This window comes from Erythrolamprus reginae, chromosome 1 (genome assembly GCF_031021105.1).
Source record: "Erythrolamprus reginae isolate rEryReg1 chromosome 1, rEryReg1.hap1, whole genome shotgun sequence".
In the NCBI taxonomy this organism is placed as follows: domain Eukaryota; kingdom Metazoa; phylum Chordata; class Lepidosauria; order Squamata; family Dipsadidae; genus Erythrolamprus; species Erythrolamprus reginae.
In genome coordinates, this window is record NC_091950.1 from 89811000 (window position 1) to 89878185 (window position 67186).

At 41.3% G+C, this 67186-nt stretch overlaps 2 protein-coding genes across 2 annotated transcripts; both read left to right on the plus strand.

Moving 5' to 3' along the window:
- The first annotated feature begins 12914 nt into the window (after positions 1-12914).
- On the plus strand, positions 12915-15080 carry LOC139161991 (disintegrin and metalloproteinase domain-containing protein 20-like). Its single transcript, XM_070741928.1, has one exon. It carries the CDS (start codon positions 12915-12917, stop codon positions 15078-15080), a length of 2166 nt encoding a protein of 721 aa, XP_070598029.1.
- Positions 15081-25433: 10353 nt separating this feature from the next.
- Positions 25434-42972, plus strand: SYNJ2BP (synaptojanin 2 binding protein). Its single transcript, XM_070758556.1, has 4 exons — positions 25434-25592; positions 35071-35207; positions 37149-37244; positions 39598-42972. The coding sequence occupies exons 1-4, from the start codon at positions 25529-25531 to the stop codon at positions 39742-39744; spliced, it is 444 nt and encodes a 147-aa protein (XP_070614657.1). The 5' UTR covers positions 25434-25528; the 3' UTR covers positions 39745-42972.
- The last annotated feature ends 24214 nt before the right edge of the window (positions 42973-67186 follow it).

Genomic DNA, 67186 nt, shown 5'->3' on the forward strand with positions numbered 1-67186 from the left:
ATCATTTCAGTCTTAGAATTCTATTATCTCAATCCTGCTGGAGAAGTCCAGAAAAAAACAACAATAGACCAATATCATCATAAATAAACAAGCACCAAAGTAATAGTTTTGGGAACCTTGCGTTATCCAATTTCTATTCTATAGCCTGTATATTATTTAGAGCAGTGCTTTCCAAACCTCTTCCTTCATTACTCATTATCCACTTATCAGAAAGTTTTACTGAACTTTGAGGTTTAGATGTAAGTCCTTTCTTTAAGCACTTTGTAACTTCAAATAATTGTTGAATGAATGGTCATAACTCATGTCAAATCACCATTAGCAATTTCATTGATTTTCATCGTAATGAAATAAGTTGAGAGATTTTCCAATATACATGGCAATCTTCTAAGTCAACTTAAATGTCCCCATTCTGATCAGTAATGAGTCCATGTGTTGTTACCCAAAGGAAAAAACATTTACCCAATTTTGGGTAATTTATTCAGGTTTGAGAAGCACAGACTTTGAGCATTTGTTTAATGCATTATTTATTATGTTTAGTTTTTCTTTATCTTTTAATTGATTCCAATTATGCCAACCAAATGCTTTTACTATGCAACAGGGACACGTTTTAAGTAGAAAATGGATATGAAATGCCTTATAAAACTGTAAGTTGTTAAGGGTATATAAAGTTATATTAGTCATACATAACTTTAGAATTACTAGTTATTCAAAATTTATTAGCTATTCATCTGCATTGTCTTTTATTCTTCTCTACTACATTTCCTTTTCTCTTTTAAATGTGTACTTACTGTGTATCAGAACTATTTTCCTCCCCCCCCCCTTTAAATAATAATATAATTAAAATGTTAGGGAAGTGCCCGAAGTCTTCAACTCAGAAATGGTAGCAATATCAATATGGGTGTAAATAACATGCACTCTCCACTCCATGTGGTCAGCTACCCAGAACTTCAAGCCCATGTGGTCCTGTTGACCATTAAACCATCCTTCCAAGCAGCCTCCATGTTTCCAGTTTCTTTCTCTCCACTTGGAACTGAACCCAGAGGGCAATTTCTTTCAACAGTGTTTTTACCACATTTAACACTCTGCTTCTAAACTTATGTTTGCTACTATCACTGTTTTTGGGCTCATGCCTGACTTGATATTCAGACTCTTTTACAATAGCTCTTTTACATTTAACTCAGGTTAAAAAACAACAACCAAAACTCTGTCTTTATTCTAACTGCAGAAGCCTACATTGTTAAGTAATGCATATCCAAAGAAACTCAATTACACAAGCCTCGTTTTGTTGTAAGACTTGTAAAACCTTCTTAGAAAGGTGGCTTCTCTTGATATAACTGTTATAAAGTTACCCACAATGGTCCATTACATAACCAGTATTCTAGTAGAGATACTTATGAGACTAAATCCTTCCTTTCTTAGAGATGCACTATACCAGGCTCCTCTTCTAATCTGCAGGAGATAAGAAGCATGCAACTTCATTTAGAGAGGTATGTGAGCGTTCTCTCTGGAAAAAGGCAATTTTGATTTCAAAGAATTGCCACAGAAAAATAATATATGTAACCATTTGGCAAGTGCAGTTTTTTCATGATTGTCTGGAGTGCTGGAGGGGAGAGAAAATAACAAAATATGTCAAAATACTAATTCTGAGATTTCCTCCCTTCCCTCCAACTTTTAGCTAAAATGCAGAAAGTGAGGACTGTATTGTAGCACAGTACCACCATTTCTTTACTTACTTACTTACTTATTTTGTCAAGTACGTATTGGTAGTATACAAAGATATAACAATGTTTATATACATGATACTAGTACATTAGGACAGGGGATGGTACACCTATGTACGCCCCTTAGTAACCACAGTGACGAGTGCACTTAAAGTAAACCTATGCTACGATATAAGTTTCGCTGATCACGTGTTATCGAATTCACTATCATAATATCCCCCCCCCAAAAAAGGATTTTGTAAGAAGAGCAATTCAAACTAGAATTAAAATTTTGTAGGGTAGAAACCAGCATATTAATTCACACCCTTGACTATTAGTCATTCAAAACCCCAAATTTCTCAAGATTAAGTCATTTTATCCATTCAAATAAAAAATATTAATTATAACCATTCAATGTATTCATAGATATAATCCATTATATATTAGAAAAAAGTCTAATAGTCTTCAGAGGGGGGTGGCAAATAAATAAAAGTCATTATATAATAAGCAAATAATGATCAAATAATCAAATAGCAATCAACCATCTATCATTATTATTCATTATACTGTATATTCCCCTCTAATATTACTGACAGGTGATTTTAAATTTATTTCAACAGATCGAATTAATGCCAATTTAAAATATAATATAATAGTATTTTCCCAAAATGACCACTTCATTGTATAATTAGTTACTTTTAAATAATTATATTAGATTTAAATTCTTAAAAGAAAAAAATTATTCATTATGAATACCAATGTTAATTATCATCAGCAACTATAATTTCAAGTAAACATTAATCATTCAAAATCCCAAATTTCCTAAGATTAACTCATTTCGACTTCCGGTCTGGAAGAGACCGCAGCGGAGCCTCCTTGGCAGGGCTCTGCCTCGAGGCTCCTTCAACCTCTCCGAAGGTCGCGGTTTGCGATCGGATCGGGTCTGGATGGCCCGATCCTAGAACAGGGGGCTCCCCTCTGTCCGAGGAGCCATCGCCGAAGCTCCGGAGACAGCGGTTTGCCCCGCAGCTTCGGAAAAGGGAGAACCGATCCTCCCCCAAGAGGATCGGCCAGTGCGATCTCTCCAAACCCAGCGGGAAGCAAGGAAAAGACAAAAGAAAGTGAAGACAACTTGCAGCATATCTTAACTGAAAAGGAATACAGTAAACAAGAAAACCCAAGGTAAAAACTTATTGTTTCATGCCTAAAAACGGAAGATTGGATCATTGTAAAAGTTACAAGTGAAAGGGTTTTTTTCAACAAGGTGAAAGGGAAAGTTATTGAGAACTTGTATCCAACCGCAAGTAATAGCCGGATCTAATTTCTTTTCACTTTCGTTTATAACTTGAACTTTGAATCTTTAAATTTTTGAGCTATTAAAAATATTGAAGGATTAATAAAACAATTCAAATTTGACATGATTTTAAAAAAGATTTAATTTCCAAAGATGAATAGAATTTGGGATTTCTAAACTATCAGCAAACACTGTATCCCGGGCTCTAACTTCAACAGCGGAGGGATAAAGAACACCGTTACTGCTTTCCTTTTTCTGTTCTTTCTGACAATAACAAAATGAAATAAACTATCAATTTGAAAATAAATGGAAAATAAAATCAATTGATATATTAATGCTACAAGAACATATTTAGCCTTTGTTTGGTTGCTTGTTTTTTGGATTATTACCCTTGAATTACTTGCTGATTGCCTGTGGATTATTTGTGAAGACTTTCATCCTACCTGCCTGGCACTGTGAAGCATAAACTGACTCCATTTTAAGCCCTAAACAACGGAGAATTTGTCTGCATATGTTTTGTGACTGTGAAACACCAACTGACTCCATTTTAAAATAAAAGAAAATCATAAATTTGACTTTGCTTTGAATTGGAAAATTGGAACTATATAGAAATAACTACACAGAAGCTTATTTTCTGCCATTACTGAATCTACAATATCTTTTATTAACAAAGACCACCTGATCTATAAGAAGATTATAAGTATATAATATCTATATTTTGTTCCTTAAATTAATTCCTCTCTTTTTTCCTCTTTTTGTAGTGCTGTTTTACTGTTGTTTTTAAAAGTATATGCATTGTTAACAAACCTTGGTTTCCTGCTCTACTTTAACTAAACTAAATTAAAAACCCCTTTTTTTCTTTTTGTTGTTTCTCTCTCCCACAAGACAGCGTTTCTCTGTTATTTTTTCCCCTTTTCCTTCATCTCTCTCTCCTTACATTTATTTTTCTTATCTCCTCTCTTTAAACAAAGTATTATACTCTTTATCCTTTTTTTTCTTCCTTTTTGGTTTTTTAAATTTAAAGTTAAATGGAAATTTATAGTGAATTTTATTAGTAATTTGATTAACATATTTGTGGTTTTTACTAGGTAATAACATATTGCTATCTATTAAGGGAAACTGGTTATAAAGTGTATTGGACAAGTTTATTGAACAAATTTGGGATTTATAGTGGTTTTCTTCTTTTCACTAAATACAAATTGATAGTAATTTCAAATTTGAAAATGTCAAGCACTTCAACCTATGTTAAAATAGTTAAAAAACAAGCAGCAGCTGCAATTTCTTCTCCACAAGGCTCGCCTCATCCTTCCCCGACGCATCAAGTTTTATCTGTAACTATGTCTACCAAGGAGAAGGACAAAGAAAAACCGCAGCAGCCTACTCTGATAACAATACAAGAAACTTTAAAAGCAATGCAGGACTTTATGTTTAAATCCCAAGAGGATGCAGCCCAACAACAAGAGGCTATAAAGGATGAGGCAACACAACAAAGAGAAGCCATAAAATCAGACTTGGCGGAATTTAAAACAGAGATGGCTGACCTGAAAGCAGACATGGGAGAGGTGAAGGCGCAGATGAAGGAAATGCAACAAACTCTACAGGAAAGTGAAGATCGCGTTAAAAAAGTTGAAGAAAAGACTGCTAAAATTGAAAAGAGAATGGATTACTTCGAAGGCAAAGCTGACTCACGATACAGAAGATATGATGAATCAATCACTCACCTTGAGATGCAACGTGCTTCATATGGGCTACGATTTCAGAATATAATAGAAGAAAAAGATGAAGACTTAAAGATGACTATGGCTGAGACTATTGGAGGAATACTCCAGGTTGACCCTACAGAAATATTAAAAGAAATCTATGAAGTTTTCAGAATTTCAAATAGCTACATTCGTCGCCACAATCTCCCGAGAGAGATCCATATCAAGTTTGCAAGAAAGACTTTGCGAGATGACATACTGCATTGGGCAAGAACTTCTAAACTACAACACAAAGGATTTGAAATTAAAATACTAAAACAAGTCCCAAGAGGTGTCAGAGAAAGTAGAAGAGATTATCATTTTCTAACCAGAATTTTGATTAAAGAAAATATAACTTTTCGCTGGCTTATTCCAGAAGGGATAGCATTGACCTGGCGTTCCAGAAGATATAAGCTGGAAAACTTGGAGCAAGCAACGGATTTCTTTGAAAACAGCGGCATAAGTCATCTGGATCAATCAGCAAATCAACAAACTGCCCAACAGCAACCAACACAACAGCAACCTGTGAAAGAACTAGCAATTCAGCAGGTGCAGGACATGGAGGCTGCAGCTCTGATAGTAGAGCAGGACCAAGGCGCTAGAAGAGTTCAACCTCAGCGCGAAACTAAAAAACCAAATAAATGACAACAAGTAAGGACTTAAAGATCTTTTCTGTTAATGTGAATGGACTTAATGAACCAAGAAAAAGGAAACAATTTTTTTCTAAAATCAGAAATCAAAATGCTCAAATAGTAATACTACAAGAAGTGCATATTAAAAAAAGTAATCAGAAATTATTATTAAATCCCAAAATTGGAAAAATGTATGCTGCATTAGCAGACCAAAAAAAAAAAGAGGAGTAGTGATGTATGTTGAAAATTCTATAAATTCCAAGCAAATATATAAGGATGACGAAGGTAGAATTTTGATTGTACAAGTTGACATTGAACCTAGACATTTGGTATTTGTTTCGATTTATGCCCCTAATGAAGATCAAATGACATTTTATAAAAAATTGCATCAAGTAATAACAGAGTTAAAAATTGAAAATATGTTAATAATTGGTGATTTTAATGCTATTACAAACAGACAATTGGATCACTCGGGGGGGGACAACAAAAGTAAGAAGAGAAGTAAGAACTTATTGCCTAGTACTTTCCAGAAAATGAAAGTGGAATTACTATTAAATGACATTTGGAGGGAAAGACATCCTCACAAGAGACAATACACTTTTTACTCCAACCCCCACAAAATTTGGACAAGAATAGACATGGTATGGGCTTCAAAAATAATTGCTGAACAAATAAAAGAGTTCGAGATAGATGTTAATATCTGGGCTGATCACAATCCTGTGGTAGTTCATATGAGAACTAAAAATAAACAGGTTAATTGGCGGATGAATAGAAATATTTTGAAAGATAAGAAATACAAGGATTGGATTGAAAAAGAATTAAAAATATTTTTTGAAATTAATAAAAACTTAGATACTACTCCACAAAATTTATGGGATACAGCTAAAGCATACATTAGAGCAGTGATTTTCAACCTTTTTTGAGCCGCGGCACACTTTTTACATTTACAAAATCCTGGGGCACACCACCAACCAAAATGACACAAATCTAATAAATAAATAAATAAATAAATAAATAAATACATACATACATACATACATACATACATACATACATACATACATAAATAACCCCCTCATATATATAATCCCATGTAACATCCCCTTATAAATACAGTCAATCATCAATCATCCCTCCTGAAATTTATACCGCTGTCTCATTTCTGGGTACTTCTCCTGTCTTTCCCCCTTTTCTCTCTCATGTTTCTCATTTCTCTCTCTTCCTCCCTTTTTCCCTCATTCCTTCTCCCTTTCACTTCTCCTCTTTTTCCATCCCTTTCTCTCTCCCCCCCTTATGTGTGTGTATGTATACACACTCCAACCATTTCCAAAACCAGGTGAGGGCTGGGGTTTAATTCTCTTTTATTCTTTTCAAAAACAGGTGAGGGCTGGGTTTTTTTTCTTATTATTTGGGTGCTTTTTACCATATGCTTCAAGAATCACCTCTCTCTCTCTCTTGTTTCTCTCTCCTCTCATTCTCTGCCTCAATCATTTTCTCATTTCTCCTCCCCTTTTTGTTCTCATTTCTCTCTCTCTCTCCTTTCCTCTTCCTGTCTCTCTTGCTATCTTTTTTTCTCTCTCTCTCTTGCTTTCTTTCAGTATCTCTTGCTATCTCTTTTTCTCTCTTGCTTTTCTTCTCTCGTGCTTTTTCTTGTTCTTTCTCTCTCTCTGTTGCTCTCTCTCATTCTCTTATTTTCTCTCTCTCTCTCTTTTCTTTCTCTCTCTCTTAGTCTCTCTCTCTCTTGTTCTCTCTTATTTTCTTTCTCTCTCTTTCATGCTTTCTCTCTCTTGTTCTTTATCACTCTCTCTCTCTCTGTTGCTCTCTCTCGTTCTCTCTCTTCCTTTCTTCTCTGTGGAGGCCAGCGAAGGTTTCCCTTAGTTTGAATGTTCCAAGCAAGCAGCCCCTTTACTGACAGCCGGGACGGGACTGTGAGAGGGGTGGGCATTCCCACAGCGCTTGGAGCGGCTAGCGGCCGGATCGCCAGCACCGCTGCAGCCACCGCTGTGGAAGAAGCCGCACCCCAAAAAAGCCAGAGAGAAGGAAGGATCGGGCGGGCGGGGACAGGCACAAGTGGAAGCCTCAGCCCTGGAGCCCCCTCGCGCCCATGGCTTCTCGTCGATGTCTCTGCCTGCCCGATCCGCTGGAGTGATAATAGCAGCGGCGGGCAGGAGCCCCCCCCCGCTATTCCCACCGCCGCCACCGCTATTAGCACTCCCGCAGATCGGGCAGGCAGAGGCATCGATGAGAAGCCATGGGTGCGAGGGGGCTCCAGGGCTGAGGCTTCCACTTGCAGGCCCCCCCCATTCCCGCCGCCGCCGCTATTAGCACTCCCGATGCCATTGCCACCGTGGGGAGGCAGGGGCAGCCACGGCTCCCTTTACTCCTACTGCCGCACCTCCCTGCCCCTGCCTCCCCACGGTGCCTCCGGCCAAACGCGCCTCTGGCTTCTCCGCCCTGCCCCATTGCCCGCCCACTCTCCTCCGCCGCCGCCTCCTGCCTTGGGGCGAGGAGTCCGGGACTGTGTGGCTTTGCGCCATGAAGAGAAAACGGCAGCAGGGAAAAGTCGGCCGTTTTCTCTTCATGGCGCAAAGCCACACAGTCCCGGACTCCCGGCCAAACGCGCCCCTGGCTTCTCCCCCCTGCCCCATTGCCCGCCCGATCCGCCCACTCTCCTCCGCCGCCTCTCGCCGTGGCACACCTGACGGTGTGTCGCGGCACACCAGTGTGCCGCGGCACACCGGTTGGGAAACGCTGCATTAGAGGATTAACGATATCTTACACAGCAAAATATAACAAGGAAAATAAAATAAAATATGAACAATTAATAAATGAATTAAAACAATTAGAATCTTTATCACAACAACATATAAAGAATAGAGATTTGAAAACAGAAATGAGTGTAATCAAACATAAAATTAGATTGATAGAACAAAATCAAATAGCTGAAAAGATAAAAAGAGCTAAACAACATTATTTTGAACATGCGAACAAACCAGGCAGATGGTTAGCATATAAACTTAGAAAACAGAGGCAATCAAAACTTATTAAAAAACTAGAGGACAATGACGGTATAATAAAATATGACACAGAAGGAAAAGCAGATATTGTGAATACTTTTTTTTTAAAGAACTATACACAAAAGATGTTATTAGCGAAGATGAAGTTTTTAATTACTTAGAACATTCAAAATTACCACAAATAACAGAAGACCAACAGAATATTATGGATGGACCAATAACAATGGAAGAACTTTTAACAATAATTAAAAAACAAAAAAATAACAAAGCAACTGGCCCTGATGCTATACCGGCAGAATGGTACAAAATAGAAAATGAAATAATAAGAAATAATATGTTAGAAATTTTTAATGAATGTAGACTTGAGGGTAAAATTCCTAAATCTTGGTCAGAATCATTAACAACTTTAATTCATAAGCCGGGTACGGCACCAGAAAAAATAAAAAACTATAGGCCTATATCATTATTGAATGTGGATTATAAGATTTTTACTGCTATATACGCGGACAGACTCAAAAGAGTTATAAATGGAATAATACATCAAGATCAAAATGGTTTTTTACCAGGCAGACAAATTAAAAATAATCTTAGAATTGTCATAAACACGTTAGAATATTATGAGCAACACCCAGGGAAAATATTATCTTTAATGTTCTTAGATGCTCAAAAAGCTTTTGATAATCTTAACTGGATATTTATAAAAATGCAATTAAATAAAATGAAATTTGGCTCAAAATTTGTTAATTTAATAGATGCCATTTACTCAAAACAAACAACGAACATAATATTGAATAATGAACAATTAACAACACTTGAGATAAGCAAGGGAGTCCGCCAAGGTTGTCCTATATCACCGTTGCTATTTATTATGGCCTTGGAGACTTTATTAATTAAAATAAGAACAGACCATAAAATAAAAGGCCTAACCGTAGGTGATGAGACGTACAAAGTCCAAGCCTTTGCAGATGATTTAACTTTCATAATTGAAGAACCGATTAAGATAGTCCCAATATTAATGCAGACAATAGGACATTACGGAAATGTAGCAGGTTTAAAGATAAATAAAAGTAAAACACAATTCTTAACTAAAAATATGAGTAAAATACAAGAGAACAAATTAGAACATATCTCTGGAATAAAGATTGCTAAAAAAGTAAAATATCTAGGAATTTGGTTAACAGCTAAAACAATAACTATAAAAAATGATAACTATTTAAAATTACTGACAGAAATCAAAAAAGATCTAGAAATCTGGAATAATTTGAAAATATCTTTTTTATGAAGAGTAGCAACAATCAAGATGAATATCTTACCCAAAATTTTATTTCTCTTCCAGGTAATCCCAATAAACCCAGGGGGTACCTTTTTAAAAAAAATTAACAAATATAGTCAAAAAGTTTTTATGGCAAGGGAAAAAAGCAAGAATAAAAATAAATTGTTTAGAAGATATCAAAGAAAGGGGAGGATTTGGACTTCCAAATTGGAAATTATATTATCAGGCGGCCGCCCTAACATGGATTAGAGATTGGATTACTCTAGAAAATAAAAGAATATTAAATTTAGAAGGGTATGATCTTATGCTTGGATGGCACGCCTTCATATGGTATGATAAGGAGAAAAATCACTCATATTTTAAAAGACATACATTAAGGAAATATCTATTAGAAGTTTGGAAAGATATAAGGAAAAATCACTTTTTAACTATTCCAGAATGGCTTGCCCCTCTAGAAGCAATAATACACCCAAAATCCATAAAAGATAAAAAAAATTATACGATATAAAGATTTATTAAATGATCAAATGAAATTAAAATCTAGGATTACATTACAAGATGAAGGGATAATAATAGATTGGTGGCATTATGCCCAGATTCGATCTAGATACCAGAAAGATAAAACACTTTATATTTTTAATAAAAATAAAAATCTGTTAAGCAATTTAATTACTCTTAATCAAACAAAAACAATAGGGAAAATTTTTAAATTCCTTATTGCACATAAAAATATAGAACTGACCCTAAAAGATAATATGATAAGATGGTGCAAAAACATTGGTAAAGAAATAGATATAGATACATGGGAGAAAGTTTGGGTTAATAATTGGAAAATGACTAAATCAGTATCATTAAAAGAAAACCAAATTAAAATGTTTTATAGATGGCATCTCCCACCAAATAGAATAGCAAAAATGTTCCCTAAAACTTTTCCATTGTGTTGGAAATGTAAGAAAGAAATAGGAACCTACTACCATCAATGGTGGACATGTGGTAAAGCTAAAATATATTGGAAGATGATAGAAAAAATAATAAAAGAAACGGTAAAGCAGGAGGTTGAAAACACCCCGGAATTTTATTTATTAGGAATTACCAATCAGACTTACAAGAAAGAAATTTTATATTTAATTATACACATATTAATTGCGGCTAGAATTACGTATGCGCAAAATTGGAAGGGGGAGGAAATCCCCAAAGAAGAAGAAGTTATAGCAAAAGTATTAGATTGCGCTGAAATGGATATGATGACAAGACGTTTAAATGATCAAGAAGATACTAAGTTTTATGAAGCATGGAACAATGTTTATAAATGGATAGATAAGAAAAAATAAGATGTACAATCTATTTTTAGTTAACTTGTATTTGTTTTTACTTGGGTAATACCAATACTAACATTAGTTCAAATTTATTGCTTAATGACTAAGGTAGAATTAGTTTATATATAAGAATTAGTTTATATACAAGTAATATAGTAAGAATTTTGGTTTTATACATATATTAGTAACAATGTGAAAAACCTTAACTCAAATTTAGTAAAAAAAAATTAATATTCAATATATATCTAATTATGTATTCTTTTTCTGTATTTGAATTTATACTTTCAAGATAAGCGGGGAAAATGTATCCCCATTTTGTGTTCAATGTTTGTATGTGTGTCTGTCTATTTTAAGAAAATCAATAAACAATTTTTTTTTAAAAAAAAGATTAACTTATTTCAACCATTACTTATACCTCTTCTTTTTCTTTCTTGTAACAATGCAACTCCATATGCTTCCCCTCTTTCCTTTTTTATGCATAGTAATTGCCTAAATATCCATTCAAATCTCCTTAATCCCTTCCCTCTGCTACTTTGCCTATTCCAATTCATGTATCCTCAACCGTATTCTTTTTTCCCACTGTAAATCCCAGTGTAATAATCATAAAATTCAGTATAATCATAATGCTCAGAGTAATCATTAGTCTGTCAATCTTCAAAGTCTTCTTCCACTGCATCTTTATCACTTTCCAACTCCTCCGCCACCTGCTCCTTCTTTCAAGTCTTCTTTATTTTCTTATTTTTTGTTCCTTAGAATCATATTTTCAAAATATTTACTACACTCAAGAACTTTCTCGACATTTTTCCAATTTTTTCTTCATAGTCCAAAAGGAATCTCTGTAAGTCTGTAAAGTAGTTCTTAACAAGCACTTTAAGATCCTCAATGTCTAATATCATATTGCCAAAGCTACCATTCACCAGATTATAATCTGAAGTAATACTTTTCTTTCACCTTTTTTTCTTTCAACTTTCAAGTAAACAGAAGTTCATTCCAAGTTTACAGCTCCAACAGATAAGATGACAATTTTGTTTTGCTTTTTCAAAATCCAAGGCCAACAGCTGTTCAAATATCCACAAAGATCCTCCACAGCAATAATTCCCCAAACCGGCAGGTGGCACCCCCATCAGAAGAAAAAAATCAGCAAAAATTTCCACCCCAACCCTCCGCCCCAAAACATTCCCCCAAAAAGGTGGTAGCGTCCATGGGTCAGCACTGATAAAGTCAGCTCCCTGATGTTACCAGCAGTTTGCTACCGGTCCAGATGAATCAGTCCAAACCAGGAGGGAACCCACCTCTGCTATAGGACAGTTTGCCCAGGTAAGTTATTCCCAGCCCCCCTTAATTACCGTAGGTGAAAACCAGTTTTAACAATAATTTGTAAACCCTTCCCAATGAGAAATGCCAAAGTACTTAATCATCAATATATAACTGTGCATCCTTTAAAAAGCCTTTTACTTCATCAACTCATAGAGAGAAGACTCAAAATGTTCAAATGACTTATTTAGAAAGATGTTCATATCGGGTCCAAAGAGGAATAGAAATAACCCAGTGGACATGTCTACATTTATTGAGAAAAGCAAATATTTACTACAAAAGGCCATCTATAGGGACTGCTAGCAACACAAGTCACCCTCTCCCTAAAATAATTTTTTTTTATAAAAAGAATCTTAGAATTAGAAAGTAAATACTGTTGATAAATAAGCCTGACTAGGTCTACCATTCTATTCCATGTTTGATCCCCAAGCTCCACCCACATTCCAAAGGAAACACCATTTACAGTTGCTTGGTATAGAATCCTCTTTGTCTTTGTGACAGACATTTTGTTTACAGCCTTATAAACTTGTTCCTAGATTCTCATCAGTTGCTGGGGCCTTCCTACTCTGAATTGAAATGTCAGAAAGTGTGTTTTGTATTTTAAGGGAATCCTTTCTTTGCCAAAGAGTATGGATATTCAACTTCCCTGGCTGTTAATGACATTCTTGATGAATTTCCTGACTGACACTTCCTCTCAGAAACCTCCTTGGGGCCTTATTTATGCTTCTTCTGAAATAACCATCCCAAAGTTATTAACATTCAAATCTGGACAAGAGCAATCTAACAATATGACCTACTTGTTTCAAATTGAGGGGAGGAATCTTGTAATGCACCTTAGGCAGAAAAAAGGCTTAATCCCCAAGCATCTGCCCATCTTCACTTATAGTAAAGATGGGGATCTTCAGCTAGATTATCCATTCTTCAGGGATGACTGTTACTATGTTGGTGTGGTAGAGGATGAGCCCTTCTCTCTGGCAATCATCAGCACTTGCTCTGGGGGACTGAGAGGCCTACTGCAATTTCATAATAAGGTTTATGAAATAGAGCCACTTTCAGAATCCACTACATTTCGACATGCTGTCTTTCGATTAGAAGAAAAGGAGGGAGTCATTGCAATGATGTGCGGCTTCACACAGGAAGAGCAAAGACATCAAGAAGCCATCACCCCAAATTCTGACAAAAAACCAGACAAAAGCATCCCTAAAGCAAACTGGTGGTCCCACGAGAGGTATGCAGAGATTGCTATTGTGATTGATCATGAACGGTTTTTGAAATTTGGCAAAAATGAAACTCTTACTGCTATAAATATTTTGGATATTGTCTACATTGCAAACATACTGTATGAGCCTCTTTCTGTTCATTTGTCTATTGCTGGACTAGAAATATGGTCTGAAAGAAATCTTATATCAATTCATAATAGCATCTTTGACACACTTGAAGAATTCACTAAATGGAGAAGAGACTCATTAGTTGCTCGTCTACCAAATGATGCTGGTCACTTCTTTATATTTAAGAAGTTTGGTGATACAGTAGGATTAGCATACTTAGGAACGATTTGTGATGATAACAGAGGAACAGCTGTTGAATCATATGTTACTTCCAGTTTGTACTTTATTTCTAACACATTTGTCCATGCACTAGGACATAATCTTGGCATGAAACATGACACAAAACACTGCGTGTGTGATCGACCAAAATGCATTATGGCCGAAACACATGTAATAACCGATAAGTTTAGCAACTGCAGTTATATAGATTACTTCAAAAAAAAAAATTTGAACTGTTTGTTAATTCCACCAGACCCTAATAAAATATTTAAATTCAAATTCTGTGGGAACAAAGTAGTAGATAATGGAGAGCAATGTGACTGTGGTACCAAAGCTGAATGCGAGTTGGATCCATGTTGTCAATCTAACTGTATGTTACATTTAGGGGCCACTTGTGCTTTTGGACAGTGTTGTACCAAGTGTCAGTATGAAGTTGCTGGAACACTCTGCCGAAATAAGACTAGCAATTGTGATCTCCCCGAGTACTGCAATGGAGTTTCTGGGAGATGTCCGAAAGATGTTTACGTGCAAGATGGTGCCCCGTGCAATGATGGTGCATATTGTTATAATGGGAATTGCAATACTCATAATAGACAATGCAAAGCCATTTTTGGCAGTGAAGCAACAGTTGCTTCAGAACGTTGCTTTAGAGAAATGAATACTCAAGGTGATCGGTTTGGCAACTGTGGCCTTATACATGGAATTTATAACAAATGTACACCTAAGAATATTCTATGCGGTCGTATCCAGTGTGACAATGTGAAAAGCTTGCCCTCTTTGGAGGATCACACCACCATAGTTCAAACTTCCAAGGGCAATAAACAATGCTGGGGAACTGATTACCACACTGGGATGAAGATCATTGATATCGGAGCAGTGAGAAATGGCACTCCTTGTGGCAATGGCATGATGTGTATTAACAGGGAGTGTGTTAACGTGTCCCTTTTGAGATACAATGGAGATTGCAATGTCAAAAAGTGCCATAATCATGGAATATGCAACAATTTAATGCATTGTCACTGTGAGAAAGGCTGGGCTCCTCCAGACTGCAGAGAGGAAGGTAACGGTGGCAGTATGGAAAGTGGCCCGCCATCTCTGTATAAACATGAGACACCTCATCCAAAAATGAAAATCATCTTAGCAATTATATTTCCTCTTTGTGGACTTATCCTTTCCGGTGCCTATTTTACGTACCAAATTGTACATAGGACCAGAGAACCTGAGGAAAGAGTTAGACAGCAGGACTGAAAAGTGGAAAAAAACCCCCCCAAACCTCATAATAAGTAACAGAAATGAACCAAGATTCAATATGTCAAATCTTTAACAAGATAATATTGGATAATATTGAGCAAAGAGACTAGTATCTTGTTCAGTAAGCATTGGCATCTGTAGGGACGTCAACAGAAGTCAGACTGATGTCACCAGCATGGTACCCCCATGATTCAACCCTGGTGCTTCTCTATGTGAATTGTGAATTTTTATGCCTGCCTCAAAAGGGCCTAACATGTGGTGGCACATTGCAGTGTTGTTTTTCTCATTCTGGGGAAAAGCAGCAACTTCCTGTTTCCTGCCATTTAACTTGCCTATAATTTCATTCTCCTTTCAAAAGCCCGAATGTTTTGTTCCACGGCTTTTGTCCCCAGTTTGGACCGGACTCTCAAAAAGGCTAAGAAAGCATTGGAGTGAAATGCATATGACTAAAAAAGATAATGACTCCTGTGTGGAAGAAGATACTATGGCTCTTTTCTTGGCTTCTCTGAACTGCTGGACTTTCTTTGTTTGAAAACCTCCTCTCCGTGTGTTCAATCCAATGAGGTGAAGAAATCCCAACTTTGGTGTGCAAAACTCTGATTGTTTTGTGATGTAACTGCTGGATAAACATGTAGGAAAAGCCAGAGCTAGGGGAAAAGATGTTTCTTTACATTATTCTGGGAGTTCGGCATCCTTGCCTCTGACAGCACATGAATCTTTCTAGGCATACTTCTAAATTCGGTCTCAAGAGATATCTTCATGACTTAACATGAAAGAATTAATAAAGAACACTGAGATCCATCATGAAACAATCCATTTCAATTCATTTTTTTGAGATTTTAGAAGTCCTGTCAGATAATTTTTTGTGTGTTGGTGAGAGATGACTGAAGGTGACAATTGATGGGGAAACTGGGAGATGTAGGGAGAGGGGCTGTAGATGCATTAGAATTACAGCTCCCCAAACCCCCAAATATCTAATTCTAATGTCTGTATTCCCCCCCCACCCCCAATTTCTCCTACAGTCTTCTCAGTCTCATTTTCATCCTGGAAGAGAGACACAGATGGTTAGCCCTAGTGAAGAATTAGTGTGTGTACTTGAGCGGCCACATAATGTGTTTAATTAATTTAATTAATAAATAAATACAGCATCAGAGCCAGGGCCACCATCAGGAATTTTGGGGCCCCATACAGCCTAAGTGTCTGCCCCCCTCCGCCATTTAAAAACTATTTTAAGTCGCCAAGCCACTCCATCCCCCGGGGATCATTTCCCGCTTCACGCCAAGCGAGGCAGTCTCATAGGCCAGTGTTTCCCAACCTTGGCAACTTGAAGATATCTGGACTTTAACTCCCAGAATTCCCCAGCCAGCAAACGCTGGCTGGGGAATTCTGGGAGTTGAAATCCAGATATCTTCAAGTTGTCAAGGTTGGGAAGCACTGCCATAGGCTATTTCAGGAACTGGGTTAAGCCGATTGTGTGGAATCGTCCATGAGAAAGAAAGAAGTGGGAGTGACGAGGGAAAGAAAGATCCTCCTGGCATCGATCAGGCGGAGGGAGGCTTATTTATGGCTCCTTGGCACTTCTCCCTTCTTGGAAGAGGCCTTGTTGACAAAACCATGTGCTTTCTAGCGAGGGGAGAGGGGAGGGGGATCCCACACCCGGCAGCCACCGGCGAGGAGCTGGAAAGGACGAGGGGAGAGAAAAAGCAGGGTACCAGCAGTCAGGCAGGTGTCTTGAGAGGGCACTCCCATCTGGAAGGAAGGGAAGAAAGGTGAGGGCGAGCTATGAAGGAAGGAGGGAGGGAGGAAGGGAGGAAGGAAGGAATGGTAAAAGGGGCGATCAAGAGAGGAATGGGTGAATGAATGGACGGAGGGTGGGAAGGAAGGAAGGAAAGAGGGAAGGGACAGGAACAGAGGAAGGGTGCAAAGGAAGCAAGGAAAGGTGTGAAAGGGGAGAGTAAGAGAGGAAGGAGTGAAAGAAGGGAATGAGGGAGGAAAGAAGGGAGGAAGGAGAAGGAAAGCAAGAAATGGAGGGAGGGAAGGAAGGAAAGAAAGAAAGAAAGAAAGAAAGGGGGAAGGGACAGGAACAGAAGAAGGAAGCAAGGAAACTTATGAAAGGGGAGAGGAAGAGAGGAAGGACTGAAGGAAGGGAGGGAGGGAAGAAGGTAGGAAGGAGAAAGAAAAGAAGAAATAGAGGAAGGGAAGGTAAAAGAGAGAAAGAAAAAGAGCAAGAAAGAAAGAAAGAAAGAATGAATGAAAGAGAAATAAAAATAGAGAGGGGGAATGAAAGAAATGGAAGGAGGGAAGGAAGGAGAGAAAGCAAGAGAAAGAAAGAAAGCAAGAGAAAGAAAAAAGAATGAAAGAGCAAGAGAGCAAGAGAGCAAGAGAAAGAAAGAAAGAAAGAAAGAAAGGCAACTTCAAAGAAAGGCTCACTGAGCATCTCTCACTCTCTCTCTCTCTCTCTCTTTCTATCCCTCTGTCTCTCTCTCTCTTCCTTTCTATCTCTCATCTTCCTTTCTTTCTCCTCTCTCTCTCCCTCTCTTTCTACCCTCCTTTCTCTTCCTTCCTTCTCTCCCTCCCTCCCTCCCCTCCTTCCTTCCTCTCCATTGCTCTTTCCCTCCCTCTCTTTCCCTTTTCTTTCTTTTGGTCCACTTCTCTCTCTCTCCGCTTCTCCACTTGCCTCCCCCTCACGCCTTGCCCTTCCCACCCGGCCACCCGCGCGCGCTTACCAGCAGCAGGAATTCGAGTAAGCCCAAAAGAAGCCATTGGCTCTGGGCGACGTTCATGGCCCCCCTGAACCCCCGGCCCAGCACTTCCGGAGGCCGAAAGGCGTGGCTCTCTTGCCCTTGCAATCCTCGGGGGGACACAAGGCCGGCGGAGAAGCCGGCCGGGCTCAGCCCTTTCTCGGCTTCCCCAATTCCGCTTCCCCAGCAGCGCGGCTTGGCTTCCAGAGGGCTGAGCCAACCCCGCGGTCTTTCCTCCTTCCGCGGCTGCCATCGGGGCTCCCTGCCTGTCTGCCGGCCTCCCTGCCTTCTTTCCTCGTGGGGGTGGGAAGAAGGTGCGGGCCGCAGAGGCAGAGTTTGTCTCAATCGGAGTTGGGGAGTTTTTGGTGGGTGCCGGGCCTGGCCCCCCCCCCCCCCATTTTCCAATTTGGCCGGGGCCCGTGAAGTCACTCCCAGTAATACCGGTGTATCGGCGGCCCTGATCAGAGCATTTGAGAACTAACTTAGATATTTGGGAGAAGCAACATTCAAAGTACCACTTTAGGAAAGTTATTTTTCAGGGAATTCAATCAATTGGGCTTTTGATTACCTGTGTTCTGGCTTGTAGGTTTCGTCTCAATTTGACATGAAAAATTAAAAGTCAGATGAAGTCCAGCGTTGCGGAGAGTAAACATCTTATTCAAGCAATTCACCGATGGTTCAGTGAAAACAATGTTAATTGTGACCTAGGTGAATTTGAAAGAGCGCATTGGGCTTTTGGATCTCGGAATCAAGATCAAAAAGATATTATTGTAAGGTTCAATTCAGAAAGGAGGGCGGCAGAAATATTCAGAGAGTTAAAGCAGATCTCAAACTTACGTTACAAGGCTATTCCAATAAGCGTTTTAAAAGATTTGTCTGCAGAAACTCTCAAGATGAGAAACCAGATAAGAGAAGTCACCTCCCAACTTTACGAAAATGGAATCCGGTTCTCATGGCGTTATCCCGCTACAGTAATTGTTTTCAAAGACTCCAAAGTTTTCCAGGCGAGATCTCTGAAGGAGGGAAAGATTCTGCTTCAACAGCTGGGAATAGGTTTGGAGGGATGTTCCCAGGCTTTGACATCGAAAAGCCAGCCAGAAGTTGGAGACGGCGATGCGAGACATGGAAGAAGGGAGGACGATTTGTTCATGCTTCAACCGATTCATGCAGCAGAACAAAGCAAGGAGGAAAAAATCGCAGCTCTCCAAAAGGAACTGGAATTTCTCCAGGAGAAAGAGAAAGAGAAAAGAGATGAGCCGAGGGTTACGCGCCAGAAGAAGAAATAATGAATTGAACTGAGCTGAGTTGCTAATATGGTATCATGGTTTTCAACTAATTAATCTTTTTTTTGTGTATTTTTCCTTTTTTTCTTCCGCTAACCAATGAGGGGAAAAGAGGGAAGGAGGGGGGAATCTTTTGATATGGTATTAAATGGGGAAAGACGAGGGGGCTTTTTAGTGGAACGCAAATCCAGGGGTGCCTCTCGATAACGAAAGGTTTTTTCGTGGCCTCCCCTTGGGGGGGTGGTGGCAGGGAAGAGGCACTAGGGTGGGGATTCATGGTAATTAAAAAGGATTTTTCCGGTAGGCTCTGTTTTGCAGGAGGGGGAAATGTATTTAAAATTATGTAAATGGGTGATACAGTATTATTGTCGTTGAATGTAAATGGTCTATCATCACAGAAAAAGCGTTATAGAATCATGAAGCTAGCTAGGGACAGTAAAGCTGATATTTTATTTTTATCAGAAACTCATAAAGGAAGGGAAAAAACAGAAAAATTAATTACAAATGGCGAATGGCAACAAGTTTATGAGTCGAGAGGGACGGTAAAATCCAGAGGAGTCGCCATCTTAATCAACCGAAGATTGTTATTTCAATTAACTAATATTAAAAGAGACAAAGACGGTAGAATGTTATTCATTAAGGGGAAAATAAATAATAAACTAGTAACCTTAGCAGTAATTTATGCCCCCAATGTAAATGCAAAACAATTTATAATGAATGTGAAACGTAAATTAGATAATTTTGCGGAAGGTATAGTGATTTTAGCAGGCGATTTCAACTTGGAGTTAACAGCAGGGAGGGGAAAAAGAAAAAATTACATTTAAATAAAATTAATATGAGGGATTTGCATGAAAATATAGTAAATAGGGACACTTTTTACTCAGCAAGACATAATAAATTTAGTTGCATTGATTATATGTTAATTAATAAAACAGCAGAGATACAGCTCAAGAAAGTGGAAGTGAAAAGCATTTGGTTATCAGACCATGCCCCATTATTAGCAGTGATTAAGCTAGAGGCTGGTAGACAACAAAGGATATGGAGATACAACCCCGTGGTTTCAGCTAATGAGGAAAATAGAATTAAATTACAAAAGAAACTGAATGGATTTTTTTGTACTAACGCAACAGGTGAAATTAAGCAAACAATAGTCTGGGATACACATAAGGCTGTTATGAGGGGTAATTGCATTAGTACTGAAGCTTTTATTAGGAAATCCTGGGAAGTTGAAAGAAATAATTTATTAAGGGAAATAGATTTAATCCAAGAAACTTTAAAAATTACAAGAAATAGAGCTTGGAATACACTATTATTATTTAAGAAAAAGAAATTACAATCAATTGATGAAGAAAGATGGAATAAAATGAAGATGATTATAAAACAAAGAATTAGGGGTTGGGGGAACAAATCAATGAAACAAATGGTACACTATTTGAAAAAAAGAAAAGAGAAATCCCTTATCTCTGCTCTAAAGGATAAGGAAGGTGTAATTAAACGTAGTAATGCAGAAATGGAAAAAAATAATGAGGGACTTTTATGGGGATTTATATAAAAAAGAACACATTACATTGCAAACCATAGAGGTTAAAGAGAAATTAACAGAAGAAGATAGACAAATGTTAAATGCAAAAATTACAAACGATGAGATATCTAGAGTTATTAAAGGGTTGAAACCTGCTAAAGCCCCAGGTCCAGATGGTTTTACTGCTGAATATTATAAAACTTATATGAATGAATTATTACCGCATATGGAAAAATTGTTTAATAATGTAATTAAGACCTCAGAAACTCCACCGATGTGGAAAGTCTCAGAAATTATAACTATCCCAAAGCCGGATCGTGATTTAACAGACCCAAGTTCTTATTGCCCCATCAGCTTATTAAATCAGGATTATAAAATATTCATGAAAATATTGGCAAACAGGGTAGAGAGTATTTTACCAAAAATAATTGGAGAAGACCAATACGGATTCATTAAAGGAAGAAAGATATATGAACCAATTAGAAACGTGGTCAATATTATACACCATGCTACCAATACCAAAAGAAAACTAAGTATACTAAAGTTAGATGTGTACAAAGCCTTTGATAAAGTTAATCATGATTATCTATTCCAATTATGTAAAGATTTAAATATGGGAGATTCATTTTGTAGAATTATAGAAACAGTTTATAAGGATAATATAGCCCAAATCAGAGTAAATGGTAACAGAACAGAAATGATTAAAATCCAGAATGGAACCAAGCAGGGCTGCCCATTATCCCCAATGTTATTTGCACTAGCAATTGAGACTTTAGCAAATAAAATTAGAAATGATAAGAAATGGAGAGGTTATCAAATAGGAAAAATTGAATTGAAATTAAATTTGTTTGCAGATGATGCTATAGTGATGTCTGAAACCCCAATTGAAATGATGAAAAGAATAATGATATTGCTCCAGGAATTTAAAGATCAATCGGGACTGATGGTCAATATAGAGAAATCTGAGATAATTTGTTTAAACACCGGCCCCAAAGAGCAGATTGAGATACAAAAAATATCAGGATTGAAATTAGGTTGCAAAAAGATGAAATATTTAGGAATTTGGTTGTTTAAGAATCCAATTAAAATAGTGAAGGCCAACTATAATTTAGTATGGAAAAAAATTCAAAAGCAGATTAAAAATTGGAAGGGGAAAAAGTTGGGAAGAATTGCCAAGATTAGGGCCCTTAAAATGATGATAATACCAAAAATGATGTATTTATTTCAGGTTCTACCGGGTATCTTCCCTGGGGCAAAATTAAGAGAATGGGATAGTAAATTAATTTTTTGGATTGAAGGAGATAAAAAACCCAGAATAAGAAAACAAAATGTTAAATATTAACTGGACAATTACAAAAGAAATAGCAATCTTAATCAAACAAAGGAAATTAGGTGAATTTAAGGAAATTAAATCTGCGGCATTGGAAAGTGCTCAAGCGGTGGTGGTATTAGGTTGGAAAGATTCCACGAAATGGACATTACAAAAATGGTACTGGTACATGGTGGACCACATACACTTCGAAATTATGGAAATAAAATTAAATAATTTTGACGAGAACAAATTGGAGAAGCTGATGGTACGATGGAATAAGGTGAAAGAATATATGTTGAGTAGAATCTGTGATGCAAATGTGGAAAATAAACTGTGACCACTCTTTCAGTAATACTTAATGCAGGATAGAGCCAGGGAATTATAGATAAACAAATAAATTTTTTTGAATCCTCTTGTATGGGGGGTGGGGGTGATGGGGGGTGTTGTGTTGTTAGGTGATGGGCACATGCACTGTGCACTGTTATATGTTTGTTGTATGTAACTACCTTCTTTTTAAAAAATTAATAAAAATTTATTAAAAAAAAAAGATGAAGTCCAGCAAAGGAATAGGAACATAACAATAATTCTGGTATTCTTAATGAATTAATTTAATCCTATTTTGAAGCAAATTGATTTGAAGTTACCAACTTCCAGATAAGGTAGAGACTGGAATATAGTTAAAATAAGATTTTAAACTTCAAACATTAACATAAGATGCAAGCCATACGTTTAACCCAATGCCTCACATTTCTCTGAATGATGGAGCATGACAGTATGTGCTATGTATGTGTTCTCAGTAACCTAGGGAATAATAACGTATCACCACTTTAGATCCCTCCTAAAGATGTATGTTGCAAATGTCAGTTTATTTTAAAGAAGAAGAAATTGTGAAGTACTATACCTTGTAATAGTGTAAATTACATATTTATAATTATCTATGAATTATAATGCAAAACCTTCTCCTAAATAAATATTTCAGGTTGCCTTCTGATACAAATCTGTTGTGTTATAATTTCTGTGTTTCTTTCTTAAGAATAATTAATTTGCACAGATTAAGGATTTTTTTCAGTTTCTGTTGTATTTCTTTATACTTGATACTTTTGTTTTTGTTGCATTAGAACAAGATTGGAACTGAAGTAAATGTTAATCCATTAATCCATCTATTCATTCAGTTGTCTAGAGAATCATTTCAGTCTTAGAATTCTATTATCTCAATCCTGCTGGAGAAGTCCAGAAAAAAACAACAATAGACCAATATCATCATAAATAAACAAGCACCAAAGTAATAGTTTTGGGAACCTTGCGTTATCCAATTTCTATTCTGTAGCCTGTATATTATTTAGAGCAGTGCTTTCAAACCTCTTCCTTCATTACTCATTATCCACTTATCAGAAAGTTTTACTGAACTTTGAGGTTTAGATGTAAGTCCTTTCTTTAAGCACTTTGTAACTTCAAATAATTGTTGAATGAATGGTCATAACTCATGTCAAATCACCATTAGCAATTTCATTGATTTTCATCGTAATGAAATAAGTTGAGAGATTTTCCAATATACATGGCAATCTTCTAAGTCAACTTAAATGTCCCCATTCTGATCAGTAATGAGTCCATGTGTTGTTACCCAAAGGAAAAAACATTTACCCAATTTTGGGTAATTTATTCAGGTTTGAGAAGCACAGACTTTGAGCATTTGTTTAATGCATTATTTATTATGTTTAGTTTTTCTTTATCTTTTAATTGATTCCAATTGTGCCAACCAAATGCTTTTACTATGCAACAGGGACACGTTTTAAGTAGAAAATGGATATGAAATGCCTTATAAAACTGTAAGTTGTTAAGGGTATACAAAGTTATATTAGTCATACATAACTTTAGAATTACTAGTTATTCAAAATTTATTAGCTATTCATCTGCATTGTCTTTTATTCTTCTCTACTACATTTCCTTTTCTCTTTTAAATGTGTACTTACTGTGTATCAGAACTATTTTCCTCCCCCCCCCTTTAAATAATAATATAATTAAAATGTTAGGGAAGTGCCCGAAGTCTTCAACTCAGAAATGGTAGCAATATCAATATGGGTGTAAATAACACGCACTCTCCACTCCGTGTGGTCAGCTACCCAGAACTTCAAGCCCATGTGGTCCTGTTGACCATTAAACCATCCTTCCAAGCAGCCTCCATGTTTCAAGTGTCTTTCTCTCCACTTGGAACTGAACCCAGAGGGCAATTTCTTTCAACAGTGTTTTTACCATGCTTCTAAACTTATGTTTGCTACTATCACTGTTTTGGGCATCATGCCTGACTTGATGTTCAGACTCTTTTACAATAGCTCTTTACATTTAACTCAGGTTAAAAAACAACAACCAAAACTCTGTCTTTATTCTAACTGCAGAAGCCTATATTGTAAGGTAATGCATATCCAAAGAAACTCAATTACACAAGCCTCCTTTTGTTGTAAGACTTGTAAAACCTTCTTAGAAAGGTGGCTTCTCTTGAGATAACTGTTATAAAGTTACCCACAACGATCCATTACATAACCAGCACTCTAGTAGAGATACTTAAGAGACTAAATTCTTCCTTTCTTAGAGATGCACTATACCAGGCTCCTCTTCTAATCTGTAGGAGATAAGAAGCATGGCCTTTGATCTTTTTTGGAATGGCAACTTCATTTAGAGAGGTGTGTGTGTGTTCTCTCTGGAAAAAGGCAATTTTGATTTCAAAGAATTGCCACAGAAAAATAATATAAGTAACCATTTGGCAACTGCAGTTTTTTCATGATTGTCTGGAGTGCGGGAGGGGAGAGAAAGTAACAAAATATGTCAAAATACTAATTATGTGATTTTTACCCTTCCCTCCAACTTTTAGCTAAAATGCAGAAAGTGAGGACTGTATTGTAGCACAGTACCACCATTTCTTTACTTACTTACTTACTTACTTACTTACTTACTTACTTACTTACTTACTTACTTACTTACTTACTTACTTACTTATTTAGTCAAGTACGTATTGGTAGTATACAAAGATATAACAATGTTTATATACATGATACTAGTACATTAGGACAGGGGACGGTAGGCACGCTGGTGCACCTATGCACGCCCCTTAGTAACCACAGTGACGCGTGCACTTAAAGTAAATGCTACGATATAAGTTTCGCTGATCACGTGTTATCGAATTCACTATCATAATACCCCCCCCCCCCCCAAAAAAAAAGGATTTTGGAAGAAGACACAGAGCAATTCAAACTCTAGAATTAAAATATTGTACGGTAGAAACCAGCATTATATAATTACTACCTATATTGGATAGAAGCCGGCACTACTACATTAGAAGGTAGCCAATATGTGATAGTGATAACCGCCCACCCCCAGTAAAATCGACGGGAGTAGCAAGGAGAGGACCACAAGCCCCAGAATTCTTAGCAGCCCGCCCTCATTTTTCCGGTTTGCGAAGTTGATGAAAGTGAAAGTGTCGCATTAAGCCACCTCCCCTTCCGCCTCGACTTTGCCTTGGCTGGGTTCACCTTCAAGGGCTCGCTGGGCGGAGCAAGAGGGCGCCGGTCAGAGATTCCGCAGGAGAGCGCAGCATGAACGGAGGGGTGGACTATCTGTTGTCGGAGGAAGTGATCCATCTCACCCGAGGACCTTCAGGTATAAAAATCCGCAAACCCGGGAGCTTCCCCCGCTGCCTTTAGCTTAAACTTGCAGGGGAAGGCAAAGTTGGCTCTTCTTAATGACCTGTGGACTTCAACTCCCAGAATTCCTGAGCTGGCATGATTGACTCATGAATCCTGGGAATTGAAGAGCCCACATTGCCTAGCCCTGGGTTAATGCAACTTGCCCTTGCTGCCTGGTGCTCTAGCTGCGGCTAGGCTCTGGGGCAGGCGAGCGCCACGCTGGGTTTTGTCATGGCGGGGGTGGGGGGACGGGGGAGAGAAACCACCGAAATACGAAGGAGGGTCCCGGGGAAGCCACACCGCTTAGAAGCAGCATGTCTCTCTGGCACTTTTGCTCCTGAAAAGAGCTGCTTCGGATCCTCTGCATAGGAAAGGAAGCCCCTCTAGCGAAGCGCTGCAGAGTTGCTTTTAGAAACATAGAAACATAGAAGATTGGCGACAGAAAAAGACCTCACGGTCCATCTAGTCTCCCCTCATACTATTTCCTGTATTTTATCTTAGGATGGATATATGTTTATCCCAGGCATGTTTAAATTCAGTTACTGTGGATTTACCAACCACGTCCGCTGGAACTCTTTCAGTAAAATAATATAACTTTTAAAGAGTTTAATCTTCAAAGAACAGGTTTCCCTTGAAACTGAACTCTAAGGGGTGTGCGGTTGATGCAAAAAAATATAGGGCCTTTTTAGGTGATCATGGCGGCTACGTTGAAGCTGCAGCACTGTATGGAATGCCTATTAAACTAGATGACTGCAAGAAATATAGATTAGAACAGTGTTTCCCAACCTTGGCAACTTGAAGATATTTGGACTTCAACTCCCAGAATTCCCCAGCCGCATTCGCTGGCTGGGGAATTCTGGGAGTTGAAGTCCAAATATCTTCTAGTTGCCAAGGTTGGGAAACACTGGATTAGAATAGCAGAGTTGGAAGGAACCTTGTAGGTCATCTGGTCCAAACTCCCCCTGGTACCCCCCCCCCCCCCCAAGCAGGAGACCCTACCCCATTTCTGACAGATGGCCATCCAGGTTCTTCTTGAAAAGCCTCCAGTGATGAAACTTCCATAACTTCTGAAGGCAAGCTATTGCATAGAATAGAATAGAATATAATTCTTTATCTGTATGAGTAACTTGTTGCTTGTATGCTTAAGGTTTTTTAATTAATATTGATTGTTTCTTCATTGCTTATTTGACCCCTATGACAATCATTAAGTGCTGTCCCTCATGATTCTTGACAAATGTATCTTTTTCTTTTATGTACACTGAGAGCATATGCACCAAAGACAAATTCCTTGTATGTCCAATCACACTTGCCCAATAAAGAATTCTCTATTGGACAAGTGTGATTAGACACACAAATAATTTGTCATTGGTACGTATGCTCTCAGTGTACATAAAAGAAGATACATGAGGTGCAACACTTAACTGGTTGTCATAGGGTACAAATAAGCAATCAGGAAACATTGATATAAATGGTAAGGATACAAGCAACAAGTTACCGTCATACAGTCATAAGTGGGAGGAGATGGGTGATAGGAACAGTGAGAAGACTAATGGTAATAGTAATGCAGCCTTAGTGAATAGTTTGGCAGTGGTGAGGAAATTATTTGTTTAGCAAAGTGATGGCGTTTGGGGAAAAACCTGTTCTTGTGTCTAGTTGTCTTGGTGCTCTATAGCGTCGTTTTGAGGATAGTAGTTGAAACAATTTATGTCCAGGACGCGAGGGGTCGGTAAATATTTGCACGGCCCTCTTTTTTTGATGTGCAGCATACAAGTTTTCAGTGGAAGGCAGTTCAGCAGTAATTAATTGATTGTTCTCACTTCAGAAAAAATCTCCTTATTTCCAGGTTAAGTTTTTATCCATTGCTTCTCTAACCTTCAGTTGCTTTGAAAAATAGGTTGACCACTCTCATCTCTGTGACAGCCCCTCAAGTATTGGAACACTACTATCATGTCTCCCCTGGAGACTAGACTAGTCATGACCAGTTCCTGTAACCATTCTTGATGTGTTTTAGTCTCCAGTCCCCTAATCGTCTTTGATATGCTTTTCTGCATTCTTTCTAGAGTTTTAACAATTTTTTTTAATAGAGTGGCGACTAAAACTGGTGTGGTCTTACTAAGAGTGGTATTAGTACCTCACTTGATCTTGATTGTATCCCTCTGTTAATGCAATTTAGGATTGCATTGGCTGTTTTGGCTGCTGCTGCACACTATATAAATATAAATGTTGCCGTCCTGTACTGTTCAGTCAGAACTGAAGAAGCTTCTTGGGTCAGAAGCAAAACATCTTCAAGGAAAACTAAGGCCAGTTGCCTTTTGAAAAAGCACTTTAGGACAACCTGGATGACCAAGAATCTCCATAGTCAATTCCTATTAAACATGTCTGTGGAAAGTCTGAATCCAGGTCATGGTTGTCCCAAAGGTGCTTTTTCAGGAGGCAGCTGGACTTTCTTGTTTTTCCTTGAAGACATTTTGGTTTCCATCCCAAGTAGCTTCTTCAGTTCCCATTAAACCTGGAGTAGGCATACAGAATTTACACTATAAAGGGAAATGGAAGGTTGGGGAGAGGTTGGTTATGCTGAAAATATGGGAGAGAGACTTCTATTTGAATCTCATCCTATAATCTGATGTTCACACTGGAGATTACAACAAGAGTTAAGAAGGACTGGTTTAAAATTTGTGGTCTTCCAGATGTTGCACAATTACCACCCTTGGAAGCTCCAATCAACTTGACCAGTGAGAACAGTTTATAGATTAGCATCCTGGACTTGTTCTGGGCTGAACTCCATTTCACAGTTGTTTAGGTCTTTCTTAAAGTAAAGTAAAGTAAATTCTTACTCATTACTTATGGATGATTCTCATGAAAAACAGAGGATTCCTGTCTGCCTTATTCCAAGTTTATTGGAACAAAAAAAAAGTCTTTAATTGTATAAATAAACCCTTTGTTTTTCTCTGTGTACAAAGATTTGAAGTGAATATATGTGATGCCTAATCTATTCAGATTTACAGGTTGCTTTTTAAATTTCTGTCTGACAGTTTATGCTTAATACTGTTGTTTATGCCTTTACAGTTAAAAGTTTGATATTACTGTACTTTTCTCACATTTTGAAGTCAACAGTAACATTCTCCCTGAGATCATATTAATGCTGTGCTGCCTAGGAATACTACTCTTATGTTCTAAATACAGTGATCCCCCGCTCGTTGCGAGGGTTCCGTTCCAGGAACCCCCGCAACGAGCGGGTTTTCGCGAAGTAGCGCTGCGGAAGTACAAACACCATCTGCGCATGTGCAGATGGTATTTTTACTTCCGCAGCGCTAGCGAGGAGCCGAAGATTGAGGACTCAGCTCGGAAGCTGCACGGGTGTTTTAAAAGGTCTCCGCCGGCATGGGGGGCTTCTTAGCACCCCCCCAAACCCGAGTTGGGGGTTCGGGAGGTGGTAGGAAGCCCCCCATGCCGGCGGAGACCTTTTAAAACACCCGTGCAGCTTCCGAGCTGAGTCCTCAAGCCAAGCGCAGAAGTTAGCCTTGAATCCCTTTGAATCCCACCGCTTCTGCTGGATACGGGCGATGGGGGGGCGAGCTGCCACAGCCCCTGGCTTCCGCGCTGCTCGTCCCACCCACCGCCCGTATCCAGCAGAAGCTGCTGGATTCAAAGTGCTGCTGGGAGCCGCAGGCGAAAGGAGCTCGGGCATCGGAGCGCGGCGCCAGGCATTGTTCTCCGGACCCCGCCCGCTCAGCCCCGCGGCGGCCCTTTTCCTCTCCAGGCTGCGGGCGGGGTCCGGAGAACAATGCCCGAGCTCCTTTCGCCTGCGGCTCCCAGCCCACCGCCTGTCTCCTGCTGCCCGGTTTAGCCAGGACACGAGCGGCGAAATGACTTGGAGGAATGTGAAGCTGAAACCATTCCTCCAAGTCATTTCGCTGCTCGTGTCCTGGCTAAACCGGGCAGCAGGAGACAGGCTTTGAGTTTTGGCTGCGGGGGGAGAAGTAGGACTTTCCTAACTCCCACGCCCCGCAGCCAAAACTCAAAGCCTGTCTCCAACGCGCGCTACGATCTTCCTGGCGAGCCAGGCTCAGCGGATCAAGGCAGCCGCTTGGGCCGAGAGGAGCCGGCCTTGATCCGCTGAGCCTGGCTGGCCCGGAAGATCGTAGCGCGCGTTGGCTGCACCGGCGGCGAAATCGCTCGCCGCTGCAGCCAACGGGCGCTACGATCTTCCGGGCGAGCCAGGCTCAGTGACGGAAGGCAGCCGCTTGGGCCGAGAGGAGCCGGCCTTGATCCGCTGAGCCTGGCTGGCCCGGAAGATCGTAGCGCGCGTTGGCGGATCAAGGCCGGCTCCTCTCGGCCCAAGCGGCTGCCTTCCGTCACCTGATTGCTCTTCGCCGGCGGGATGCAAAGTGCTGGGGTGGGGGAGTGTCCTGACAGCCCCCCCACCCCAATGCTTCACCTCCCGCCGGGCAAGAGCGCTCGGGTGGCAGCTTCTTCTAGATACGGGCAATGGGCGGGACAGAGAAGCGGGGAGAATCAGGAGGCTCCTTTGGCAGCTGGGGGCTGCCCTGCTTTGTTGTTTTGGCTGCAGCGGGTGACAGGCAGCCTCCAGCCGCCAAAGGAACCTCCTGATTCTCCCCGCTTCTCTGTCCCGCCCATCGCCCGTATCTAGAAGAAGTTGCCACCCGAGCGCTCTTGCCCGGCGGGAGGCGAAGCATATGGGTGGGGGGGCTGTCAGGACACCCTCCCACCCCAGCACTTTGCATCCCGCCGGCAAAGAGCAATAAGGCAGCAGCTTCTGCCAGACACGGGCAATGGGCGGGACAGAGAAGCGGGAAGAATCAGGAGGTTCCTTTGGCGGCTGGAGGCTGCCTGGCACCCGCTGCAGCCAAAACAACAAAGCCAGGCAGCCCCCAGCTGCCAAAGGAGCCTCCTGATTCTCCCCGCTTCTCTGTCCCGCCCATTGCCCATGTCCGGCAGAAGCTGCCTCCCGTGCCGATGTTCCCCGCCAAGCCCAGTTCGGCTTCCCTGGCTGCTTGGCCGGAGGGGGGGGGGCTCGGCCAAAAGGGGCTGGAGACGCAGCGATTTGCCTCCCGCCCCTCGCCCCTGTGCCACCGGCACGTCATCTTCCCTCCCAGACAAAAAGGCCGGCCTTTGGGGATGAAGGGGTGTGTTCAGCTCTGCGTCTCCAGCTCCTTTCGGCCGAGCCCCCCCCCCCCCGGCCAAGCAGCCAGGGAATCCGAGCCAGGCTTGGCAGGGAACATCGGCACGGGAGGCAGGAGACGATCGGGCGACCGGAGCAGCAGCCAGGGAAGCCGAGCCGCGTATGGCGGTGACGGCGGCCGTCTCCTGCCTCCCGCGCCGATGTTCCCCGCCACGCCCGGCTCGGCTTTCCTGGCTGCTTGGCCGGGAGCTGGATGCTGGTGGTGGCGGAGGAAGGCGAATGCGGCTTGGAAGCTGGGAGGGGGGCAGAATATGGGAGGAGAGAGGCTTGCAATAGAGGGTGGAGGAAGCGGCCATGGGAGGGCGAGCTGCCTCAGGGAGGAGGATCGGGCGGGACCAGGTGGGGGCTGGAATTTCTCCGCCAGGGCGAAGGGCGGGCGAGCGGGTGCTGGGGAGGGCTTCTCGCCCTCCCGACAGCAAGAGGGGGGAGCGAACGGCGTGGGCAGGCGAAGGGCGGGCGAGCGGCAGCGAGGAGTTTGCGTGGGCGGTGGGGAAACTCCTCGCTGACGCCAGCAAGAGGGGGAAGACCCAGGGAAGCCGCTGCCATCTACGCATGCGTGCCCGGCACGCATGCGTAGATGGTATTTTGACTTCCGGGTTGAAAAATCGCGAATTACCCTGTTCGCAATGGTCGGGGACGCAATAACCGGGGGATCACTGTACATCACTTTAGGTTTCTTTGCTAAAAGAATTGAAATGGCAAGAGAAGAAATAAAGGCATTCTTGGGATTATAACCTGCAATTAAAGGGCAAACATTTTTTAAAAAATCAGTTTAATCCTTGTTTGGATCAAAAGCACATGCAAGAGAAACCCAACCATGAATTATTGAGTCACTGTAGTTTTAAATTTTTTACTTTTGCTGGTTTCGTACTTACAGTCTGGGTAATTTGATTCATTTGTTATATAATAAACCATGGTATGACAGTGTTTATGCTTATATTAAATATATTTATAGCCTACATTCCCATCCATGCATTTCCAAAATTGCTAAGTTTAATATCAACATTCCACTTACTCTAGTAGAATTCATGGTGGTTGTGTGTTTTTTTTAATGGGTAGGCACTAAATAACAAAAAACAAAATCTTAAAATTGCAATGTATAGTTTTAATTAGGGGTACATGAAAACCCTACTGGACATTAGTGACACTTAGTGGAATATCAAGCATTAGTCAGATATTAGTCCAGAAATAAATATGTGCCTTATAAGGACTAAATGAAGGCCTTCATTTTTATGATTATCTCTATCTCTTTTAAATCAGTATGTGTTTGCAATCTATATATGCTGGATATTGTTTTGGTTATTATGAAGCAGTGAAATTATGCAGAGGAGAAAGAGTGATGAGTGACAATTGTATATCTTATCTCAAAGAAAGGGGATGTCATTTGATACTTATGCCCCAGATTAAAGCATTTCTTAGTTTAAAGGTATGCAAGAATGTAAATTTTAATCCATTGTGACCAGTAGAAAGAACACTTGATGTGTCGCAGTCTTACAAGTGAAGGTTTATTCTGGGATGGCAGTAACATGATTTCTCCCTACCGAATTCAATAATATTATTCCCAGTTTCTCTAGTTGTATAGTAGGCAGAAATGGCTGGAATTTGTTTTTACTCCCGATAATAAAAAGTCATTTAACAATTTTTACTTGGGACAAATATCTTCCATTTATATGACTCCTCTTTCCTTCTTCACAAGGCTGTTGAAAGTACATTATTGCTGCGTTCTTTGGGCATCTTCGTCTTGTGTATTCAGTTGCCTTTAGAGACATATTTATTTCAAACGTATATCAGACCCATCACAAGGTTCACTGATGATGCACAGCTGAACCATCACAAGACCCTCGCTTGTCTTTGAAAAGGGGCGGCATACAAATCTAATAAATTGAATTGAATTGAATTGACACATCCACACCTAAAGCCCTTACAAGAACCCTGACATCCCTTAAACTCCACTTAAGATGTTACCTAGCCTGGTAACAAAATGTTCAGAAACCAACCCACAAGCTTAGAGAACAAACCTTCACTTTCATCCTACACCCGGGCTACAGATAGTCACCACTATTGCAATATACTGTACTGTATATGTATCTGCCCATCTTGCATTAAACTCTGGGCAGCTCTTAACCAAAAGATAAAACATCAACAAATATTAAAATCACAACTATTAAAACCAAATCAAAACAAAAATTCTGTGTATCCATAGTGTATTGTTCATTAGTTGAAAAATATTTTCCAATACTTTACTTTTTATAGTCATTTAATAGTTTACTAAAGTTAAATCAGATAATGACACACAACTTGTATCTCATATCTTACAACTTGTATCTGAAACAACTGTTTAGCTTAGTATTGCCTTGTAGGGGCTAGGACACGGGTGTCAAACTTGTGATTCGCGTTGCTCTCACATGATATTTTGTGACATTTTCCCCCTTCACATTGCTGGTGTGGGCATGGCATCTGGTCTGCGAACTGCTAGTTTGAGGGACAACTCACCACAACCAACTCCTTGCAGGACAACTTGCCAGGGCCAACTCCCCATGGGACAATTTGCCTTGGAACAAGACTTACATTAAGATTACAAAGAAATGGTAGAATGTCATAATTAAAGAATTTATGCCAGAGGAGGGACAGAATGAAATGTGAATGACAAAAATGAAAATAATTTTTAAATAATTTTAAATAATAAAATTGTGTTTGTTTGTTTGTTTCTTTGTCTGTCTGTCTATCTAATCTCTCTCTCTCTCTCTCTCTCTCTCTCTCTCTCTCTCTCTCTCTCTATCTATCTATCTATCTATCTAATCCATCCATCCATCTATCTAATTTATATGCCGCACCTCTCTGAGAACTTGGGGCGGCCTACAACATATAATTGAATTGTTGAGTTTTTCTGAGGCAAATTGTTCCATGGCAAGTTGGCTATGGTGAGTTGCCTGTGGCAAATTGCCCATTCCGTGCCTTATACGATATAACGATATTTGTGCAGTTTCAGAAAAAAGTTTTCCTAATCTAACTTAAACATATTAAGAAATTAACTTAATATGTCCTCAGCTGGCTGGAGTTGGCATTCCTGAAATCTATGAAAGATCAGATAAAGTAAAAACATCTTTAGGTTGACTCCGAGTAGTTACATAGCCAAGTCAGTACAGTGGTACCTCTACTTAAGAACTTAATTCGTTCTGTGACCAGGTTCTTAAATAGAAACGTTCTTAAGTAGAAGCAATTTTTCCCATAGGAATCACTGTAAAAGCAAATAATGCATGCAAAACCATTAGGAAAGAAATAAAATCTCGGAATTTGGGTGGGAGGAGGAGGAGAAAGAAGAGGAGGAGGGGAGTCGCTGCTGAAGGAAGGTGAAGTGAGGGGAATCAAAAAAATCCAAAACTTTAAGGCTTAAAAAAAAAAAAGAGGGACTCTGAGGTGGCGAGGAGGAGCACGAGCCTCCAATACACCTGGTGCGAGGCTGCCTCCCATACACTGGCTGCTGCTGCTGCTACCTGCTACCTCTTCCTTCCCATGCTGAAGGGCTTCCCTCTCCTCTCGCTTGTAGCTGGCGCCTTTTCTTCACTGGTGACTCCTCGGCTGCCCAGAGCGAAGGGAGAGTTTCTTTTCTCTGGGCGCTGGCAGAGGTTTATTCCCTGTCCAAGAGCCCTGAGAAAGGAAAATGCTTTGTTCGCTCTGGACTGCCAAAGCTTCCTTAAGCGCCACCAAAAGGCTCCTCTGGCAGCCCAGATGGCCGAGATTTAAGAGGGAATGGCAGAAAACTGGCCGGGCCTTCATGCCACTCTCAAATTTCCTGGGAAATTTTTCCAGGTTCTTAAGTAGACGCAAAAAAATCTTGAACACCTGGTTCTTATCTAGAAACGTTCTTAAGTAGAGGGTTCCTTAAATAGAGGTACCACTGTATTATTATTTTTTGCACAATAGCACAAAAGCTATATTAATGTCTGTAAAAAAAACACAACTTCCTGATGTAGCCTCTAACTGAATATCAAGGAGTCCAACTAAATTTAACCTGATGATCAGTTAGGGCATGCTGAGTGCTGCCATCCAGACTAATGAAAATGACCAGTATTGAAAATAAAAATCAAATATGCATAATTGCCATTTGCTGTTTACTTTGGTTCAAGAAGCTTTATTACAGTTGAAAGAAATAGTTTTCATTGTTTTGAGTTCTTTCTTTCTTGCTAGCGTTGGGCTAGAGAGTGATCTCATTTTTTTAAAACCTTTTTCCTTTTGATATTTTTCTTAGGCTTGGGATTTAATATTATTGGCGGGACTGATCAGCAGTATATCGCCAATGACAGTGGCATCTACGTTAGCCGGATCAAAGAAAATGGAGCTGCTGCACTTGATGGGCGCCTTCAGGAAGGAGACAAGATTTTAGCAGTAAATACTTTAATTCTGTCCTGTGAAATTGTTTCATGGAAGGTGGGGTGGTAGGGCAGGCGGAGAATGGTGTAGAAGCATTTACAATCTCTTCACAATACTAGCTGTCTCTGTAAACCCATCCAATCTGTATCTCTAAACTGTTCAAAAATTCAAGACCAAAATTTTATTGATATATCATTCCGTTATATATATATTCAGATTTCCCCAATCTAATCCGGATCTTTTCTAACTACGGTATTGTTGCTATTTGTAAACTGTTCAGAGTACCGTAAAACAATAGGAAGAGGCACAGAGTGGGCCTTCTCCAGGTCCCATCAACTAAACAATGTCGTTTGGCGGGACCCAGGGGAAGAGCCTTCTCTGTGGCGGCCCCGGCCCTCTGGAACCAACTCCCCCCAGAGATTAGAATAGCCCCCACCCTCCTTGCCTTTCGTAAGCTCCTTAAAACCCACCTCTGCCGTCAGGCATGGGGGAACTGAGATATTCTTTCCCCCTAGGCTGCTACAATTTATGCATGGTATGTTTGTATGTATGATTAGTTTTATAATAAGGGTTTTTAGCTGTTTTAGTATTGGATTGTCGCATGTTGTTTTTACCACTGTTGTTAGCCGCCCCGAGTCTACGGAGAGGGGCGGCATACAAATCCAATAAGTAAGTAAGTAAGTAAGTAAGTAAGTAAGTAAATAAGTAAGTAAGTAAGTAAGTAAGTAAGAAGTAAGTCAGTCAGTCAGTCAGTCAGTCAGTCAGTCAGTCTAAATGCTATTGCTGTTTCTTTTTCTTGGCCCCACTGTCTGTGTTTTGGTATAGTAGTCCTGGTATACAACAGCGATATACAACTTCAGTCCAAGAGCTTTTCTCTTTAAAAGTATAACTGTTCTTCTCTGAAATGTGCACATGGTACTTCATCCTGTGAAACGTATGCTAACTAAATTGTAGGAATCTACAGCTTTTGCAGATGTGGGGAGTTTTAGTAAACAGAGCTTGAAGGAAGAGTCATCTATCATGTCCTTTTTATACTCGAGTCTGGGCAACTCAGACAAGGATCACTCTGAATATTACAAGGGCTACAATTATCTCAGATGGGTGGGTGGGGTTGAACTTTTACAGGGAATTGGGATTTTTTTTTGTCATTGTTTTCTGTACTATGTTTATGTTGGGAGACATGTGAAAATTGAAGTGTAACCTCTATCATAATGATAGGGAGGTAATATCAGTTTTCAGTAAACATCACCAGAAGGTCTAAAAACTACAAAAAGAGGCTACAAGAGTCACTAATTACCTGCCTTTGTTTTACAGCATTATGTCTGTACATTGATTGTAGTTTCATTTCTATTTCTTAACAATGTTAAGCTCTTTGAAGTTGGTGGCATTCTATACTAGCTCATGCTCTTAAATACTTGGGTACAGTTCTGGTTTCTACTGCACACTGTTCTATGTACCGAATATATTCAGAATGCTGGCAGTTAATGAAAACATAGGGAAAAAAACTGGAGCTCTTAAAACAATTTGAATGTATTACTTAAATGGTCTGTACTAAATATTGTCTTGTAACTAATGGAATAGAATTATTCATTCTAATTAGGCTTTTGTTCTTTAGTGATGGTTTGTATTCAGGCAGTTTTATGATGAGTACTAGTGATGGGCGAACCGAACCCGCACAATTCGGGTCCATACCAAATTTTGCGGTGTTCGGTATGCTGAACACGAACCATGGAATCCAGGAAGTGATCACCTTGGCATCCTTAGCAACCTGCCGGTGACATCAAAGCTCCACCCCCGGAATATCTTTGTGGGAGACATTCCCCGTTCGGGTTCGGGTTCGGTTCGGGTTTGGCCGAATTTTGCGTAAAGTTCATCCAAACTTGCCAAATCCGAACACTGTTGGGTTCGCCCATCACTAATGAGTACCTAATTGGCTTTACATTTGTTTTTCCCCAGGTTAATGATCAGGAGTTGAAGAACATGCTACACAAGAACGTTGTGGAACTTTTCAGGACAGCTGGTGACAATGTATCATTAAAAGTTCAGCACCGAGTATGTATGCATCCTTCCTTAGTTTTGGCTTGTTGGAACTAAATGCTTCAGAGAAATTACTTCAGGAAAACTGCAAGCTATACCAGACAGTTGGATTGGTATGATTTGGATGAGGAACAAAACCATTGATTTTGAATATGTTTGTTATAAACCACTGCTTTCTAAGTGGGTGTCCTCCGGATATGATGTACAAGCTACCGTGTTTCCCCCCCAAACAAGACAGCCCTTGATAATAAGCCCAATTGGGCTTTTGAGTGTTTGACAATAAGGCCAAGTGCTTAGTTTAGAGTCCAAAAAAATATAAGATAGGATATTATTGTATTTTTCAGAGTATAAGATGCACTTTTTTACACACACCCCCCCAAAAGAGGGTGAAAACATGGGCGCGTCTTATACAGAGAATGTATCCCCACCCAGCCACCCTTATTGGCCTCTGCCTTCCAGAAATTTACCTCCTTGCAGCAAGCAGCACAGATGCTGGTTAGCATAAGCAATTGATTATCAGCCTCCCAACCACCAGCTGATTCAGCAGTGCTAGAACTGAAAGTGAAACTAGCTGCAAGGAGGCAAATTGCTGGGAGGTGGTGTGCTGACAATGTTGGACTGCTGAAACTGAAAGTAGTTAAGTCAATAACTATTAATGTCTATAGAATGTTCACATGATTAAATTTATTTTTTAAGGACTGCTTTAACATTGTTCATTAACAAAATGGAGAAGCTTTTTAAAATAAATGCTTGATCTGAAGAGGCCCAGTGCTATTGTATCTTCTTTTAAATATAGCAGAGAATAACTATACTTCCAGAAAGCCACATCTATTTTAACAGCATCCGTACAAGTACAATCTGAAATGTAACAGTGTCCTGTTAGTATTAAGATAAGGCAGCTGAGTTAAACCCTGACTTAGTCATGTTTGGAGTAGATATATTTAAATAATTGGGAGGAGTTAGTGCGACTACATTTAATAAAACTTTCTGGCGTTAATATACTGCCATAATGTACATTTCTCCAATTCTTTCCTATTTCTATGGATCAAGCAAACTACCGTGGGACAGCCTTAGATAATTAACTCTTCTCATCCTGTAATTTTGTGCTAGTAATTCATGTTTGCCTTTAGTAAGAAGTAGGGGTGGTTTTTTAAAAAAACTGTGCAAGTACACATGCACAGAAATACACAGCAAACAGTGTATATCATCTGTTTGCTGTTTGGAAAATTGTTGGGGGACAGAGGCCTTTTTTCCTTGTTTTCCTCTCCCAAAACTAAGGTGCGTCTTATACTTTGGCGTGAGTTATATTCCGAAAAATACAATATTTTCAGGAAAACACAGTACTACTATTTTTCCCATCCTCACAGTCATTCCTAAAGACTGAGGGATTTTGGGGGGAGCACCATGCTGGGAAAAAGTTCTTTAAACTGTCGATACTGCCATATAGCCCCTCCAAGTAAAATCCACAGTGTAGAAAAATTAGTATACTTATAATGTAAGTTTGGCAAGAAGTAGAGAAGAGAAATCAGGTAGAAAGATGATAGATAAGTAGCAGAAGTTGATTGTGATCAGCATGGGTCAGATCTCCCTAATGTGGTCTTCAGATGTGTTGGGAATGCAAAGAACTTTTGTAGTTCCACACATCTGAACAAGAGCAGTCTGATGAAGCTGATGTACACTAGTATATGTGTTATGTAATGTAAAGTTTCCTTGGGCATTTTGATAAATTTTATGTGTAGCGAGCAGATCTTAAAGTAACCTACCAAGTGGCAAAATGTTGTGGAAAATCTGGTTTAATTAATGTTGAGAGAAAGAAAGATAGATAGCTTTCGAATTAGCAGCTGCTTGGACTTATCCCTATAGTTTTATTAGAAAAATTTTCAGGGGAGAGAGGGGGAGGGAGGGGGAGATAGAGAGAGAGAGAGAGAGAGATATTACATAGATGTGGATGTCTATTATTGCATGTAGTGAAGTTTTATTTGATTCTATTCAAAGATTGCAGTACACTTCTTTTGTCTGCTTGTTTTGGTGTGATTGCAAATGGAAATGATTGATCAAAATGGTGGTTAAAGCTTCCTCCATAGAGTGAGTGTGAAAAGATCTTTTTATGTTTTCCATTAACCAAGGTGAAACATAATTCCCTAAAGACCTCTATCTTTCTCTCTCAAGTATGACACGGGAATCCTACTTATCGCATTAGGACAGGCACCAGCTTTCAAAAGTAGCCTGGCTAAACACGTCCTCAGAAGAGAAGAACTTTCAATTTTGCCAGCTTGAAGACATAGGTCTTGATTATTCTAAATTTCCTTAGAAAGTTGAACCATGTATGATTCAACTGCTAATGCCTTTCTTCTCCTTCTGATTGCAGCTACTGCCCCAGAATGGTCCCTCAAGCCACCGAGGAGATGGAGATCCAGGCGGTGTTCCTTTGGCTATGATTTTGGTGCCAGGGATGGCCATAGCAGCAGCAGCAGCTCTATTATGGGCCTTCCTTAGATATCGACAGCGGGTGTGATGAGCATCATTTTCCAAAGATCTTGGCGTCTAGGAAAAATGAATATAATCTGTAAAATAATTTAAACAGAAGAAATCAACAATCCTACTCTGGACTGACATAGGGAAAGGAGTAATAGAGAATCATTGGTCAGTGCAGCCTTCCCCAACATGGTGCCTTTCAGAGGATGTTGGATTACAACTCCCATTATTTCCAAACTGGTGGGTATCACTTTGGGAAAGGCTGGAGAACACGGTAAACATTTTGGCTGCTTAGGGAGTTTCAAATTTCATACACTTACAACCTGAAAACTGATGAGCTTGGACAATCTGACTTCACTGGCCCTGAAGAAAAATTGGTCCGAATTATTTTTTTGTCTTGTGAGCTTTCCTGTGCTCAACAATTTTTTCCACATGCAGCTAAGCAGTGGAGCAGAGCTTGTATGTTATGTACCCTGATAGATGAGATAAGACAGGTATCTGTTTTGCCACTTGTGAAACTGCTTCTCAAACGCGAAGGAAACCCCTGGAGCAACTGCAGCGTAGTTATGCTTTGATGGTGGGGAAGGGTTGGGTCGCAGGTGGAGTGAAATGTCCTTGAGAAAAAAGAAAGAAAGAAAATACAAGAAAGCAGGTTTGCCTGATTGAAAGGAGTATTGTAGATTGCAGGTGCAAAATCAAGAGTGAAATTGAAAGAGGTATTTGATTTTTTTAAAAATTGCAGATTTATCTTTAATCTCCACATTTTCATTGTGTCCGTCGATTATTTCGGACAAGAACATTGTCCATAATAATGAGAGATGAAAGTGATAATGAAAACATCTTTTGTTAACGAGTAGAATATTTTGGCAGGGCAGACTAAATTTTATTTAAATAATGGCTCAACATAATTGTATTTTTGTAGTGGTTCTGCAGCTGATAAGACAAAACATTTCATCAAACCTAAGCATGGTAAGCTGACACGTTATCCCTTTCTACTCTCTAAGAATAGATAGGTTCAAGTATTGTGAACAGCCAATGGTTTATTTTGTACAATTGGGTAGAATGCACTGCTTTTTTCTGTGGATTGAAAGCTGTCACTGGAAAGTAGACCCCTGCAGTTTTCTTCCACATAACTTGGGTAGTCAAACATTTTTTTTCTTAAATTGCTGAAGTGCCAGATAGCTCTTACCAGTAAAAAGCAGTATATGTTCATGATAGTTATTTCTTTTGTTGGAGAGTGAACTATACCTCTGGAATTCTCTAGCCATGCAACAAGGCAGCAATGTTTATATAAGAAAAGTCTGTGAAACAGTGACAAAAGCTACGATTGCCTTCACTTTCTAGATGGCAAACCCTTGTACGTTGACTATCATAGAGTTGAATGATTTAAACTCCTTAAAGTATCATTGATTTTGTTCTGAAATGGAATCTGTTTTTGTACTTTGCAAAGGAAAATTGATGTATGAGAAATGCCTAATGCCAAAAAATGTATGTGCAGTACCTCTTAAAACTTTAATATGTTCTGAATGGGTTTTTCCCCCCCAACTTTTTAAATTTCCAATACTTCTGTGCAGGAGAATGCTTGAGATATACAGTGATACCTCTACTTATGAACTTAATTCATTCCGTGACCAGGTTCTTAAGTAGAAAAGTTTGTAAGAAGAAGCAATTTTTCCCATAGGAATCAATGTAAAAGCAAATAATGTTTGGGGAAACCACTGGGAGGATGGAGGCTCTGTTTCCTCCCAGACAGATCCCACAGAGGATTCTCTCCGCCTTTTCTGGCCCTGTTTTCTTCCAGGAGATTTCTAGAAAGTGGCTTCTCCCCGCCTTTTCCAGCCCTGTTTCCTCCCAGGAGATTCCTAGGGAGGCCCCACAGAGGCTTCTCCCTGCCTTTTCCAGCCCTGTTTCCTCCCAGGAGATTTCTAGAAAGTGGCTTCTCCCCACCTTTTCCGGCCCTGTTTCCTCCCAGGAGATTCCTAGAGAGGCCTCTCCCCACCTTTTCTGGTTACAGTTTCCGAGGCTCGGGTTTGTAAGTGGAAAATGGTTCTTGAGAAGAGGCAAAAAAATCTTGAACCCCCGGTTCTTATCTAGAAAAGTAAGTAGAGGCATTTGTAGGTAGAGGTACCACTGTACTGGTGCCTGCCTGCTGTATTTTCCCCTTTCTATCCTTTTAGCACAGTGGAAGGTGACTGTCCTCCCTCCAGTTGCATTTACCTGGAATGTCATTCCTTATTGGGAACCCTATTCCAGTAATGAGGACCTAAGCCACACCACTGAGACCTCTCCAATTTGGAGGGATTATTAGTATTGTTATGACGGAAAAGACAATTTTCAAAAGTACGGTGCAATCACAACAGTATAATTTTGTGGACACATGCAAACTGGGAAACTCTGATAACAGAAATGTTTAGTTGCAAGGAAGTATACCGTGCTTCCTCCAAAATAAGACCCTGCCTTATATATTTTTGAACCCCCAAATAAGCACTTGGTCTTATTTTTGGGGAAATCTTATTTTGGAGCGCGTGGAACAAGATGGGGCTCCTCTTGCTGATTTCCAACTGTGTCTCCCTAACCTTAACCAAAGGAAATTTTTGAGGGAAGGTTTATTTTGGGGGGAGGGCTTATTTTCAGGCAAACACGATAGTATTGTGGATTTTCTGTGATATAGATAATCGAGTTACGATCACAATAGTTACCAAGGTGTTCTTAAGTGAGTTATGTCTGATTTTACAACCTTTTTTTTTGCCATGTTTAAGTGATTAGGGGACTGGAGGCTAAAATATATGAAGAACGGTTTCAGGAACTAGGTATGTCGAGTTTAATGAAAAGAAGGACTAGGGAAGACATGATAGCAGTGTTCTATTATCTCAGTGGGTTGCCACAAACAAGAGGGAGTCAAACTATTCTCCAAAGCACCTCAGGGCACAGGACAAGAAGAAATGGGTGGAAACTAATCAAGGAGAGAAGCAAACTGTGAGGAGAAATTTCCTGACAGAACAATTAATTGGTGGAAGAGCTTGCCTCCAGACGTCCTGAATGCTCCAAAGAATGGATAACCATTTGTCTGAAGTGGTGTAGGGTTTCCTGACTAAGTAGGGGGTTGGACTAGAAGACCTCCAAGGTCCCTTCCAACTCTGTTATTCTATTCTATTTTAAAGTGAATCATCCTTAAGCAAGTCTACCGAGAGGGGCGACATACAAATCAAATCAAATCAAATAAATAAATAAATAAATAAAAATAATAAAATAAAATAAAATAAATATGGCTTCCTCTTTTGACTTTGCTTATCAGAAGCTAGAGAAGGTTGCAAATGGGAATCATGTGACCCCCATTGCTATAACAATTGATGTGATGATCGATTATAAGTGACTTTTTTCAGTGCTGTTATAACTTCAAGTGTTCACTAAACAGTTGTAAGTCAGTGACTACGATACATTTATTCGGCCAAACTAATTTGGTTACGGCTACAGAATCTTACTGACTTCAAGTGCTGTCCACAAAGCATCACATTCAGGTAGAGCTTTCTCACTAAATGTATTGCAATAAAATCAGTATCAAATATTCCTTTGTAGATTGGACAGTTTTCCTGCCTAATTTCTGCTTTTCCTCTACAGTTTTATGAAGAGCTGTTACTTATCCCCATATGATCTGGGGAGAAAAAAACCCCCAGTACTGTATACTAGGCAGCGTTATATTCTTCAACATGGGAGATGCATTGTAAATTCCCGTGGTAGCCAGAAGTCCAAAATACAAGAAATAACTTGTGTGTGGCATTTGAGCTATTTTCACACTTTTTCTTTGGAGCTTGTTTCTGAATATCTATTTGCAGAAGGAGGCCATGCTTTCTAGTTACATTGCCTTAGCTTTGCTAAATGTTTAAACTCCCAGATCCCTTTTGTTTTGTTGTGGGACTAAAAAAACCTGCAGTTCTTACAATATAAAGATGTACAGTATTCAAGTCATGTGTAAATCATGGAATCTAGCAGCCCTCCAGACATCTTGCCAAAATTCAGTGGTCAAATAATTTTCCTCTGTCTAGCCACAGAAATCACCTCCCCACCAAAAAGTCTCAGTAGCCAGATGGATGTCACACTCCTAAGAGAAACATTTTAAGGAACCTTCCAAACTTCTCCAGATTTACAAATCCTGCTTATATGAAAACATGCGTACGTGTACACGTTTCTTTTCTGCTGTCAAACTTGCACCAACTGCCCCCACTTTATGTACACAACTTTGTATTTGATATTCAAATGGTTCATGCTTTCTTGCTTGAATTATTGCTTGCTAGGTAACAACTGCCAATGTTTCTCTTATGTTAGGAATTAAATCAAAAGATTTTGGGACGGATTATACCAATAGGAGCAGCTGCGATGCTAACATGTTTTAAAATTCTTGCTTTTGATATGAACAAGTAGATCCTGTCCTTTAATTGTCATAGATTACAGTTACTTTGAATAGATCTGAAAATGGCTTCATTAGTAAAATCTTGTTCACATGTAGAGTGTCTGGTGAATGAATTGACTTCCAAGTATTTCAGTCCCATCATTCATTGAATTTGCTTTTCATATAAAACTCTTGGTACCCAGGATTGGTTTTGCCAAACCATTTTGTTCCTGTGGATGTTCACACATGCACACACACACATGAAAAGCAAATTCCTTTTTGAAAACACTTGATTGGAACTCAAGAAAGTTAATGCGATTTCAAGATTGACAGACAAAAAGACAAGAACCCAGGAATTATTAGATGCTCTCATTCTGCAATTCAGATAATGAATGTGCTGCACATTTGTCGGAAAGGTCTGGTATAGACAAAAAAAATGAATGGAATATTTCTTATTATGTAATGATGAGAAAAATATTTGGTAATTCATAAACCCAGGTCCCAGTAATAATCTCTGGAATTCAAGCAAATGTTTGGAAGAAAATTCTATTGAAATTAATGGACATTATCTGCATACACTGTATTTAGGATAGAGAAATGGAGCTGCATCTCTAAGCAAGGGGTTTTTTGGTGGGGGGTTGGTCTTACTTGCAAAATATATACATATATATTTGGGAAATTTTGTATCCTTTCTGAAAGCAAGAATTCTGTGCCATGCTGCCCATCCAATAGTTTGATAAGCTGGGATCAATTTTTGGGTGGGAGTTCGGGAGAACCAGTAGCGAAAAGTTTGAGTAGCTTGGACAACTAGTAGTGGAAATTTCGGAGAATCGGCAAATGCCACCTCCAGCTGGCCCCAGAGTGGGGTGGGAATGGAGATTTTGCAGTAATCTTCCCCTACCACACCCACCAAGCCATGCTCACAGAACCGGTAGTAACAAAATTTTGATTTCACCACTTGCCTTACTCATTTTCCAACGATGCTGAAGATTAGAGAATAAAGTGATGGACAAGTGAAGACTAAGGAAATTGGGAGCTGAAGATGTTGCTGTTTTTCAAATTGAAAATTTTAAGGGGCAAATATTTTTTCCCAGTCTTTCTGCTGTGAATGTTTCAATTCAGTCTCTTCCTGCTTAGTGTTCCCTGCAGACAAAAATTTTGGCTCTGAAAATGAAACATTCATCTGAAGAACAGATACATGGCAACATTTTGTGCTGGGTCCTAAACGTTTCATCTCAATAGTGGAAACCGGTAGGCTGTTGAACTTGTTTGACAAAAAAGGGACTTTTTTGCCTCTGGACAAAACAAGTTGTATTAGTAACAAAATACACTGCTTAAAAAAATAAAGGGAATACTTAAACAATACAATATAACTCCAAGTAAACTGCAAGTAAATCAAACTTCTGTGAAATCAAACTGTCCACTTAGGAAGCAACACTGATTGACAATCAATTTCACATGCTGTTGTGCACATTCAACTTTGTACAGAACAAAGTAATCAATGAGAATATTTCATTCATTCAGATCTAGGGCGTGTTATTTGAGTGTCCCCTTTATTTTTTTGAGCAGTATATATTAGTCGCAACAGTTTGGTCTAAACAAATAACATGGGAGTGGGATATTCAAAAAAATGGGGATATCTGCCACCAAGGACTATAAGTACCAGATTCACTTAAAAACAGTGTTATTAACTGCAGTGATTCACTTAACAACTGTGGCAAGAAATATCCTAAAGTGGAGCGAAATTCACTTAACAAATGTCTCACTTAGCAACAGAAATTTTGGGATCAGTTGTGGTAGGTTGAGGACCAGTGTCAAAAATCTATCCTATCATTTTAAGGGAATGTCTGAACACTGAAACTCAACTCTTCAAATACACTTTAAAGGTAAGAATCTCTTCCAAATGCTTCAGTCCCAAAGCCACAAAAATCTTAGCTCTACTCTGTTATACCCTTGACTTATTCAGATTGCTTCATGCCCCCAACACTCAGGCCACCAGAAGATTTGCAACTCTGATATAGGTCACATAGCTTTTACTGAGAGCTGACAAAATTCTTCACCTTCACCTTCCTGGTCCCCTTTCAGGCAAAACAGGCATAACAGGAACTGAAATTTATCTCACTTTGGAAACACATGAATACTTGAGCATCAAATCCAAAACCCTTCGAACTTAACTTTATTGTCACTTTGAATGTACACTAATGGACATACCATATTTTTTGGAGTATAAGACACACCTTTTTCCTCCCTAAAAGAGGCTGAAAATTCAGATGTATCTTATACTCTGAATGTAACTTTTTTCGAAGCTTTTTTCCCCAGCCCTAACTAGCTGCTAAGGATCTTCCCAACTCTTACCTTGCAGGTTCTTTCATTGTTACCCTTTGTGAAGAATGCTTTCCAAGCCCTAAGTCTTTGCAGGTTTTTTTTTTCATTGTTCTACTTGCTCTGAATGTTTCTTTCCAGCCCTAACCAGGTGCTAATGATTTTCCCAGCTCTTACTAGCTTGCAAGCTGTTTCATTGTTACTCTCCCTGAATAAGGTTTTTTAAAAGTCCTAACCAGAGGATAAAATAATGTGCTAAGCTGACCAGACTAAGGATGCTAGCCAGATGAATACCTGGTAAGCAGATTCTTTCCCCTATTTTTCTCTCCAAAAACTAAGGTGCGTCTTATACTCCGAAAAAATATGGTACATTAAAATGAAATTGCATTGCATACAGCTCGCAATGGGCCACCACCTCCAATATACACTACATAAACATGACAAAATAAATAAATAAATAAATACAAAATTATGCATATGCCCACATATATGACTCAGAGAAACAACAGTCAAGTTGGGGTGTATACATGAATACGGCAAGAAGAAAGAATTTGTATAGTCTGGAGGACAGAAGGGAAAGGGGAGACATGATCGAAACATTTAAATATGTTAAAGGGTTAAATAAGGTTCAGGAGAGAAGTGTTTTTAATGGGAAAGTGAACACAAGAACAAGGGGGCACAATCTGAGGTTAGTTGGGGGAAAGATCAGAAGCAACATGCAAAAATATTATTTTACTGAAAGTGTAGTAGATGCTTGGAACAAACTTCCAGCAGACGTGGTTGGTAAATCCGCAGTAACTGAATTTAAATATGCCTGGGATAAACATATCCATCCGAAGATAAAATACAGGGCAGACTAGATGGACCATGAGGTCTTTTTCTGCCATCTATCTTCTATGTTTCTATGTTTCTAAGGAATCTTGTGAGTTTAGCAGACAGGTGGGCAAACAAAACTTGTGCAGGTTTGGAAACAAGAAAGCAAAACATGTTTCCTGATTGTACATTTTTCCTGTAGCATCAGCTGTGATGAATAAAGACTAGAGTAAATAAAATAGAATAACATTGCTCTACAGTATATTTTGGCTTTCCTCCCTTGCACCTGATATATAGGAAGTAATGAAAAATGTCTCTCTGGATTTTAAAAAAGAAATTCTCCAGTTTTGGGCAAGAAAGCAGAGTTGGGAGTCTATATTAAATAAGCAATTAAATTAATGATTGGCAATGAGAAAATGAGAACTACATACAAGTAAATATTTTTATTGCCTAAACAAATAAATTTTGAAGGAATCCAGATCTCTGTTGTTGAAATTACCATGAAGACGCAGTAAATATGTCCCAGCCGCTCTTACTGCAATGCAGCTGCAGTGTTCCCAGTGCAATGGGAAGCAATGGATGAAGCTAAATGAAAATGTTCCAAGAACAGAACAGGCCATGGCTCTATTTCAAAGTACAGTACAGTGAATTCTCATAGAAGAGGTTCAGTAAATCTAATGCAAAGAGCCAGGGCTGTGGCTTAAAACAGTCGTTTGAACATTTAGACTAAATTTTGCAGCCTGCAGCGAAGGCTAAACTATTTTTTACCCTAATTTGTGATGATCACTTAGAGCTCTAAGGTATTCAGACATATTACAGCATCCAAATGGAAATCAATATAGCAACGGAATAGTGTTTAGAAGAGGGGATTACACCAGCTACTCTTTTATTTTTTTAATCTGCTAAAGTGGCCTCAATAAACTATAATCTTGTACTGGCAGCAGTAACTTTAGTAGGTGCAGAAAAGGTATATTGTACAGAATTATCAAGAAGTGGAGGAAAAGATGGTAATAAATAATGGCCTAGACACAGAGACAGGATAAATGTGGCAATTTTATTGCAAGCATGAGAACAAGGAGGCAGCTTCTAAGAAAAACAGTTTAAACAGAGATTAGAACTGCCCCCACCCTCCTTGTCTTTTGCAAATTGCTTAAGACCCACCTGTATCGCCAGGCATGGGGGAATTGAGACATCTCCTCCAGGCTTTTATAGTTTTATGTATGGTATGCGTGTGTTGCATGGTTTTTAAATGATGGAGATTTAGATGGTTTTTTAATATTAGATTTGTTTACATTGTAACACTGTTATTATTGTTGTTGTGAGCAGCCCCGAGTCTAAATTATTATTGTTATTGTTGTTATTGTTGTTATTGTTGTTATTGTTATTGTTGTTATTGTTGTTGTTGTTATTGTTGTTATTGTTGCTATTGTTGCTATTGTTGCTATTGTTGCTATTGTTGCTATTATTGTTATTATTAAGAAGAAGTACATTTAAAAAGGTAGAGGAAAAATATATTAGATGAATTTAAACCCAAAGAGTACTGCTTAATAAATCTAACTTTGCACATTTACTAGTTTAATTTCTTTAATATGCGTCAATTTACTATTTTTTTTACCACACTCTTTTGGAGCAAAATAAAATGATTACTCCCAGGATGGCTGTTCATCATCAGGCGTTAACAGAAAAACAAAAATGGTATTGTATTGATTAGGTCTGAAGCTACCATAGACTTTCAGGTGGAAGTTCTGCACATTGCATGAAGTACTACTACCAAGATGTATATGGCATCCAAATGTTGGTTTGATCATAGTGTCAGGCTGAAGCCATCGTTGATGTGGAGATTTTGGCCTGCCACATTTTATGCTTTAGAATGTATTCTTGCTGTGGGAACATGGGAGGGGCTGTTGCATGAAGGATGTAGAGACCAATGTTGGGCTGCCCCAGTATACCTGAGATCACCAATCTGTTAGCAGAAACGGTGATGCATGGACACCTGCGCATCTCTGCCACATCCCCCGCACCCTCATACAGAATTTTATTCCACACATTCACGGAAGCAAAGAAATCGGCAAAAATCAGCAATTTTTGACAACTTTTGCCCTTTCTTTGCTTCTGTGCATGCACGGAAGCAAATAAATTGCTGAAATCTCCTCCATGCGAACATCCTTGTGTGAAATTTTGGCAATTTTCACCTATTTATTTGCTTCTGCGTATGTGCAGAAGCAAATCCTCGCATGGGAGTTCACGCGGCCGCTGCTGCTCATGCCCGTGCCGGCCTCCAGGACTGATTCCGTAGGGAAAGGTAAGTTCGGCCCTTCACTGATAGAGATGTATCCATAACAAATTCCTTCTAGATTCTCAAGGTCATCCTTAGTTCAGTACCTGCCGGGAAGCTGATGGAATAGTGACACGTTGGCAGAAGATAACTGGTCAACATGATGAACTTGTGGGTGTGGGAGCAAGATAAAGAACTTTAAGCTGGGTGGAGAAACCCTCGTGGGTTTGTATTTGGGTTTTTCACATGGCTCTGTTAATAAATTGGAACTTTGAGGAAATCGGTGCCTCAGACTCTGATTTATTTATTTATTTTATTATTTATTATTTATTTATTCGATTTTTATACCACCCTTCGCCTTAGACTCAGAGCGGGGGGAGAGTGATTTCAATTCTTTAACTATCCCTAAGCGGGGGGACTTTTTAGTGTTAGCTTCACCATTCTAAATGCCCTTAGGATGTACTCAATAAGGGCTTATTAAACCTGAATAAACGTTCAGTCTTGAGTTCATTACTTGGAGCAATGACACTTTGGGATTGAGACTATTGACTCCAGATTATCCTGTCTGCTTCCTAGTTTGGGTTTTTTTTATGAAATCTGGGTGTACTTATTTCATTTTTGGACGACACAAGAGAAACTCAAAACAAACAAAATCCCTCAACGTATCCAAACATTACCATCAATATTATAAAATCTGCCTTCTCCAAGGGAATACTCCCATTGCTAAAAAAATATATCTTTTGTTTGAATAGGGTATTCATTTTCCAGAGGTTGAATGTTTTTTGATGAATTGCTCATAGTTGAGACTGCGATGAAAATTAAATCTCCAGGAAAGAGAAGATAAATTTTGGTCGCCATATGTCTGAGAAAGATACAACTCTCAACTAGGTAGGAATCAAGAAGAGGAAAAATGGGCTTTGATTTTCTATAAATGGAGAGAATAAATGACTTTGTTCTGCACAGTTGGCCCTTTTCTAGTGCTTTTATATTCAAACTTCTTCCATCCTGGTACCACTTTGGGCTTTTTGAAAGCAATAATTCTGTATTACTTTATAAAGCATTAATTCAGGGATTTGAGAGAGCTGCTCTTACTTGTATCCTCAATAGTGATTTGCTTGTGAGTTCTGTTATCAAAAGAGGAAGCAGGAGAGTCAGAAATCAATTCAGTTTTTACATCATTTTAGGTCTCAATTATCTTAAAGTCTTCTGCCTAATCCCTCAGTCCTACTGTATTATGGGAACGGAACTACTCATTCTGCTGATTGAAGCCTTTGCCTTTTGCTCCAAAGGCTAACCCTAATGCACCATTAATTAATTTGGACAACCTAGAAAACAAACATAATACAAAGATGCATTTTATGAAGTCATTACATATCAAGCTCAATTAAAGAGGCAGCCTTTATTTTGGTGGAGCTATTTCTGCAGGCTGAGAGCACGTAGTGTACTTGGGCTGATCTGGAAAAGACCAGGAATGCCAGACCAAATTAGTATTTGGTTGGCTAGGAGATTATAAAATTTGGGGGAAGTTTTATGACTGGATGGAATATTAAAAGATAAATAAATATTAATACTTAGTAATTTTGGGGAAAAATGAGATATGAAAATTGAATTAAGATATTGTTAGCCAGATGGCAAGGTAAGAATTGGTGGTAGCACAATATAATGATATGATACAAATTTACTTATTAATAAGAATTTAAACATATAGAATTTTCTAATATAGTTTATGTGATATATGATAAGAAGTATTTTTTGTATTATATATATATATGTGTGTGTGTGTGTCACATTTTTTTGCTGAATTTAAAAATTAAGGGAGACTAGGATAGATCTATTTCAGCCTTATTTTGGCCTCATCAGCTAGCCATACCCACTGGGACTTGAACCTGCAACCTTTGCCTTGTAAGGCAGAGAATTATCCTCTAGGCTACAGTATCCAATCCCTTCAGCTCTGCACCAGGGAAGGGTTACATATTTTTGTGTCGAATCACCCTGGTGTATTGAAGGAACATCACAGCTCCTTATTTGCCTCTTGGCCCAACCCAGGGCCATTTCCAAGGCAGTTAATTTTATTGATAGCCAACAATTCTATCTGTATGTATCACATGGTTTTTTGTTCTTTTTTGCTGAATTTGAAAATTAAGGCGGACCAGGATAGATCTATTTCGGCCTTATTTAGATTTGTATATATAGAACCTCTAGTAATTACAGGATAAATTGATACTGGATTAATTAATGTAATGTAGAAGTGAAAGTTTGAACTAAGATTAGCATAATAGAGAGTTTGATATTTTTTTATACTGATGTAATGTAATTTTTTTAGTGTAAGGTGGGAAAAAGATTTTTTTTCTTTTTTTTTTTGAGGCTTTCTCATTTGATATTATATAAGTTCTATAGAATGTTCTTTAATGGAAGAAAGATAAGCCTCCATTGAATGATTAATAGAAAAAGAAAAAAATGTTTTATTTTAAGCATGGTTTTAGTATTTGTATTTATGTACTGTTTTTTATCCTATGTTGGAGAAAAATAAAATTTGTATTTGGAAAAAAGAAAGAAATGCCAGGGTGGTGAGCTAAATTGGAAAAATGAAAACATCAAAAGAGAAGGTAAGGACAAATCATTTTCATATTGTGCTAAGAAAATGAAATGCCTGTGCAGTGTTTCTCTTGAGGATCTGCTCTGACCTTATTATTTAAGACTGTCACTCTCTGGAACTAATGACATTTAAAGGATTGTTTTCCTTTTGGGCAAAAGCTGCCTTGCCATATTTAAATTCCAGAATGCCATCACATTGCCCATGTGATTGTATGCCAGCCACTTACCAGACCAGGCAATAGTGATGGAGCTTATTATTATCAGTTACACTTTTTTGCTCCTCCACTTTAGAGATGCTTCAGCTGATCTGAGCACAAGGCGCACTCAAGGGGAAATTCTGCTTTCCCACTGAAATCCAATCAGTTCTTCTCAGTTCCAGCTGCACGCTTTAATTGCAGGCTTCATTATTATTCACTTAAAGAGGTGTACCACAACATCCACTAATAGTATGTCATCATTAGTTGTAGACCAACTCCTGACAAAACTAAGGCCGCCTCAGTCTTGGCTTTCCTTGGTGGCAGCAACTCACATTTACCAGGGAATAAGTGGCATAGGGTTTATGGGAATACATGTCTAGAATTTATGTGTTAGTGACTTTGTACAGCTTCAACCTTACAACTGTTGCCATCTGCTTCTCCTTTGACTACCTGAGAAAGTGACTTATGACCATTTGCACATGACTGTTGCAATATCCATGTGGTCATATGATAAAGTGACCAGATTTTTAAATTGCTGAAGCGGGACACCATTAACAGAGGAGGGGGGGCAAAAAAAATTCTCTTTATTATTTTCTCTCTCATCCTCCCTCCCTTTTTCTCCGGGGGATGCCCTCACCTCTCAGCAATGTACAGGCTGCCAGTGCCCAGGCCATGTCCTGCGAGCATGGCCTCAGCACGAGGCCTAGCCTGAGAGAGACACAGGAAGAACTGGGAGACACAGGAAGTACAACCTGGGAGACACAGGAAGTATTGGGAGACACAGGAAGTACTGGGAGACACAGGAAGTACAACTCGCCCAGGATGACCCCAAGACGCTTCACCGTTTCCTTCCCCCATCACCATAAAGGAGAGAGAGAGAGAGAAGAAGGAAGGAAGAAAATCGGGACATTTCTGAAAAGGAGCGGGACGCGAGACAGATCATGAAAAAACGTGACTGTCCCGCAGAAAGCGGGACATCTGGTCACCTTATCATATGATCAAATTTCGGAGGCTTGGCAACTGACTCATATTCATGACTGTTCCAGGGTCATGTGATCACCTTTTGCAACCATTTGATAAGCAAACTCAATGTGTTACTAACGTAACCGTATTATTAGCTTGATTCATTTAACAACTGGGACAACAAAGGTTGTAAAATCTGTCAAAATTCACTCAGCAACTGTCTTGCTTAGCAAAATAAATGTTGGGCTCAATTGTGGCCATAACTCAAGGACTACCTGTATTTACACATGCAGATAGGCATTTACCATATTCCACTTTCCATACTTTCTAGATTATGCCGAAGGGATATGAGTCTAACTTAAATTTTAAAAATATGTCCCGTTGCAATGTTATTAGATTTATTATTCACCATAAATCCAAGATAGAATAACAATACAATAACGCAAGATAGGAAATAAAACATTGATGGCTACAAAAAGTTCAGATTAAACTATTATTAAACTATTCAAAGACTGTAGTACATGCACCCTAGAGGCACCGGGTTGTGGCAGTGGGCATACCTAGAACATTATACAAGATCTATCTTTCCCCAGCAAAACAAGCAGCTTGTTTTGCAGTTTTGATATTCTAGTTTTCTATTTTGATGTTTTTTTAATCCTCATGTAGGTTGTCCAGAGTTGTTTTGTGAATGGATGGTTTTAACAATAGAAAGGAAGAAAGAAAGAAAGAAAGAAAGAAAGAAGGAAGGAAAGAAAGAAAGAAAGAAAGAGGGAGGGAGGAAAGGAAGAAAAGAAAGAAGGAAGGAAAGGAAGAAAGAAAGAAAGAAAGAGGGAGGGAGGGAGGAAAGGAAGGAAGGAAAGAAAGAAAGAAAAAAAGAAAGAAAGAAAGAAGGAAAGAAAGAAAGAAAGAAAGAATTTCCCCCCCTAGGCTCCATGTGTCATCATAAGCCTCTGAAACAGGTGTGTTTTCATAGTTTCTGGAACCCTTAAATTTTAGGGCTTGAATTCATCTAAGTTGAAAGTGATTCTGAAGTATAGGCAGTCCTCCACAAATGCTTGTGCCTATAAGCCAGAGGTGAAATTTACTTATTTTCCCTACCAGTTCGAAAGCTTGTGCTTTGCGCCATTATTGTGTGCATTTTTTCACCCTATGCGCATGCATAGGATGCCTTGTGCATGCACAGAAGGCTTTGCGCCTGCACAAAGGTTAAAAAAGGAAAATGGCAACATCCACGTGGGTGGGCAGAGCCTCACACTGCCACCATTACCAGTTCTCCAAACCACCACCAGCCTCTACCAGCAGCCTCTACCAGTATACCAGCCGCCTCTACCAGTATGCCCGAACCAGCTGAATCGGTAGCATTTCATCCTTGTTATAAGCCTCCTTGGGAAGTACCATGCAAATAACCAGAATAATGACTTCATGCAACTTGAAGGAAAGGTCCAGGAAGAGGAACATATGCCTTATGACCGTGGTTCTCAACCTTGGCAATTTTAAGATAAGTGGACTTCAACTCTCAACATTCACGAGTCACTTTGTGCTGACTGTTGAATGCTGGGAACTGAAGTCCACTCATCTTAAAGTTTTCAAGGTTAAGAAACAGTGCCTTACGAAAATATCTAAGACTTGGCAGCTATCCAAATGAAGAGCATTTAAACTTCTTTTACATGGCAATGTTTTCTTCGATAGGGCAGGATGCCTCATCTGTCATGGCTCTACTAAGGAAAGACTGTCATTGTCATTTTGATTAGGAAAAAAAAATCAAAATGCATTCAGCAACTTTTGTCGGATCAGGTTGATTTCTAAGATATATCAAACTTGGCACTGCTTTAAAGCAGTTGTGAGTTGCTGCTTAAACGACTTCTTAAATTTGATTTTCTGTTACTGAGACCCCATTAAAATTGATTTTATTCAATTTTCAGTATATGTTTATATGAAAATATCAATAGTCTCTTAAAGGTAATTGATTACCCTGAATATTTGGTTCTCCGTCAATTTTTGTATGGATAATACCAGAATAAATAAATAGCCTTCCCCTTACCTATATATGAACTTCTGCATGAAAAATATACTGTTCACTTATTCATGGTGGACAACTAATCTTTGTTTCACATAGAACCAATTCTATTTTATTTTTGAATTTTTCGATTTCCTGTGATACTTTTCTTGGGAAACTTGTTATCTTTCTGAGACTTTCCTCCCTATTCTTACTCTTAGTTAAAATTTTGAATTCAGAGATCCATTTAGCTGATTTCCCAGATGGTATTTTAGGACTTTTTCCACAAATAAGTTTTACATTTCTCCAGAATCACTTTTGGACCTACCATATGTTTTTGTGCAGTTTATCTGGGCAAGAGGTGAGTGACATAATGGCCAAGTGGTGAAAATACTCAACTCCCATTTGGAAGGTTGAGAGTTCAATCCTTAGTACCAGCAGACGTTTCTCTCCTAAGGCAGACAGAAAAAATATCTGCTATGAACTACATGTGGTGTCAGGAAGGGCATCCAGCCCGTAACTGCTCAGGTTCATCCAGTTCCCCTGACCGTACCTCAAATTAAGAGATTACTGGGCCATAATAAATGAGTTGAAACCTGGGTGAAACATGGAATGTACAAGGATCGCTCAGAAAGTAATGCACCACATTTTTTTCTTCAACAATTGTTTTATTGAACACACTGAAACTTACACACAAGAAAGAATGATGTTTCTTCTATACTCCCTATTTTTCCACATATTCTCTGTCCCATTCTATGGCCTTCCTCTGGCCAGACACAAGGGCGTATATGCCCTGTCGGTACCTCTTCTTGTTGTGATCACGAAGCCATTTCTGCACTGTGCGAATCACCTCTTGTCATCCTCAAAATGTCTTCCATGAATGGCATCTTTAATGGCCCAGACAAGTGGAAGTCTGAGGGAGCTAGGTCAGGGCTGTAGGGTGGATGGGATAACACTGTCCAATCCTGCTTAGTGATGTGTTCCGAAGTCCTCAAACTTGTGTGAGGCCAAGTGTTATCATGTTGAATCAAACATTCACCAGGGTTGTTATGGCACCGAAGTCACTGGAAGCGCTTCTTGAGTTTGGTTAATTTCTTCACATAAGCTTCAGAATTAATGGTGCTGCCTCTTGGCATCACATCAATGAGTAAGACACCCTCACAGTCCCAAAACACAGTGATGATCATCTTACCGGTGAATTTTTTTTTTCTGTAGAGATTGAGGATGACACCATTATCTGTCGTTTCCATTGACTGTTGTTTTGTTTCAGGTTGTACTTCCTGTGTCTCCCAGTACTTCCTGTGTCTCCCAGGTTGTACTTCCTGTGTCTCCCAGGTTGTACTTCCTGTGTCTCCCAGTTCTTCCTGTGTCTCTCTCAGGTTAGGCCTCGCGCTGAGGCCATGCTCGCAGGACATGGGTGAACCCAGGTTTCATCACCTGTCACAATCCTGGACAAGAAAGCTTCCCCATCAGCTTCAAAACATTTTAGCAGCTCAGAAGAAATGTTTTTTTTCTCAGAGATTTGTGGCCCACTGTAAGCACAGAACCCATTGTGCACACACTTTTGAGTAATCAAGAGCATGGATTTTTGCATGCACACCTTCTTTGCTGATTGACAGCTTCAGCGCCAACTGCCGAGCCATTATGCATCAGTCCTTGAGAATGAGCACATCAGCAAGCTGCGTCTTGTCAGGTGTGACAGCTGTGGCTGGCTGCCCTGAATGCTGCAAAAAATGGAGCTCTGCCAAACCGTCTTTTAATGGCCTCACCTTCTGTGCCCAGTGACTAACCGTACTTCTGTCGACTGCAGATTCTTCATAAACTGTACACAAACGTTTGTGAATCTTCCCAACAGTTTCTCTCTCCGCAGTGAAAAATTCAATGACGACACGCTGCTTGTAACATACATCACTTACAGATGCTTTTTCAAAACACTGCTGCAGCTAAACTATGTCTGAAGAAACGCAAAATTTACACATGCACTCCTGACAATTCAAATAATGTATATCTAAAGTTTCACATTCATACCATTACTGTAGGCTGAGAAAAAAAACGTGGTGCATTACTTTCTGGGAGACCCTTGTAGATGGTTACAGAGTTTCCTGCCAACCCTTATATTTTGTAATTTTATTGTGACTTTGCTGAAATTAAGAAACTGTTCTTGCACTGAGGAGCTAATTAATACATGTAGTGACATGAAACGCCGGTAGTTTTAAAAAAAATCTGTGAGGGTGAGAAATGATGTTCAGTCTTCTAATGAATTTTAACACCACTGTTTCATACTAACATTAGTATTTTTAATTTCTTGTTACTTTGAGGTAGTGACAGACTGTCCTGGACAACTGAAGCATTTCCTAACTGATTTTTGGCATTTATGGTGTCAGATGGGCAGCGCCGGACTTACCCGGCAGGCAGGCTTTGCTGGAGGGACCGGGAGACACGGTCCCTCATGGCGGCCGCCATCTTGGATCCCGGGCGAAGTCTCGCGATGCGAGACTTCGCTCGGGAGATCAGGGCCTGATTGGCCAGGCTCCTGATTGGTCCGGGCGGGGCCTGCTCGCCCTATATAAGGGCGAGCAGGCCCGGGGCTCTCCCTTTTCGCCCGGACTGCAGAGAGGAGCAGACATTCATCTGTCTGCTCGCGGCGGCCATTTTGTTGGCGACCTCGTGCGAGGCGCCATTTTGTGGCCTGCAGGAAAGCGGAAAGCCTTTTTGCTTATCAGCGGAGCCAGCATCGGCTGGGCTCCGCTCCGGTTTGGAGCCCCATTGCCTGGTTCGGTGTTGTGGGGGGTGCTGCCTTCTGGTGGCCTCGCGGGCCCGCGGGGGTTACCGGGTGGGCTTTGGCCTGGGAATAAAGGCCTGGTGGTGGGCCTTGCTGCCCGTTGGGAGGGGGGTGGATTCACTTCCTGAGAGGCCGGCACTGCTGAGCCCTGCTGCTTCAGGCAGGCCTTGCCTAGGGGGTGCAGGGTCCTTTAGGGGGTTGGTCACGCCCTCTCTCCTTTCTTCTGTAAAAAATAGAACAAGTGCAGGTAATGGCCCCTAAGAGGAGGCAAGCTCAGGCCCTCCCTGCCCCACCAGTGGTGCGGCCTAGGAGGGCTGCCAGGCCGTCTGCCCGGGCTCGGGCTGCGGCAGAGGGGCCCCCGGGAGGGATCCCGGCGGGGGTGGGGGTGGGGTTTATACCCACGGTCCCTCAACCTGAGATGTCCCCTTCTCTCTCCTGGGCCAGGGTCTTGGAGCGGCTTGATGAATTGGAGAGGTGGCGGTCGGGTGCAGGCCCGGAGGGGCTTCCCTCGACTGCCACCGCAGCATGGGGCACCGACCCCGAAGAGGAGTCGACCCCAGAGGGGCAAGTGGCCCACAACGTGCAGATGGCCCACACCGGGCAGACGGCCCACACTGGGCAGACGGCCCAGACTGGGCAGATGGCCCAGTCGGGGCAGTGGTCATCGTTCCAGGGCCCAACAAGGATGGGCCCACCGTGGATGGCTTCTACCCCTTACGGGGCAGGTGAGGTTGCACCACATGTAGGCACATCACCGCTCCTTCCCGTGCAGGATCCCGGGTTCATCCCGCCCGCATTGGGGGGTGGCAACAGCTTTATGGGGACTGCTGCAGGCACCTGTGGGCAGGTCTGGTCCCCGCCGGCTCCGCCGGTAGGGGCGTCAGGGGTACCTGTCCCAACCGGGGCGGGGGTGGGGGGTTGGATCCCTCCTCCACCGGCCATTATGCCACCGGTCCCGTTTATGTATCCACCGGGGCTTGGGGTGCTGGGCTCGGGGGCCACCACGGTGTGGGACCCATTCGCCAGCATCAAGCCTGGGGCCATCCCTTGTGGGTTGCCCGCGATGCCTTTAGGGTACCATCTTCACCCGTCAGTGAAGGAGGCAATCTGGCGGGGGGAGTATGTCGATCTTTTCTCCATTTTGAACAGGGAGGTCCCTAAACAGGACAAGGAGGTGGTCCCTGGGGAGAAGGTTAAGAAAACAAAGGTCACAAAGTGCTTCAGCTCGTGGCTGTACGCCTTTCTGACCTTTGCGTCGGTGGTAATTCAGAGGCAGCCGGGTAGGGCCGCTGCCTTGCTGAAGTACATCGACCTTATAGCGAGGGCCCATTTTGAATATGGGGGCACCATATGGAGGCATTACGACAAGGGGTTCAGGATGCGTATTGCCCATGACCCCTACTTGCCTTGGGATATGGTGGTTCCGGACCTGTGGTTCCAGGCCACGCATATGTCAGGGAAGGAGGGCTGCGATAGGACCGATAGCGGTCACTTTATGGAAGAGGAGCCCGCGACGCCTGCGACGGCCAAGGCCGTGGCGGGTGCCGTTGGAAAAGGGGCCTCTTTGGTGTGTCACGAGTTCGCTGCAAAGGGGGCGTGTTTCCGTCCCATTTGCAGGTTTCGGCACGCCTGCGGGAGTTGTGGGGGGAACCATTCCGCAGCTGTGTGCCCCCGCCCCAAGAAGGGGATTGAAAAGAAAGGCTCGGGTCTCCCAAAGCCTCCCCCGCCTGCTGGGGGAAAAGGGGCCCAGCCCAATTAATTTAATGGTGCTTGAGGGTTGGTTGGGTGACTACCACCCTCGCTCGAGAGCGGCCGCTCTCTTGCTAGGTTTTTCGGAGGGATTTAGGATCCCTTACATGGGTGTTAGGAGGGCCTTCATGTCTGACAACCTTAGGTCAGTTGTTGGACATGAAGACATTGTTAGGGAGAAGATTCGGAAGGAGGTGGCCGAGGGTAGGGTCTTCGGGCCCTTCCCGGAGCCGCCCTTCCCGAATCTTCGTGTGTCTCCCTTAGGTGTGGTCCCCAAAAAGGCGAGTGGTGAATTTAGGTTGATTCACCATTTGTCTTTTCCAAAAGGGGAGTCAGTGAATGACTTCATTCCTGACGAGCTGTGTTCAGTCCGGTATGCATCCTTTGATGCAGCCGTGACTATGGTTAGGAAGTGTGGGGTGGGAGCCCTTATGGGTAAATGCGACATTAAGTCGGCATTCCGGCTCCTCCCCATACACCCAGATGACTTTGAGCTGTTGGGCTTCCATTTCGAGGGGGGTTATTACGTGGACAGAGCCTTGCCCATGGGTTGCTCTGTCTCGTGCTCTCTTTTCGAGAGTTTTAGCACCTTTTTGGAATGGGCGCTCAGGAGGCAAAGTGGTCTGGGTACGGTCGTTCACTACCTTGATGATTTCCTGTTGGCGGGGCCTGCGCATTCGGAGCAATGTTTTGCTCTGATGCGGGACTTCGAAGCCCTTTGTGCTCAATTGGGGGTGCCTTTAGCCTCTGAGAAGACCGAAGGCCCCGCCACCAGAATTACCTTTCTGGGTATTGAATTGGACTCAGAGGAGCAATCTTCCAGATTGCCCCTAGAGAAGTTGGTCAAGATTAAGCGGAAGCTTGATGAGGTGCTGGGCTGCCGGAAGGTGACCCTACGGCAGCTTCAGGAATTGGCAGGCATTCTTAATTTTGCCTGTCGGGTAGTGGTTCCTGGTAGGGCTTTTTCCAGGAGGTTGTATGATGCGATGAAGGGGCTCCGTTTGCCCCATCATCGTACCCGCCTTTGCGCTGGGGTCAGGGCTGACCTCGGTGTGTGGCGGGATTTCTTGGTTAGGTTTAATGGTTTGTCTTTTTGGAGGCACGAGCTTCTTTTGGAAGCTGAGTTGCAACTATGCTCTGATGCCGCGGGGACTTGTGGTTTCGGGGTAGTGTTTGGTGACCAGTGGTGCTGGTCGGCATGGCCTCCGGAATGGAGTGCCTCTTCGTTGGTTAAGGACCTGACGTTTTTGGAGCTCTTCCCCTTAATAGTGGCCTTAGAGCTTTGGGGGGAGCAGTTTAGGGACAAGACCGTGCACTTTTGGTGTGACAACCTAGCGGTTGTCCATGTGGTGAATGCCCTGTCCTCGAAGAGTGACAGGGTCATGCGGCTTGTCCACCATTTTGTGCACAGGTCCTTGTCTCTGAACGCATTGTTTTTGGCTAAGCATGTCCCCGGGTTAGATAACGGGGTTGCTGATGCCTTGTCCCGTGGTCAGTTGTCCAGGTTTCGGACCCTGGCCCCGTGGGCCCGAGAGTTGCCAGAAGCGTTCCCCAGCCACCTCTGGAGTCTGGGGGGGGGATCCAGAGTGGTGGAGAGACGAGGCATCCCGGGCGATCTCCTTGTCTGTAGCGCCCGGCACCCTCAGGGCATACCAGCGTGCAGGTAAGGAGTTTGGGGAGTTTAGGCAGGGCAGGGGTTACCAGCTTAGTTGGCCTGTCCCTGTAGAGCATTTGGCCGAGTTTTGCGTCCAACTTAGGCAGCGTGGCCTGTCAGTTAGGACGATCCGGTCCCGGTTAGCCGGCCTCGCCTTTCTGTCCAAGGCGGGGGGGTTTGCAGATCTTTCGGGTGACTTTCGCATCCGGAAGATGCTGGAAGGCTGGCTTAGGGAGCAAGCGGGGGCCCCTGGTGACACTCGTCAGGCTCTGACGGTGGAGCAGCTGTCTTTAATCAACGTGGTTTTTGACAGTCTGTGTTCCTCATTGTACGAGGCCCGTCTTTTTAGGGCAGCGGCTTGTGTCATGTTTTTTGGGGCCCTTCGGGTCAGCGAGGCCATGGCTTCATCTCAGGCTGACACCTCGCTCCGAGCCTTCCAGTATGCTGATCTGGCCTTTAGACAAGGGGGGGTGTCCCTTGTAGTAAGGCGGTCTAAGATGGATCAGCTGCGCAGAGGGGTTACCATCCAACTTAGTGCGGCCACCGACCAGTCAGTGTGTCCGGTGGCCGCCCTACAGCTTTATTGTGGTCTGCGGGGGTCAGGGCAAGGGTACCTGTTTAGGCATTGGGACGGTACCCCTCTGACCCGTTACCAATTTTGGGTGCTAGTGTCCAGGGCAATGGCCCGGGTAGGCATGGATCCCGCCGGTTATGGAACGCATTCGTTCCGCATCGGCGCCGCCACTAGCGTGGCACTTTCTGGTTTCCCGGCCCATCGGATTCGGGAGATCGGCCGCTGGCGGTCAGCGGCATATTTGGGTTATGTTAGGCCCGCTGAGGATCCTAGGCAGGGCTTAGGCTAGGTAACCTCTCTGTGTGTGTTCCTCTTGCAGGTCCCCAGGCTAACACGAAACCGACGGCGCTGCTGTGTGGCCACAGCATGATTTTCTGGGCCGGCCGCACGGCAGCCAGGAGCGCCATCGGGACCCATCTGTCCCTGGGGCAGTGGGTCAAAGTTGCCTGGATGGGCCGGAGAGGTATGCGGTGGGAGGGTCTCCTACCGACGTTGCTGGGCGGTCAGCATTCTGTGGCTGCGCCCGGCAATATGGGGGGCGGCTCCTGGAGTCGTGCCCAAGGGGGTCTGGGTGGGCAGCGTCCTGTGGCCGCACCCAGGTGGCTGGTATTGCACTTAGGTGGCAATGACCTGTGCATACTGGGAGGCAGGCCTGGCGCTGATCATCCAGGCACGCGAAGACCTGCGAAGGCTTCGTGAGGTATGGCCCACCACGCAAGTGGTGTGGTCAGAAATATTACCTAGGCTTGTGTGGAGGGACGCCTCTTCCCTTAGGGCCATTCACCGGGCTAGGCGACGGGTGAATAGGGCTATGGGCAAAACGGTTAGGGAATTGGGTGGAGTGGTAGTGCCCCATCCCCTTATCTCAATAGACCGGCCATGGCTTTACCGGGACGATGGCGTTCACCTGTCTGAGCGGGGGAACGCCATTTTCTTACAGGACCTGCAGCGGTCTCTGCGTGAGCTGGCGCAGCTAGAGGGGGGAGTCGGGGGGCCAAGATAGAGATCTGACCCCCACTCCTGTGGCAGGTTAGGGGCGGAAAACTGGGGTGGTTTAGCAACCGCGCGTTCTCCCTTGGGCATCTTTGGGGATGATTGACAGGTTCTCCGCAAGCTCATGGAGGGAGTTTCTGCCTAAGCAGCTGGGGGGAACCTGTCTTTGGGTCCTGCACCTTTAATTACCGGATTCCGGTTAGCCGGTGGGACCCCCCTCATGCACAGCATGGCAGGGTCGCAGGTGACGGCCTGGCCCTCACCTGGACTTGCATCGAGATACGCCCATGAGTTGCCCAGGAATGTTTTTTGGCATAACGTCATTTCCGCCCCGGAAGTAGTTGTTTGACCCTGCAGGTCCATTTCCGGGTCATAGTTGATTATGCTAATTTATGCAAAGTATTGAATAAATTATGCAAATTTTATGTTAATAAAAATGACCCAATTTAAATCCAGCTCTTGTGTCCGTGTCGTTACTCCGTCTCTCCAGCAAGGGCAGCGCCGGACTTACCCGGCAGGCAGGCTTTGCTGGAGGGACCGGGAGACACGGTCCCTCATGGCGGCCGCCATCTTGGATCCCGGGCGAAGTCTCGCAATGCGAGACTTCGCTCGGGAGATCAGGGCCTGATTGGCCAGGCTCCTGATTGGTCCGGGCGGGGCCTGCTCGCCCTATATAAGGGCGAGCAGGCCCGGGGCTCTCCCTTTTCGCCCGGACTGCAGAGAGGAGCAGACACCCGCCCGCCCTCCACTATTTCGCAGTGTGCTTAGGGGTCGCCCTTAGGGGGCCGAATGGGAATTTTTTGCAGTTCCGCCTCTTAGCGGAGCTGTTTTTTCGCCCATTCCACACTGAGGTAATGGATGTGCGGTTAGGGGGTGCTTGCATTAATTAGGTTAATTGGCTTACCTTTGGTCATTTGGGTAGGCAGGTTAGGGGCGGAAAACTGGGGTGGTTTAGCAACCGCGCGTTCTCCCTTGGGCATCTTTGGGGATGATTGACAGGTTCTCCGCAAGCTCATGGAGGGAGTTTCTGCCTGAGCAGCTGGGGGGAACCTGTCTTTGGGTCCTGCACCTTTAATTACCGGATTCCGGTTAGCCGGTGGGACCCCCCTCATGCACAGCATGGCAGGGTCGCAGGTGACGGCCTGGCCCTCACCTGGACTTGCATCGAGATACGCCCATGAGTTGCCCAGGAATGTTTTTTGGCATAACGTCATTTCCGCCCCGGAAGTAGTTGTTTGACCCTGCAGGTCCATTTCCGGGTCATAGTCGATTATGCTAATTTATGCAAAGTATTGAATAAATTATGCAAATTTTATGTTAATAAAAATGACCCAATTTAAATCCAGCTCTTGTGTCCGTGTCGTTACTCCGTCTCTCCAGCAATATATCTTGTCTCACTTTGTGTTTTACAGAGATTTGATAACATTATTATTTATTATTATTATTTATTAGATTTGTATGCTGCCCCTCTCCGCAGATGTAACAGGGCATTGCTGGCAGATTATGGCGTACACCAGTCGTGAGTTTCAATTAACTTCACTACCAGTTTGCTATTGGGAATGTGATCGCCTGATCTGGAGTGAATCTGAAGCAATCCACCACTGGCATACACCACATCAGAGCATGAATGATGTGGCTGGTCAGATCCCGCAGAGTCAGCCTTCTCCAGGTCTTGTCCACTATACAATGTTGTCTGGTGGGGCCTAGGGGAAGAGCCTTCTCTGTGGTGGCCCCGACCCTCTGGAATCAACTCCCTCCAGAGATTCGCACTGCCTCCACCCTCCCCGCCTTCCACAAGAGTTTAAAGACCTAATGGCTTGGGGCCATTAGTTCCATCATCTTACCCCAGCCGGTGAATGAATGTTTAGGTGGATTGATTGAATATGAGTGATTGTTTTTTAAGAAAGGGGAGTTTTAATATGTTTTAATTTTAGATTTCTATATGATGTGTATTCACTTTTATTGCAAGCCCTCCTGAGTCTGAGGAATAGGGCGACATAGGAAACAAACAAACAAATAAATAATTAAATAAATTGATGATAGATCGATAGATCAATATTGGAGTGGCAATCAATTTATGAATTGTGTTGACACTGCTTATAACAAATAAGACTAAACCTGCATAAAAATGGTGAAACATTCATAAAACGCATTAAAACCCATAAAAAGCATTTAAACAGTGTCATTACAGCAAGTTAAACATTAACAAATAGAAACTTTTGACAAAATATTCTTCCTGTTCAGCAGCAGCTAATTTCCATGGCCTTGTCTCCTTGTCTAAATTAATTAGATATTCAAATTTATTTATTTGTTTGATAGTTTGTTCGTTTGTTTGTTTGTTTGTTTATTCGATTTTTATGCTGCCCTTCTCCTTAGACTCAGGGAGGGTTACAACATGTTAGCAATAGCACTTTTTAACAGAGCCAGCATATTGCCCCCACAATCCGGGTCCTCATTTTACCCACCTCGGAAGGATGGAAGGCTGAGTCAACCTTGAGCCCGTGATGAGATTTTATATGAATCAGGCCAAAACCCCTTTTTTTATCAAGAGGGATTCCGGAAACTTCCCATGTTCTAAAGTAGAAATAGGAAATTTTCTGCTATTTAGGCAGACTTTCCCCTTCTATCCCCCCTTATTTATTTAACCCCTTCACTTCTTCTTTCCCTAATTACTTTATACAATTTCACCGTTACTTTGTCTACTTTCCTTTTTACAAACTACTCCTTTTATTCTATTTACTATCATTTATTATCTTTATAGGTTTCAATTAATATGATAAGAAATTCAAATGGAATAACAAGATATATATTATTATTAATAGTAATAAGATACAAATACTAACGATCAAAACAGTGAATTTTTTTTACAACGTAAGATATACAACTTTGAAATGTAATATCATGCAACAAATACCCATACCCTTTTGATTTCATGTACCACCTCTTTCCCCCCATCTACCCCTATTATTTAATAAACATTATTTATATAAATAAAGTAGAAATAGGATAGTACAATAAATAATAGATAAAATCTACCATTTCCTGGGAGCAAGGGCAAATATTAAATGGAATATTGAGAAATTGGCCCTCTCTATAGTTTCTGATGCCATTTGCTGAACTATAGTCTTGTAAGTGCATCTTGGAGGGATGGCACTGTACCCCATTTCAGATTATTTTCACCCTCAGTTTTGGTTTTAGTAATGTATACCAGGGGAATTTTATTTCCTGGTGATTTAAATAATTTTGGGGGTGGGTGTCAAAGACATCCAGTATCCCGTTTTTAAATAATACATTATTGCTTGCATTATTTAAATATAAAAGAAAGTCTGGGCAAAAACTAAACGAATGTACATGATTGGATAAAAACATAGGGCAACTGATGCAAGAACTGAGTGGAGAAATTCATTTGCTTCAGTAGGCACTGCTTGACATGTTGGAGTTCAGGATAATTGGAGAAGTTGGATCAACATTAATCAATTTAATCTGAATATCTGCCAGATGAAGTATTGCACCAATGCTATCAGTTAAATTAACAGCCCATTTAATTCTTTTTTGGCCTGAAACTTTTAATGCCAGTATGTTGCCATTATTTATTTTCAACATTCCATTATCTTCAAAGCCAATATATTTGAATGTGATAGATGGGGGATTACTATGGCCTCATAATAACCTGTCAACATGGCCCATCCATGTCCTGTGCAGCTGGTCACAGATCCTGCGGATTGAGAGACGATTGTGGCCTGGTACCCTTGACCTCTGTACCTGGCACCCGAGTCTGATAGCGAAGAGGTTGGAGAGGATGTGTCAGAGTCTGAAAGCCTACCAGGGCCTTCTGCACCTCCTGAGGTGTACCTCCCATGTCCAGTCAGTGAAGGCTGTTGAGAAGGTGGTGGCGCTCCAACTCCAGAGGTCCTTGGAAGAAGCCGATTATCTAGGCCCTCAACAATCAGGATTCAGGCCCGGCTACATTACAGAAACCGCTTTGGTCGCACTGATGGATGATCTCTGGTGGGCCCGGGACATGGGCTTGTCCTCTGTCCTGGTGCTTCTTGACCTCTCAGTGGCTTTCGATACCATCGACCATAGTATCCTTCTGCGCCAGCTGGAGAGGTTGGGAGTGGGAGGCACTGTTCTTCAGTGGTTCTCCTCCTACCTCTCCGGTCAGTTGTAGTCAGTGTTAGT

Bases quoted from the DNA above. Each gene is read 5' to 3' on its own strand.
- SYNJ2BP (XM_070758556.1), top strand. From the start codon at position 25,529: ATGAACGGAGGGGTGGACTATCTGTTGTCGGAGGAAGTGATCCATCTC. The intron at 25,593-35,070 runs GTATAAAAATCC...TATTTTTCTTAG, and splicing joins TCTCACCCGAGGACCTTCAG to GCTTGGGATTTAATATTATT. The intron at 37,245-39,597 runs GTATGTATGCAT...TTCTGATTGCAG, and splicing joins CATTAAAAGTTCAGCACCGA to CTACTGCCCCAGAATGGTCC.
- LOC139161991 (XM_070741928.1), top strand. From the start codon at position 12,915: ATGGATATTCAACTTCCCTGGCTGTTAATGACATTCTTGATGAATTTC.